Genomic DNA, 65,128 nt, shown 5'->3' on the forward strand with positions numbered 1-65,128 from the left:
CCAAACCAAATTTTGTTGTTTAAGTTTTAAACGTTTGTTGTCATAGACGTCAGGTTTTAATATTTTGTATATTATTCACAAGGGACAAAGATTCACTGTAGATATATACAAATGCACACACATATGTGTGTATATACATATAAATGCACACTCATAAGTGTGTATATTTATATATATATTTTCATATATATATACATATATAGTCATACAACCACAGTTTTAGTAGTTACCTTTAAGAATTCATTGTCTTCTGTGAGGGAGTTCTTGAAGAGAAGGCCCTGTTAAACCATTGTCACCAACACAGCCTGCCATGGTTACCACCGCTCCATTCCACAGAGCATCCTGAATGGTTTGCAAGGCCTTGAGATCACTTCCTGCACAGCCTGGAGTCCCCTAGGGAACGTACTAATACACACCTCACATTCAAACAGTCGATTCTAAACACACAGTGATACCACAGACATTGTCAAGGTAAAGACACACAATGTGCTTTTATTTAGGTCTAAATCAGTTAAACAAAGTATTCACTGCAAGGTACAAACTTTTTTAGCTTGAAAAGAGCAACATCGTCTTGTATTTGCACATCGAATATCTTGCGGAATTTGAAACCTAGGTTTTAAATGAAATTCATTCTTAATTGTCAGTTATTTTGAGACTATGGAACAAAGAAAATAAACCTCCGTTAATTGGGGCTGCTTAAGCTGTATCTTTTGCAGAGTTTTTTTCAAATTCCCTTATACTTTTACAGTCATCAATAGATATAAGAGACCAGCTTTGGAGGAGACACACCCTCCCTGCCCTGTGACCCATCAAACTTGACTTAGAGAGATGAGGATGGCAGGTGAGTTTGGAGGCCTCCTTAGGGGAATGATAAATGCCTCATTTCTCCCACCAAAACATCTAAATTGCTCCCCATCCTCGGCTAGAGGTGTCAGGATGGGGCTTTGTGATGTCAAGGCTCACCCAGGGCCACCATTGGCTGGGGAAGAGACTTGCTGACCTCATAAAGCACGAGGGTGTGTCTCCCTGAGGAGGGGTATATATAGGGGTGCTCAGGGGCCCTGGAGCAGACCACTGGGAGGCCTCAAAATGACTAAGGTGACTGGGAAGCCACACGGCTCCAGAGGAGTTATGAAACACGTGGCTCCTGTTACCCGGGACAACAGGATGAAGACGTCCTCTCAGCTGAGGTCCAAGAAAAATGTCAAGGTGAGCTGAACCCACCCAAACACCTCTGCCCATGACCCCACCCCATAAGTCCCCTCCCCTGTGCTTGCCTGGCACATAACCCTTCTCTGCCCACACCCCTTCTCCTGAAGCTGTCGTTCCCATCCAGCTTCAGCCTCTTCCCCAAACCGATGCCATTCTCTACCCCTCTCTTGTTTTCTCCAGGTGGCCAGGGTACCTGTGAGAGTGAATAATCACCTTCAGGCAAAGCTGACCAAGAAAACTTCTCAGAAACCACCCACCACAAGGAAACTTCAAAAAATCAGAGGCCCAAAGCTCTGTAGCCGGTGCTCCAAGGTGAAAGAAGAGCTGAATCAGAACGGACCAGAGGAGGTCCCAGAGAGTGTGTAGACCCCTGTCATTCCAGCAGGAACGGTGGGCAGCCAGGGACCTCAGAGCATGGCTAGAGACCTCAGAAATCTTCGGGGGTCTTGCCGCTGAGGACTGGCCAACAGTACACACGTTGACTAGTATACCAACTGCATAGGTTCATAATGAAAATAAAATCAACCTGATGGGAAATTAAGTTTGTTTGGGAGTTTTGTGAGAGTGGGGGGCAGAGAAGGCAGGGCAGGCCTAGATGTGTGAAGAGGGAGGGAGATGGGGCCTGTGGGGGTTGGAGATGGGACCAGAAGGTCCAGTTTGCCAGGGTGGGGGAACAACTGGTTCTAGACTCAGCTTCAAAGATATACTTGCCATGGGAGAAGAGGAAGAGGACTTGGTGTTTCTCTGCGTGAGTGCAGAACTGGAAACGTGGCTGGGGAGCCGTGTCATGTGTGGAGTGGCAGTGCCATTGGCTAAAAGGCATAGAAAGCAGGTGCCCAGAAAAGGGAATGGAATATTGACATTTGCAGCCACATGGAAGATATACTATTAAGGAAAATAACTCAGACAGAGATAGACAAATACCGTATAGTATCACTTAAGAATCTGAAAACTCCACAAAGTAGAGAATATCACAAAAATGGAGGCTCACAGCTATAGAGAACAATCTATTGGTTACCAGCGGGGAGGGGGAGAGGGAGGGGCAATACAGAGGTGGGGGAGCGGGAGCACAGCGTGTTAGGTGGAAGATGAGCCCAGGGATGGAACTGTACATCATGGGAATAGACCCAGTGCTCTGCAAGAACTATAAAGGGAAAGCCAAACGTTCACAATTGTATAATAAGAAAGAAAGGGGAAAGAAAGAGGGGGGAGGAAGGAGGGAAGAAAGGAAGGAAAATGATGGTGTTTCAGGAGGGCACAAAGCCCACATTGATTAGGCCCCTTTTAGCAAAGGAATGTAGTTAGTTTTTTTTTTTCATTTTTATTTTTAGTTTATTTTGCATTACCATACTGTATTGGTGTTGCCATACATTGACATGATTTTTGGAAATTTCTTTATTTTAATGGGAGGCTAATTATTTGACAAAGCTTGGTGGTTTTTGCCATACTTGTGGGGAATCCGCCACGGGGTGTACATGTGTTCCCCATCCTGAAGCCCCCTCCCACCTCCCTCCCCATCCCATCCCTCAGGGCCATCCCAGTGCACCAGCCCCGAGCACCCAGTCTCAGGCATCGAACCTGGACTGGCGATCTACTTCTCATATGATAATATACATGTTTCACTGCTATTCTCTCAGATCATCCCACCCTCGCCTTCTCCCACAGAGTCCAAAAGACTGTTCTGTACATCTGTGTCTCGCATACAGGGTTATCATCACCATCTTTCTAAATTCCATATATATGTGTTAGTGTACTCTATTGGTGTTTTTCTTTCTGACTTATTTCACTCTGTATAATAGGCTGCAGTTTCATCCACCTCATTAGAACGGAATTCAAGTGTACACTTTTTGATGGCTGAGTAGGATTCCACTGTGTATATGTACCACTGCTTTCCTATCGATTCGTCTGCCCCTGGACATCTAGGTTGCTTCCATGGCCTGGCTATTGTAAACAGTGCTGTGATGATCCTTCGGGTACACATGTCTCTTTCCAGTCTGGTTTCCTCAGTGTGTATGCCCAGCAATGGGATTGTTGGGTCATATGGCAGTTCTAGTTCCAGTTTTTTAAGGAATCTCCACAGTGTTCTCCATAGTGGCTGTGCTAGTTTGCATTCCCACCAACAGTGCAAGAGAGTTCCCTTCTCGACACCCTCTGCCAGCATTTATTGCTTGTAGATGTTTTGTACAGCAGTCAGCCTGACCAGAGCCAGGTGGTACCTCCTTGTGGTTTTGGTTTGCATTTGTCTGATAATGAGTGATGGTGAGCATCTTTTCATGTGTTTGTTAGCCATCTCGATGTCTTCTTCGGAGGAACGGAATTTAGAATGGAGCAGTGGGCTCGCACAGGTGGGGCAAGGGGATTAGCCCACATCCCCTGCAGGCAATACTGGGGTCATTGCCCACGAAGACTTTTATTACAAAAATAAAGCCAAGTAAATGCTGGTTCTGTTTTGATTACCATCCCCATCCTCCAGTATTCTAAGATAATGTCATTAATTAAATACTTTTACTCGGCAAACCAAATTTTGTTGGCTTAAGTTTTAAACATTTGTTGTCATAGATGTCAGGTTTTAATATTTTATGTGTGATTCACAAGGGACAAAGATTCACTGTAGATATATACAAATGCACACACATATGTGTGTATATACATATAAATGCACACTCATAAGTGTGTATATTTATATATATATTTTCATATATATATATACATATATAGTCATACAGCCACAGTTTTAGTAGTTACCTTTAAGAATTCATTGTCTTCTGTGAGGGAGTTCTTGAAGAGAAGGCCCTGTTAAACCATTGTCACCAACACAGCCTGCCACGGTTACCACCGCTCCATTCCACAGAGCATCCTGAATGGTTTGCAAGGCCTTGAGATCACTTCCTGCACAGCCTGGAGTCCCCTAGGGAACGTACTAATACACACCTCACATTCAAACAGTCGATTCTAAACACACAGTGATACCACAGACATTGTCAAGGTAAAGACACACAATGTGCTTTTATTTAGGTCTAAATCAGTTAAACAAAGTATTCACTGCAAGGTACAAACTTTTTTAGCTTGAAAAGAGCAACATCGTCTTGTATTTGCACATCGAATATCTTGCGGAATTTGAAACCTAGGTTTTAAATGAAATTCATTCTTAATTGTCAGTTATTTTGAGACTATGGAAGAAAGAAAATAAACCTCCGTTAATTGGGGCTGCTTAAGCTGTATCTTTTGCAGAGTTTTTTTCAAATTCCCTTACACTTTTACAGTCATCAATAGATATAAGAGACCAGCTTTGGAGGAGACACACCCTCCCTGCCCTGTGACCCATCGAACTTGACTTAGAGAGATGAGGATGGCAGGTGAGTTTGGAGGCCTCCTTAGGGGAATGATAAATGCCTCATTTCTCCCACCAAAACATCTAAATTGCTCCCCATCCTCGGCTAGAGGTGTCAGGATGGGGCTTTGTGATGTCAAGGCTCACCCAGGGCCACCATTGGCTGGGGAAGAGACTTGCTGACCTCATAAAGCACGAGGGTGTGTCTCCCTGAGGAGGGGTATATATAGGGGTGCTCAGGGGCCCTGGAGCAGACCACTGGGAGGCCTCAAAATGACTAAGGTGACTGGCAAGCCACACGGCTCCAGAGGAGTTATGAAACACGTGGCTCCTGTTACCCGGGACAACAGGATGAAGACGTCCTCTCAGCTGAGGTCCAAGAAAAATGTCAAGGTGAGCTGAACCCACCCAAACACCTCTGGCCCATTGACCCCACCCCATAAGTCCCCTCCCCTGTGCTTGCCTGGCACATAACCCTTCTCTGCCCACACCCCTTCTCCTGAAGCTGTCGTTCCCATCCAGCTTCAGCCTCTTCCCCAAACCGATGCCATTCTCTACCCCTCTCTTGTTTTCTCCAGGTGGCCAGGGTACCTGTGAGAGTGAATAATCACCTTCAGGCAAAGCTGACCAAGAAAACTTCTCAGAAACCACCCACCACAAGGAAACTTCAAAAAATCAGAGGCCCAAAGCTCTGTAGCCGGTGCTCCAAGGTGAAAGAAGAGCTGAATCAGAACGGACCAGAGGAGGTCCCAGAGAGTGTGTAGACCCCTGTCATTCCAGCAGGAACGGCGGGCAGCCAGGGACCTCAGAGCATGGCTAGAGACCTCAGAAATCTTCGGGGTCTTGCCGCTGAGGACTGGCCAACAGTACACACGTTGACTAGTATACCAACTGCATAGGTTCATAATGGAAAATAAAATCAACCTGATGGGAAATTAAGTTTGTTTGGGAGTTTTGTGAGAGTGGGGGGCAGAGAAGGCAGGGCAGGCCTAGATGTGTGAAGAGGGAGGGAGATGGGGCCTGTGGGGGTTGGAGATGGGACCAGAAGGTCCAGTTTGCCAGGGTGGGGGAACAACTGGTTCTAGACTCAGCTTCAAAGATATACTTGCCATGGGAGAAGAGGAAGAGGACTTGGTGTTTCTCTGCGTGAGTGCAGAACTGGAAACGTGGCTGGGGAGCCGTGTCATGTGTGGAGTGGCAGTGCCATTGGCTAAAAAGGCATAGAAAGCAGGTGCCCCAGAAAGGGAATGGAATATTGACATTTGCAGCCACATGGAAGATATACTATTAAGGAAAATAACTCAGACAGAGATAGACAAATACCGTATAGTATCACTTAAGAATCTGAAAACTCCACAAAGTAGAGAATATCACAAAAATGGAGGCTCACAGCTATAGAGAACAATCTATTGGTTACCAGCGGGGAGGGGAGAGGGAGGGGCAATACAGAGGTGGGGGAGCGGGAGGCACAGCGTGTTAGGTGGAAGATGAGCCCAGGATGGACTGTACATCATGGGGAATAGACCCAGTGCTCTGCAAGAACTATAAAGGGAAAGCAAACGTTCACAATTGTATAATAAGAAAGAAAGGGAAAGAAAGAGGGGGGAGGAAGGAGGGAAGAAAGGAAGGAAAATGATGGTGTTTCAGGAGGGCACAAAGCCCACATTGATTAGGCCCCTTTTAGCAAAGGAATGTAGTTAGTTTTTTTTTTTTTCATTTTTATTTTTAGTTTATTTTGCATTACCATACTGTATTGGTGTTGCCATACATTGACATGATTTTTGGAAATTTCTTTATTTTAATGGGAGGCTAATTATTTGACAAAGCTTGGTGGTTTTTGCCATACTTGTGGGGAATCCGCCACGGGTGTACATGTGTTCCCCATCCTGAAGCCCCCTCCCACCTCCCTCCCCATCCCATCCCTCAGGGCCATCCCAGTGCACCAGCCCCGAGCACCCAGTCTCAGGCATCGAACCTGGACTGGCGATCTACTTCTCATATGATAATATACATGTTTCACTGCTATTCTCTCAGATCATCCCACCCTCGCCTTCTCCCACAGAGTCCAAAAGACTGTTCTGTACATCTGTGTCTCGCATACAGGGTTATCATCACCATCTTTCTAAATTCCATATATATGTGTTAGTGTACTCTATTGGTGTTTTTCTTTCTGACTTATTTCACTCTGTATAATAGGCTGCAGTTTCATCCACCTCATTAGAACGAATTCAAGTGTACACTTTTTGATGGCTGAGTAGGATTCCACTGTGTATATGTACCACTGCTTTCCTATCGATTCGTCTGCCCCTGGACATCTAGGTTGCTTCCATGGCCTGGCTATTGTAAACAGTGCTGTGATGATCCTTCGGGTACACATGTCTCTTTCCAGTCTGGTTTCCTCAGTGTGTTTGCCCAGCAATGGGATTGTTGGGTCATATGGCAGTTCTAGTTCCAGTTTTTTAAGGAATCTCCACAGTGTTCTCCATAGTGGCTGTGCTAGTTTGCATTCCCACCAACAGTGCAAGAGAGTTCCCTTCTCGACACCCTCTGCCAGCATTTATTGCTTGTAGATTTTGTACAGCAGTCAGCCTGACCAGAGCCAGGTGGTACCTCCTTGTGGTTTTGGTTTGCATTTGTCTGATAATGAGTGATGGTGAGCATCTTTTCATGTGTTTGTTAGCCATCTCGATGTCTTCTTCGGAGGAACGGAATTTAGAATGGAGCAGTGGGCTCGCACAGGTGGGGCAAGGGGATTAGCCCACATCCCCTGCAGGCAATACTGGGGTCATTGCCCACGAAGACTTTTATTACAAAAATAAAGCCAAGTAAATGCTGGTTCTGTTTTGATTACCATCCCCATCCTCCAGTATTCTAAGATAATGTCATTAATTAAATACTTTTACTCGGCAAACCAAATTTTGTTGGCTTAAGTTTTAAACATTTGTTGTCATAGATGTCAGGTTTTAATATTTTATGTGTGATTCACAAGGGACAAAGATTCACTGTAGATATATACAAATGCACACACATATGTGTGTATATACATATAAATGCACACTCATAAGTGTGTATATTTATATATATATTTTCATATATATATATACATATATAGTCATACAGCCACAGTTTTAGTAGTTACCTTTAAGAATTCATTGTCTTCTGTGAGGGAGTTCTTGAAGAGAAGGCCCTGTTAAACCATTGTCACCAACACAGCCTGCCATGGTTACCACCGCTCCATTCCACAGAGCATCCTGAATGGTTTGCAAGGCCTTGAGATCACTTCCTGCACAGCCTGGAGTCCCCTAGGGAACGTACTAATACACACCTCACATTCAAACAGTCGATTCTAAACACACAGTGATACCACAGACATTGTCAAGGTAAAGACACACAATGTGCTTTTATTTAGGTCTAAATCAGTTAAACAAAGTATTCACTGCAAGGTACAAACTTTTTTAGCTTGAAAAGAGCAACATCGTCTTGTATTTGCACATCGAATATCTTGCGGAATTTGAAACCTAGGTTTTAAATGAAATTCATTCTTAATTGTCAGTTATTTTGAGACTATGGAAGAAAGAAAATAAACCTCCGTTAATTGGGGCTGCTTAAGCTGTATCTTTTGCAGAGTTTTTTTCAAATTCCCTTACACTTTTACAGTCATCAATAGATATAAGAGACCAGCTTTGGAGGAGACACACCCTCCCTGCCCTGTGACCCATCGAACTTGACTTAGAGAGATGAGGATGGCAGGTGAGTTTGGAGGCCTCCTTAGGGGAATGATAAATGCCTCATTTCTCCCACCAAAACATCTAAATTGCTCCCCATCCTCGGCTAGAGGTGTCAGGATGGGGCTTTGTGATGTCAAGGCTCACCCAGGGCCACCATTGGCTGGGGAAGAGACTTGCTGACCTCATAAAGCACGAGGGTGTGTCTCCCTGAGGAGGGGTATATATAGGGGTGCTCAGGGGCCCTGGAGCAGACCACTGGGAGGCCTCAAAATGACTAAGGTGACTGGCAAGCCACACGGCTCCAGAGGAGTTATGAAACACGTGGCTCCTGTTACCCGGGACAACAGGATGAAGACGTCCTCTCAGCTGAGGTCCAAGAAAAATGTCAAGGTGAGCTGAACCCACCCAAACACCTCTGGCCCATTGACCCCACCCCATAAGTCCCCTCCCCTGTGCTTGCCTGGCACATAACCCTTCTCTGCCCACACCCCTTCTCCTGAAGCTGTCGTTCCCATCCAGCTTCAGCCTCTTCCCCAAACCGATGCCATTCTCTACCCCTCTCTTGTTTTCTCCAGGTGGCCAGGGTACCTGTGAGAGTGAATAATCACCTTCAGGCAAAGCTGACCAAGAAAACTTCTCAGAAACCACCCACCACAAGGAAACTTCAAAAAATCAGAGGCCCAAAGCTCTGTAGCCGGTGCTCCAAGGTGAAAGAAGAGCTGAATCAGAACGGACCAGAGGAGGTCCCAGAGAGTGTGTAGACCCCTGTCATTCCAGCAGGAACGGCGGGCAGCCAGGGACCTCAGAGCATGGCTAGAGACCTCAGAAATCTTCGGGGGTCTTGCCGCTGAGGACTGGCCAACAGTACACACGTTGCCTAGTATACCAACTGCATAGGTTCATAATGGAAAATAAAATCAACCTGATGGGAAATTAAGTTTGTTTGGGAGTTTTGTGAGAGTGGGGGGCAGAGAAGGCAGGGCAGGCCTAGATGTGTGAAGAGGGAGGGAGATGGGGCCTGTGGGGTTGGAGATGGGACCAGAAGGTCCAGTTTGCCAGGGTGGGGGAACAACTGGTTCTAGACTCAGCTTCAAAGATATACTTGCCATGGGAGAAGAGGAAGAGGACTTGGTGTTTCTCTGCGTGAGTGCAGAACTGGAAACGTGGCTGGGGAGCCGTGTCATGTGTGGAGTGGCAGTGCCATTGGCTAAAAAGGCATAGAAAGCAGGTGCCCCAGAAAGGGAATGGAATATTGACATTTGCAGCCACATGGAAGATATACTATTAAGGAAAATAACTCAGACAGAGATAGACAAATACCGTATAGTATCACTTAAGAATCTGAAAACTCCACAAATGTAGAGAATATCACAAAAATGGAGGCTCACAGCTATAGAGAACAATCTATTGGTTACCAGCGGGGAGGGGGAGAGGGAGGGGCAATACAGAGGTGGGGGAGCGGGAGGCACAGCGTGTTAGGTGGAAGATGAGCCCAAGGATGGACTGTACATCATGGGGAATAGACCCAGTGCTCTGCAAGAACTATAAAGGGAAAGCAAACGTTCACAATTGTATAATAAGAAAGAAAGGGAAAGAAAGAGGGGGAGGAAGGAGGGAAGAAAGGAAGGAAAATGATGGTGTTTCAGGAGGGCACAAAGCCCACATTGATTAGGCCCCTTTTAGCAAAGGAATGTAGTTAGTTTTTTTTTTTCATTTTTATTTTTAGTTTATTTTGCATTACCATACTGTATTGGTGTTGCCATACATTGACATGATTTTTGGAAATTTCTTTATTTTAATGGGAGGCTAATTATTTGACAAAGCTTGGTGGTTTTTGCCATACTTGTGGGGAATCCGCCACGGGTGTACATGTGTTCCCCATCCTGAAGCCCCCTCCCACCTCCCTCCCCATCCCATCCCTCAGGGCCATCCCAGTGCACCAGCCCCGAGCACCCAGTCTCAGGCATCGAACCTGGACTGGCGATCTACTTCTCATATGATAATATACATGTTTCACTGCTATTCTCTCAGATCATCCCACCCTCGCCTTCTCCCACAGAGTCCAAAAGACTGTTCTGTACATCTGTGTCTCGCATACAGGGTTATCATCACCATCTTTCTAAATTCCATATATATGTGTTAGTGTACTCTATTGGTGTTTTTCTTTCTGACTTATTTCACTCTGTATAATAGGCTGCAGTTTCATCCACCTCATTAGAACGAATTCAAGTGTACACTTTTTGATGGCTGAGTAGGATTCCACTGTGTATATGTACCACTGCTTTCCTATCGATTCGTCTGCCCCTGGACATCTAGGTTGCTTCCATGGCCTGGCTATTGTAAACAGTGCTGTGATGATCCTTCGGGTACACATGTCTCTTTCCAGTCTGGTTTCCTCAGTGTGTATGCCCAGCAATGGGATTGTTGGGTCATATGGCAGTTCTAGTTCCAGTTTTTTAAGGAATCTCCACAGTGTTCTCCATAGTGGCTGTGCTAGTTTGCATTCCCACCAACAGTGCAAGAGAGTTCCCTTCTCGACACCCTCTGCCAGCATTTATTGCTTGTAGAGTTTTGTACAGCAGTCAGCCTGACCAGAGCCAGGTGGTACCTCCTTGTGGTTTTGGTTTGCATTTGTCTGATAATGAGTGATGGTGAGCATCTTTTCATGTGTTTGTTAGCCATCTCGATGTCTTCTTCGGAGGAACGGAATTTAGAATGGAGCAGTGGGCTCGCACAGGTGGGGCAAGGGGATTAGCCCACATCCCCTGCAGGCAATACTGGGGTCATTGCCCACGAAGACTTTTATTACAAAAATAAAGCCAAGTAAATGCTGGTTCTGTTTTGATTACCATCCCCATCCTCCAGTATTCTAAGATAATGTCATTAATTAAATACTTTTACTCGGCAAACCAAATTTTGTTGGCTTAAGTTTTAAACATTTGTTGTCATAGATGTCAGGTTTTAATATTTTATGTGTGATTCACAAGGGACAAAGATTCACTGTAGATATATACAAATGCACACACATATGTGTGTATATACATATAAATGCACACTCATAAGTGTGTATATTTATATATATATTTTCATATATATATATACATATATAGTCATACAGCCACAGTTTTAGTAGTTACCTTTAAGAATTCATTGTCTTCTGTGAGGGAGTTCTTGAAGAGAAGGCCCTGTTAAACCATTGTCACCAACACAGCCTGCCACGGTTACCACCGCTCCATTCCACAGAGCATCCTGAATGGTTTGCAAGGCCTTGAGATCACTTCCTGCACAGCCTGGAGTCCCCTAGGGAACGTACTAATACACACCTCACATTCAAACAGTCGATTCTAAACACACAGTGATACCACAGACATTGTCAAGGTAAAGACACACAATGTGCTTTTATTTAGGTCTAAATCAGTTAAACAAAGTATTCACTGCAAGGTACAAACTTTTTTAGCTTGAAAAGAGCAACATCGTCTTGTATTTGCACATCGAATATCTTGCGGAATTTGAAACCTAGGTTTTAAATGAAATTCATTCTTAATTGTCAGTTATTTTGAGACTATGGAAGAAAGAAAATAAACCTCCGTTAATTGGGGCTGCTTAAGCTGTATCTTTTGCAGAGTTTTTTTCAAATTCCCTTACACTTTTACAGTCATCAATAGATATAAGAGACCAGCTTTGGAGGAGACACACCCTCCCTGCCCTGTGACCCATCGAACTTGACTTAGAGAGATGAGGATGGCAGGTGAGTTTGGAGGCCTCCTTAGGGGAATGATAAATGCCTCATTTCTCCCACCAAAACATCTAAATTGCTCCCCATCCTCGGCTAGAGGTGTCAGGATGGGGCTTTGTGATGTCAAGGCTCACCCAGGGCCACCATTGGCTGGGGAAGAGACTTGCTGACCTCATAAAGCACGAGGGTGTGTCTCCCTGAGGAGGGGTATATATAGGGGTGCTCAGGGGCCCTGGAGCAGACCACTGGGAGGCCTCAAAATGACTAAGGTGACTGGCAAGCCACACGGCTCCAGAGGAGTTATGAAACACGTGGCTCCTGTTACCCGGGACAACAGGATGAAGACGTCCTCTCAGCTGAGGTCCAAGAAAAATGTCAAGGTGAGCTGAACCCACCCAAACACCTCTGGCCCATTGACCCCACCCCATAAGTCCCCTCCCCTGTGCTTGCCTGGCACATAACCCTTCTCTGCCCACACCCCTTCTCCTGAAGCTGTCGTTCCCATCCAGCTTCAGCCTCTTCCCCAAACCGATGCCATTCTCTACCCCTCTCTTGTTTTCTCCAGGTGGCCAGGGTACCTGTGAGAGTGAATAATCACCTTCAGGCAAAGCTGACCAAGAAAACTTCTCAGAAACCACCCACCACAAGGAAACTTCAAAAAATCAGAGGCCCAAAGCTCTGTAGCCGGTGCTCCAAGGTGAAAGAAGAGCTGAATCAGAACGGACCAGAGGAGGTCCCAGAGAGTGTGTAGACCCCTGTCATTCCAGCAGGAACGGCGGGCAGCCAGGGACCTCAGAGCATGGCTAGAGACCTCAGAAATCTTCGGGGGTCTTGCCGCTGAGGACTGGCCAACAGTACACACGTTGACTAGTATACCAACTGCATAGGTTCATAATGAAAATAAAATCAACCTGATGGGAAATTAAGTTTGTTTGGGAGTTTTGTGAGAGTGGGGGGCAGAGAAGGCAGGGCAGGCCTAGATGTGTGAAGAGGGAGGGAGATGGGGCCTGTGGGGGTTGGAGATGGGACCAGAAGGTCCAGTTTGCCAGGGTGGGGGAACAACTGGTTCTAGACTCAGCTTCAAAGATATACTTGCCATGGGAGAAGAGGAAGAGGACTTGGTGTTTCTCTGCGTGAGTGCAGAACTGGAAACGTGGCTGGGGAGCCGTGTCATGTGTGGAGTGGCAGTGCCATTGGCTAAAAAGGCATAGAAAGCAGGTGCCCCAGAAAGGGAATGGAATATTGACATTTGCAGCCACATGGAAGATATACTATTAAGGAAAATAACTCAGACAGAGATAGACAAATACCGTATAGTATCACTTAAGAATCTGAAAACTCCACAAAGTAGAGAATATCACAAAAATGGAGGCTCACAGCTATAGAGAACAATCTATTGGTTACCAGCGGGGAGGGGGAGAGGGAGGGGCAATACAGAGGTGGGGGAGCGGGAGGCACAGCGTGTTAGGTGGAAGATGAGCCCAGGGATGGACTGTACATCATGGGGAATAGACCCAGTGCTCTGCAAGAACTATAAAGGGAAAGCAAACGTTCACAATTGTATAATAAGAAAGAAAGGGAAAGAAAGAGGGGGGAGGAAGGAGGGAAGAAAGGAAGGAAAATGATGGTGTTTCAGGAGGGCACAAAGCCCACATTGATTAGGCCCCTTTTAGCAAAGGAATGTAGTTAGTTTTTTTTTTTCATTTTTATTTTTAGTTTATTTTGCATTACCATACTGTATTGGTGTTGCCATACATTGACATGATTTTTGGAAATTTCTTTATTTTAATGGGAGGCTAATTATTTGACAAAGCTTGGTGGTTTTTGCCATACTTGTGGGGAATCCGCCACGGGTGTACATGTGTTCCCCATCCTGAAGCCCCCTCCCACCTCCCTCCCCATCCCATCCCTCAGGGCCATCCCAGTGCACCAGCCCCGAGCACCCAGTCTCAGGCATCGAACCTGGACTGGCGATCTACTTCTCATATGATAATATACATGTTTCACTGCTATTCTCTCAGATCATCCCACCCTCGCCTTCTCCCACAGAGTCCAAAAGACTGTTCTGTACATCTGTGTCTCGCATACAGGGTTATCATCACCATCTTTCTAAATTCCATATATATGTGTTAGTGTACTCTATTGGTGTTTTTCTTTCTGACTTATTTCACTCTGTATAATAGGCTGCAGTTTCATCCACCTCATTAGAACGAATTCAAGTGTACACTTTTTGATGGCTGAGTAGGATTCCACTGTGTATATGTACCACTGCTTTCCTATCGATTCGTCTGCCCCTGGACATCTAGGTTGCTTCCATGGCCTGGCTATTGTAAACAGTGCTGTGATGATCCTTCGGGTACACATGTCTCTTTCCAGTCTGGTTTCCTCAGTGTGTTTGCCCAGCAATGGGATTGTTGGGTCATATGGCAGTTCTAGTTCCAGTTTTTTAAGGAATCTCCACAGTGTTCTCCATAGTGGCTGTGCTAGTTTGCATTCCCACCAACAGTGCAAGAGAGTTCCCTTCTCGACACCCTCTGCAGCATTTATTGCTTGTAGAGTTTTGTACAGCAGTCAGCCTGACCAGAGCCAGGTGGTACCTCCTTGTGGTTTTGGTTTGCATTTGTCTGATAATGAGTGATGGTGAGCATCTTTTCATGTGTTTGCTAGCCATCTCGATGTCTTCTTCGGAGGAACGGAATTTAGAATGGAGCAGTGGGCTCGCACAGGTGGGGCAAGGGGATTAGCCCACATCCCCTGCAGGCAATACTGGGGTCATTGCCCACGAAGACTTTTATTACAAAAATAAAGCCAAGTAAATGCTGGTTCTGTTTTGATTACCATCCCCATCCTCCAGTATTCTAAGATAATGTCATTAATTAAATACTTTTACTCGGCAAACCAAATTTTGTTGGCTTAAGTTTTAAACATTTGTTGTCATAGATGTCAGGTTTTAATATTTTATGTGTGATTCACAAGGGACAAAGATTCACTGTAGATATATACAAATGCACACACATATGTGTGTATATACATATAAATGCACACTCATAAGTGTGTATATTTATATATATATTTTCATATATATATATACATATATAGTCATACAGCCACAGTTTTAGTAGTTACCTTTAAGAATTCATTGTCTTCTGTGAGGGAGTTCTTGAAGAGAAGGCCCTGTTAAACCATTGTCACCAACACAGCCTGCCACGGTTACCACCGCTCCATTCCACAGAGCATCCTGAATGGTTTGCAAGGCCTTGAGATCACTTCCTGCACAGCCTGGAGTCCCCTAGGGAACGTACTAATACACACCTCACATTCAAACAGTCGATTCTAAACACACAGTGATACCACAGACATTGTCAAGGTAAAGACACACAATGTGCTTTTATTTAGGTCTAAATCAGTTAAACAAAGTATTCACTGCAAGGTACAAACTTTTTTAGCTTGAAAAGAGCAACATCGTCTTGTATTTGCACATCGAATATCTTGCGGAATTTGAAACCTAGGTTTTAAATGAAATTCATTCTTAATTGTCAGTTATTTTGAGACTATGGAAGAAAGAAAATAAACCTCCGTTAATTGGGGCTGCTTAAGCTGTATCTTTTGCAGAGTTTTTTTCAAATTCCCTTACACTTTTACAGTCATCAATAGATATAAGAGACCAGCTTTGGAGGAGACACACCCTCCCTGCCCTGTGACCCATCGAACTTGACTTAGAGAGATGAGGATGGCAGGTGAGTTTGGAGGCCTCCTTAGGGGAATGATAAATGCCTCATTTCTCCCACCAAAACATCTAAATTGCTCCCCATCCTCGGCTAGAGGTGTCAGGATGGGGCTTTGTGATGTCAAGGCTCACCCAGGGCCACCATTGGCTGGGGAAGAGACTTGCTGACCTCATAAAGCACGAGGGTGTGTCTCCCTGAGGAGGGGTATATATAGGGGTGCTCAGGGGCCCTGGAGCAGACCACTGGGAGGCCTCAAAATGACTAAGGTGACTGGCAAGCCACACGGCTCCAGAGGAGTTATGAAACACGTGGCTCCTGTTACCCGGGACAACAGGATGAAGACGTCCTCTCAGCTGAGGTCCAAGAAAAATGTCAAGGTGAAGCTGAACCCACCCAAACACCTCTGGCCCATTGACCCCACCCCATAAGTCCCCTCCCCTGTGCTTGCCTGGCACATAACCCTTCTCTGCCCACACCCCTTCTCCTGAAGCTGTCGTTCCCATCCAGCTTCAGCCTCTTCCCCAAACCGATGCCATTCTCTACCCCTCTCTTGTTTTCTCCAGGTGGCCAGGGTACCTGTGAGAGTGAATAATCACCTTCAGGCCAAAGCTGACCAAGAAAACTTCTCAGAAACCACCCACCACAAGGAAACTTCAAAAAATCAGAGGCCCAAAGCTCTGTAAGCCGGTGCTCCAAGGTGAAAGAAGAGCTGAATCAGAACGGGACCAGAGGAGGTCCCAGAGAGTGTGTAGACCCCTGTCATTCCAGCAGGAACGGCGGGCAGCCAGGGGACCTCAGAGCATGGCTAGAGACCTCAGAAATCTTCGGGGGTCTTGCCGCTGAGGACTGGCCAACAGTACACACGTTGCCTAGTATACCAACTGCATAGGTTCATAATGGAAAATAAAATCAACCTGATGGGAAATTAAGTTTGTTGGAGTTTTGTGAGAGTGGGGGGCAGAGAAGCAGGGCAGGCCTAATGTGTGAAGAGGAGGGAGATGGGGCCTGTGGGGGTTGGAGATGGGACCAGAAGGTCCAGTTTGCCAGGGTGGGGGAACAACTGGTTCTAGACTCAGCTTCAAAGATATACTTGCCATGGGAGAAGAGGAAGAGGACTTGGTGTTCTCTCTGCGTGAGTGCAGAACTGGAAACGTGGCTGGGGAGCCGTGTCATGTGTGGAGTGGCAGTGCCATTGGCTAAAAAGGCATAGAAAGCAGGTGCCCCAGAAAGGGAATGGAATATTGACATTTGCAGCCACATGGAAGATATACTATTAAGGAAAATAACTCAGACAGAGATAGACAAATACCGTATAGTATCACTTAAGAATCTGAAAACTCCACAAGTAGAGAATATCACAAAAATGGAGGCTCACAGCTATAGAGAACAATCTATTGGTTACCAGCGGGGAGGGGAGAGGGAGGGGCAATACAGAGGTGGGGAGCGGGAGGCACAGCGTGTTAGGTGGAAGATGAGCCCAAGGATGGACTGTACATCATGGGGAATAGACCCAGTGCTCTGCAAGAACTATAAAGGGAAAGCAAACGTTCACAATTGTATAATAAGAAAGAAAGGGAAAGAAGAGGGGGGAGGAAGGAGGGAAGAAAGGAAGGAAAATGATGGTGTTTTTTGGAGGGCACAAAGCCCACATTGATTAGGCCCCTTTTAGCAAAGGAATGTTAGTTTGTTTTTTTTTTCATTTTTATTTTTAGTTTATTTTGCATTACCATACTGTATTGGTGTTGCCATACATTGACATGATTTTTTGGAAATTTCTTTATTTTAATGGGAGGCTAATTATTTCACAAAGCTTGGTGGTTTTTGCCATACTTGTNCTATGTTGATTACTGTAGCTTCTTGTAGTGAGTTTTGAAATTGGGAAGGATGAGTTTTCCAACTTTGTTCTCCTTTTAAAGATTGTTTTGGCTGTTCTGAGTCCCTTTGCATTTCTATATGAATTTTAGAATAAGCTTGACAGTTTCTGCAAAGAAGCCAGCTGGGATTGTAACAGGGACTGTGTTGAATCTATGGTTTAGTTTAGGGATAATTGCCATATTAATATTGAGTCTTCCAGTTCATGAACATAGAGTGTCTTTTCATTTATTTAGGTCTTTTAAAATTTATTTCAACAGTCAGATATAGTTTTCAGAGAGTACATCTGGCAGTTCCTTTGATAAATTCATCCCTAAATATTTCATTCTTTTTATGCCATTGTAAATAGAATTACTTTCTTAACTTAATTTTTGGCGTTTTTATTGCAAGTGTATAGAAAAACAATGGATTTATCTATATTAATCTTATAATCTATAACCTTGAATTTGTTTATTAGTTCTCATTAGGGTTTCTGTATGTGTATGAATTCCTTAGGATTTTCTTAAAGTCTATTTTGTCTGATATTAGCATAGACATTTCAGTACTGTTTGTGTGGTATATTTTTTTCCATCCTTGTATTTTCAACCTTTTTGTTTGTCTCTTGTAGTAAGTTTGTAACTGGAACTTAAAAAAATCCATTATGCCAGTCTAATGTCTACTGGAGTGTTTATTTCATGTACATTTAATATACTTACTAGGATTTGCATCTACCATTTGATATTTGTTGTCTATATGTGTCTTTTTCGAGGGGGGAGTTCTTTTCCTCCATTATTTCCTTCTTTTGTTTTAAATAGATGTTTTCTTGTGTGCCATTTTAATTTCTTTGTTCTATTTACTATTTTTAATTAATTAATTTATTTTAGTTGGAGGCTAATTACCTTACAACTCTGCAGTGATTTTTGCCATACATTGACAAAGATAGGCAGTGCCAAAGAATGCTTAAACTACTGCACAACTGCACTTAGCTCACACACTAGTAAAGTAATGCTCAAAATTCTCCAAGCCAGGCTTCAGCAATACGTGAACCATGAACTTCCAGATGTTCAAGCTGGTTTTAGAAAAGGCAGAGGAACCAGAGATCAAATTGCCAACATCTGCTAAATCATGGAAAAAGGAAGAGAGTTCCAGAAAAACATCCATTTCTGCTTTATTGACTATGCCAAAGCCTTTGACTGTGGATCACAATAAACTGTGGAAAATTCTGAAAGAGATGGGAATCCCAGACCACCTAACCTGCCTCTTGAGAAACCTATATGCAGGTCAGGAAGCAACAGTTAGAACTGGACACCGAACAACAGACTGGTTCCAAATAGGAAAAGGAGTACGTCAAGGCTGTATATTGTCACCCTGCTTATTTAACTTCTATGCAGAATACATCACGAGAAACACTGGGCTGGAAGAAGCACAAGCTAGAATCAAGATTGTCGGGAGAAATATCAATAACGTCAGATATGCAGATGACACCACCCTTATGGCAGAAAGTAAAGAGGAACTCAAAAGCCTCTTGATGAAAGTGAAAGAGGAGAGTGAAAAAGTTGGCTTAAAGCTCAACATTCAGAAAACAAAGATCTGGTCCCATCACTTCATGGGAAATAGATCGGGAAACAGTGGCTGACTTTATTTTGGGGGGCTCCAAAATCACTGCAGATGGTGACTGCAGCCATGAAATTAAAAGATGCTTACTCCTTGGAAGAAAAGTTATGATCAACCTAGATAGCATATTCAAAAGCAGAGACATTACTTTGCCAACAAAGGTCCATCTAGTCAAGGCTATGGTTTTTCCAGTGGTCATGTATGGATGTGAGAGTTGGACTGTGAAGAAAGCTGAGCGCTGAAGAATTGATGCTTTTGAACTGTGGTGTTGGAGAAGACTCTTGAGAGTCCCTTGGACTGCAAGGAGATCCAATCAGTCCATTCTGAAGATCAGCCCTGGGATTTCTTTGGAGGGAATGATGCTGAAGCTGAGACTCCAGTACTTTGGCTACCTCATGCGAAGAGTTGACTCATTGGAAAAGACTCTGATGCTGGGAGGGATTGAGGGCAGGAGGAGAAGGGGACAACAGAGGATGAGATGGCTGGATGGCATCACTGACTCGATGGATGTGAGTCTGAGTGAACTCCGGGAGTTTGTGATGGACAGGGAGGCCTGGCATGCTGTGATTCATGGGGTCACAAAGAGTCAGACACGTCTGAGCAACTGAACTGACATGAATCAGCCATGAGTGTATATGTGTCCAACATACTGAACCCTCTTCCCACCTCCCTCCCTATCCCATCCCTCAGAGTTGTCCCGGTTCATCACCTTTGAGTGCCCTGTTTCATGCATCGAACCTGGACTGGTGATCTATTTCACATGCATGTTTATGTGAATGTGCATGTTTCAGTGTTACTCTCTCAAATCATCCCGCCCTTGCCTTCTCCCACAGAGTCCGAAAGTCTGTTCTTTATGTCTGTGTTTCCTTTGCTGTCTCGGATATAGAGTCATCGTTACCATCTTTCTAAATTCCACATATATGCATTAATATATGGTATTGCTGTTTGTCTTTCTGACTTACTTCACTCTGTATAATAGGCTCCAGTTTCGTCCACCTCATTAGAACGGATTCAAATGTGTTCCCTTTTTAATAGCTGAGTAATATTCCATTGTGTATATGTCCCACAGCTTTCTTATCCATTCATCTGCTGATGGACATCTAGGTTGCTTCCATGTCCTGACTGTTGTAAACAGTGCTGTGATGAACATTGGGGTACACATGTCTCTTTCAATTCTGGTTTCCTTGGTGTGTATGGCCAGCAGTGGGATTGCTGGGTCATTTGGTAGTTCCACTTCCAGTTTTTTAAGGAATCTCCACACTGTTCTCCATAGTGGCTGTACTATTTTGGATTCCCACCAACAGTGTAAGAGGTTCCTTTTGCTCCACACCCTCTCCAGCATTTATTGTTTGTAGACTTTTTGATAGCAGCCATTCTGACTGGCGTGAGATGGTACCTCTTGTGTTTTTTTTTTATTTTAATTTTTTAAAAATTTACTTGTTTTAATTGGAGGCTAATTACGTTACAGTATTGTATTGGTTTTGCCGTACATCAACATGAATCTGCCATGGGTGTACACATGTTCCCCATCCTGAACCCCCCTCCCACCTCCCTTCCTGTACCATCCCTCTGGTTCATCCCAGTGCACCAGCCCAAGCATCCTGTATCCTGTATCGAACCTGGACTGGAGATTTGTTTCTGATATGATATTATACATGTTTCAATGCCATTCTCCCAAATCATCCCACCCTCTCCCTCTCCCTCTGAGTCCAAAAGACTGTTCTATACATCTGTGTCTCTTTTGTTGTCTCGCATACAGGGTTATTGTTACCGTCTTTCTAAATTCCATATATATGCATTAGTATACTGTATTGGTGTTTTTCTTTCTGGCTTACTTCACTCTGTATAATCGGCTCCAGTTTCATCCATCTCATTAGAACTGATTCAAATGTATTCTTTTTAGTGGCTGAGTAATACTCCATTGTGTATATGTACCACAGCTTTCTTATCCATTCATCTGCTGATGGACATCTAGGTTGCTTCCATGTCCTGGCTATTATAAACAGTGCTGTGATGAACATTGGGGTACACGTGTCTCTTTCAATTCTGGTTTCCTCAGTGTGTATGCCCAGCAGTGGGATTGCTGTGTCATAAAGCAGTTCTATTTCCAGTTTTTAAGGAATCTCCACACTGTTCTCCATAGTGGCTATCATTCCCACCAACAGTGTAAGAGGGAGAGGGTTCCCTTTTCTAAACACACCCTCTCCAGCATTTATTGCTTGTAGACTTTTGGATCGCAGCCATTCTGACTGGTGTGAAATGGTACCTCATTGTGGTTTTGATTTGCATTTCTCTGATAATGAGTGATGTTGAGCATCGTTTTATGTATTTGTTAGCCATCTGTATGTCTTCTTTGGGGAAATGTCTGTTTAGTTCTTTGGCCCATTTTTTGATTGGGTTGTTTATTTTTCTGGAATTGAGCTGCAGGAGTTGCTTATATATTTTTGAGATTAATTCCTTGTCATTTGCTGCATTTCCTATTATTTTCTCCTTTTCTGAAAGCTTTCTTTTCATCTTGCTTATAGTTTCCTTTGTTGTGGAAAAGATTTTAAGTTTAAGTAGGTCCTGTTTGCTTATTTTTGATTTTATTTCCATTATTCTGGGAGATGAATCATAGAGGATCCTGCTGTGATTTATGTCAGAGAGTGTTTTGCCTGTGTTTTCCTCTAGGAGTTTTATAGTTTCTGGTCTTACATTTAAATCTTTAATCCATTTTGAGTTTATTTTTGTGTATGGTGTTAGAAAGTGTTCTATTTTCATTCTTTTACAAGTGGTTGACCAGTTTTCCCAGCACCACTTGTTAAAGAGATTGTCTTTTCTCTATTGTATATTCTTGTCTTCTTTGTCAAAGATAAGGTGTCCATAGGTGTGTGGATTTATCTCTGGGCTTTCTATTTTGTTCCATTGATCTATATGTCTGTCTTTGTGCCAGTACCATACTCTCCTGATGACTGTAGCTTTGTAGCATAGTCTGAAGTCAGGCAGGTTGATTCCTCCAGTTCATTCTTTCTCATGATTGCTTTGGCTATTTGAGGTTTTTTGTATTTCCATACAAATTGTGAAATTATTTGTTCTAATTCTGCAAAAAATACCATTGGTAGCTTGATAGGATGGAGAAGGCAATGGCACACCACTCCAGTACTCTTGCCTGGCAAATCCCATGGACAGAAGAGCCTGGTAGGTTGCAGTCCATGGGGTTGCAAAGAGTTGGACACAACTGAGCGACTTCTTTGACTTTTCTCTTTCATGCATTGGAGAAGGAAATGGCAACCCACTCCAGTGTTCTTGGCTGGAGAATCCCAGGAATGGCAGAGCCTGGTGGGCTGCCATCTCTGGGGTTGCACAGGGTTGGACACGACTGAAGCAACTTAGCAGCAGAAGCTTGATAGGAATTGCACTGAATCTGTAGATTGCTTTGGATAGTATACTTATTTTCACTGTATTGATTCTTCCAATCCATGAACATGGTATTTTTCTCCATCTATTTGTGTCATCTTTGATTTCTTTCACCAGTGTTTTATAGTTTTCTATATATAGGTCTTTTGTTTCTTTAGGTAGATTTATTCCTAAGTATTTTATTCTTTTCATTGCAATGTTGAATGGAATTGTTTGCTTAATTTTTCTGTTTTCTCATTGTTACTGTATAAGAATGCAAGGGATTTCTGTGTGTTAACTTTATATCCTGCAACTTTACTCTATTCATTGATTAGCTTTAGTAATATTCTGGTGGAATCTTTAGGGTTTTCTATGTAGAGGATCATGTCATCTGCCAACAATGAGAATTTAACTTCTTCTTTTCCAATCCCTTTATTTCTGTTTCTTCTCTGATTGCTGTGGCTAAAACTTCGAAAACTGTGTTGAATAGTAGTGGTGAGAGTGGGCACCCTTGTCTTGTTCCTGACTTTAGAGGAGATGCTTTCAATTTTTCACCATTGAGGATAATGTTTACTGTTGGTTTATCATATATGGCTTTTATTATGTTGAGATTTGTTCCTTCTATGCCTGCTTTCTGGGGTGTTTTTATCATAAATGTATGTTCAATTTTGTCAAAGGTTTTCTCTGCATCTACTGAGATTATTATATGATTTTTATCTTTCAATTAGTTAATGTGGTGTAACACGTTGATTCATTCGCAAATACTGAAGAATCCTTGCATCTCTCGGATAAAGCCCGCTTGGTCATGATGTATGATCTTTTTAATATGTTGTTGGATTGTGTTTGCTAGAATTTTGTTGAGGATTTTTGCATCTTTGTTTATCAGTGAAGTTCACCAGACTCCCCTGGTGGCTCAGACGGTAAAGGGTCTATCTACAATTCGGGAGACCCAGGTTTGAGCCCTGGGTTGGGAAGATCCCCTGGAGAAGGAAATGGCAATCCACTCCAGTATTATTGCCTGGAAAATCCCATGGACTGAGGAGCCTGGTAGGCTACAGTCTATTGGGTTGCAAAGAGTCAGACACGACTGAGCAACTTCACTTTCATCAGTGATATTGGCCTGTAGTTTTTTTTTTTTTTTTTTTTTTTTCTGTGTGTGTGTGTGGCATCTTTGTCTGGTTTTGGTATTAGGGTGATGGTGGCCTCATAGAATGAGTTTGACAGTTTACTTTCCTCTGCAATTTTCTGGAAGAGTTTGAGTAGAATAGCTGTTAGCCCTTCTCTAAATTTTTGGTAGACTTCACCTGTGAAACCAGCTGGTTCTGGGCTTTTGTTTGTTGGAAGATTTTTGATTACAGTTTCGATTTCATTGCTTGTGATGGGTCTGTTAAGATTTTCTGTTTCTTCATGGTTTAGTTTGGGAAGGTTATACTTTTCTAAGAATTCATCCATTTCTTCCAGGTTGTCTGTTTTATTGTAATATAGTTGCTGATAGTAGTCTCTTATGATCCTTTGTATTTCTGTGTTGTATGTTGTGATTTTCCACTTTCATTTCTAATTTTGTTGATTTCATTTTTCTCCCTTTTTTTCTTGATGAGTCTGGCTAAAGGTTTGTCTATTTTGTTTACCTTCTCAAAGAACCAGCTTTTAGTTTTGTTGATTTTTGCTATAGTCTCCTTTGTTCCTCTTTCATTTATTTCTGCCCTAATTGGTATGATTTTTTTTTCCTTCTACTAACCCTGAGGTTCTTCATTTCTTCTTTTTCTAGTTGCTTTATGTGTAAAATTAGGTTATTTATTTGATTTTTCTCTTGTTTCTTGAGGTAAGCATATATATCTATGAACCTTCCCCTTAACACTGCTTTTACTGAATGCCGTAGGCTTTGGGCTGTCGTGGTTACATTTTCATTTGTTTCCATGCATATTTTGATTTCATCTGTGATTTGTTGATTATTCAAGGCATGCTGTTTAGCCTCCATTTGTTTGTATTTTTATTAGGTTTTCTCCTGTACTTGACATCTAATCTTACCTCATTGTGATCAGAAAAGATATTTGAAATGATTTCATTTTTTTGAATTTATCAAGGCTAGATTTATGGCCCAGGATATGATCTGTCCTGGAGAATGTTCTGTGTGCACTTGAGAAAAAGGTGAAATTCATTATTTTGACGTGAAATGTCCTGCAGGTATCAATTAGGTCTAACTGGTCCATTGTATCATTTAAAGATTATGTTTCCTTGCTAATTTTCTGTTTGATTGACCTATCCATAGGTGTGAGTGGGGTAATAAAGTCTCCCACTATTATTGTGTTACTGTTAATTTCCCCTTTCATACGTGTTAGCCGTAGCCTTACATATTGTGATGCTTTTATGTTGGGTGCATATATGTTTATAATTGTTATATCTTCTTGGATTAATCCTTTGATCATTATGTAGTGTCCTTCTTTGACTCTTTTCACGGCCTTTATTTCAAAGTCTATTTTATCTGATATGTGTATTGCTACTCCTGCTTTCTTTTGGTTTCCATTTGCATGAAATATCTTTTTCCAGCCCTTCAGTTTGGGTCTGTGTGTGTCCCTTGTTTTGAGGTGGGTGTCTTGTAGACAGCATATATAGGGGTCTTGTTTTTCTATCCATTCAGCCAGTCTTTGTCTTTTGATTGGGACATTCAACCCATTGACATTTAAGGTAATTATTGATAAGTATGATCCCATTGCCATTTACTTTGTTGTTTTGGGTTTGAGATTATAAACTTTTTCCCTGTTTCCTGTCTAGAGAAGATCCTTTAGCATTTGTTGAAGAGCTAGTTTGGTGGTGCTGAATTCTCTCAGCTTTTGCTTGTCTGTAAAGCTTTTGATTTCTCCTTCATATTTGAATGAGATCCTTGTTGGGTATAGTAATCTGCATTGTAGGTTTTTCTCTTTCATCACTTTAAGTATGTCCTGCCATTCCCTTCTGGGCCAAAGAGTTTCTATTGAAAGATCGACTGTTATCCTTGTGGGGATCCCCTTGTGTGTTATTGTTGCTTTTCCCTTGCTGCCTTTGATATTTGGTCTTTGTGTTTGATCTTTGTTAATTTGATTAATATGTGTCTTGGGGTGTGTATCCTTGGGTTTATTCTGTTTGGGACTCTCTGGGTTTATTGGACTTAGGTGGCTATTTTTTCCTCCATTTTAGGGAAGTTTTCAACTATTACCTCCTCAAGTATTTTCTCATGCCCTTTCTTTTTGTCTTCTTCTTCTGGGACTCCTATGATTCAAATGTTGGGGCGGTTAACATTGTCCCAGAGGTCTCTGAGGTTGTCCTCATTTCCTTTAATTCTTTTTTCCTTGCTTTAGTTATTTCTATCATTCTATCTTCCACCTCACTTATCTTCTCTTCTGCCTCAGTTATTCTACTATTGGTTCCCTCCAGAGTGCTTTTGATCTCTGTTATTGCATTATTCATTATTGATTGACTCTTTTTTATTTCTTCTAGGTCCTTGTTAAACATTTCTTTCATCTTCTCAATTCTTGTCTCCAGGCTATTTATCTGTAACTCCATTTGGCTTTCAAGATGTTGGATCATCTTTACTATCACTATTCTGAATTCTTTTTCAGGTAGACTCCCTATCTCCTTTTCTTTTGCTGTTTTTTTTGGGGGGCATTTATCATGCTCCTTTACCTGCTGAATATTTCTTTGCCTTTTCATTTTGTTTAAATTTCTGTGTTTGGGGTGGCCTTTCTGTAGGCTGGAAGTTTGTGTTTCCTCTTTATTGTGGAGCTTGCTCCCTGTGAGTGGGGTTGGACTAGTGGCTTGTCAAGGTTTCTAGGTTAGGGGATCTTGCATCTGTGTTCCGGTGGATGAAGCTGGGTCTCTGCTCTCTGCAGTGCAATGAAGTGTCCAGTAGTGAGTTTTGGGGTGTCTATGGGTTTGGCATGGCTTTGGGCAGCCTGTATTTTAATGCTCTGGGCTGTGTTCCTGCACTACTGGAGAATTAATGTGGTATGTCTTGCTCTGGAACTTGTTGGCTCTTGGGTGGAGCTTGGTTTCAGTGTAAATATGGAGGCTTTTGGATTCGCTCTTGTTTATTAATGTTCCCTGACATCAGGAGTTTTGTGGTGATCTCAAGTTTTGGATTTCAGCCTCCTGACTCTGGCTTTCAGTCTTTTTATTACAGTAGCCTCAAGACTTCTCCATCTATACACCACAGATGATAAAACATCTAGGTTAATGATGAAAAAATTCTCCACAGTGAGGGATACCCAGAAAGGTTCACAGAGATACATGGAGAAGAGAAGAGGGAGGAGAAAGATAGAGGTGACCAGGAGAAGAGGGGGAGTCAAAAGGGGAGAGAGCTATCTAGGCAGTAATCAATTCCCTATATGCTCTCCACAGTCTGGAATACCCAGATAGGTTCATGGAGTTACACAGAGAAGAGAAGAGGGAGGAGGGCGATAGAGGTGACCAGGAGGAGAAGAAGGGGAGTCAAAAGGGGAGAGACCAGTCTAGCCAGTAATCAGTTCCCTAGGTGTTCTCCACAGCCTGAAACACCCAGAGAGATTCACAGAGTTAAGTAGAGAATAGAAGTGGGAGGGAGGAGATATAGGTGACCAGGTGCAGAAAAGGGAGAGTCAGAAGTGGAAAGAGCAATGAAGCCAGTAATCACACCCCTGTGTGAAAATGGTTATTGCAGATTAGATTCTTAAAGGTACAAAATTAATAGCAAATACCAAATAGCAAAGATTAAAAACCTAGAGTAGACTCTGAAAAATACAATATTAAAAATGCAAAATAAAATCTATCACAAAAATTATAAAATATATATATGAAATTTGCGTTGAAAATAGGGTCTTTTTTTTGCAAGGTAATAGTAGGTATAAAAATGAAAATTAGAGTAGTAATAAAGCACTTAAAAATAAAAAAATAAAAAATGGTAATAGTAAAAATATATTTAGAAATTTCTCTGGAGCTGTTTTGGGCAATGTGTGGTCAGTTCTGTGTCAGATATTTCCTTGTTCCAGCTTATACTTCTGAAAATCTATAGGCCCCTTCCAGTGCTTAGTCAGTGTTAACTACCAGGTTTTAATCTGTTGCACCTGTCAGTTCCAGAGCAGTTCCCTCTTCGTTTATTTTGCCTTCCTCTGTTTGCAGGTCTCTTTGGGGTCTAATTTCCACCCTGAGACAAGGGGGCAAAAGTGGTCACTTATTTAGGCTCACTTGTTCAGTTGTGTTGTGGAAAGGGAGTAACACTGCAAACAGTAACCACAGGCATTTGTGGTGAGTGCTCGCAGTGTATGGACCACACTGCGTTTGCCCCAGCTCATGGTGGTGTGTGCTTTCCAGGTCTACACTGCTCAGGCTTCAGGTTGCTCTGCAGGGGTACTGTCCAAAGTGGGCCCTGCGTTTCCTGCACTTCCCAGGTCTAAGCTGCTCAGGTTCAGGTTCTCGTGTTCTCCACAAGGGCACAGAGTCAGTTGGGCATGCGTTTTGTGCCCTTCCCAGGTCCGAGCAGCTCAGGTGACCAGGTACTTGGCAAGCACACTGTCCCAGTTGGGCTGTGCGTCTTAATCACCTCCCGGGTCCTAGCTGCTCAGTTTCCCTGGTGCACCGTGAGAGCACTGTCTCTGATGTGCCCTGTGTCTCATCTGGGGAGCTGATCTCAGGCTGCAACCCTCCTGGCAGTTGTCAACCCTCTAGGATCCCAGAAATATATGGTTAGCAATTGGGAGCCTGCTCACAGTTTGGCAGAGGATGCCAGTCTCTGGGGCCTAGATTGCTCCTTGCCTTCCAGCTCTTGTTATTGCACACCTGCCTCTCTGCCTCCGGTGGGGGAGGGGGCTGTATACAGGAGCTAGCTCTCCTTTGGTATTTGCTCAATCCTTTGTTCTGTGAGTAGGCCAAGCCGCGCATTAAGTTAGAGTCTTTCTTGGGAAAGTTCTCTTTTTTTTCTCTCTGGTTATCCCACAGTTTTGGGTTGCTATCTCACATTATTTCCCATGAAGTGATGGGGCCAGATGCCATGATCTTTGTTTTCTGAATGTTGACCTTTAAGCCAACTTTTTCACTCTCCTCTTTCACTTTCATCAAGAGGCTTTTGAGTTCCTCTTCACTTTCTGCCATAAGGGTGGTGTCATCTGCATATCTGACGTTATTGATATTTCTCCCGACAATCTTGATTCTAGCTTGTGCTTCTTCCAGCCCAGCGTTTCTTGTGATGTACTCTGCATAGAAGTTAAATAAGCAGGGTGACAATATACAGCCTTGAGGTACTCCTTTTCCTATTTGGAACCAGTCTGTTGTTCGGTGTCCAGTTCTAACTGTTGCTTCCTGACCTGCATATAGGTTTCTGAAGAGGCAGGTTAGGTGGTCTGGGATTCCCATCTCTTTCAGAATTTTCCAGTTTATGGTGATCCACACAGTCAAAGGCTTTGGCATAGTCAATAAAGCAGAAATAGATGTTTTTCTGGAACTCCATTCCTTTTTCCATGATCCAGCGGATGTTGTCAATTTGATCTCTGGTTCCTCTGCCTTTTCTAAAACCAGCTTGAACATCTGGAAGTTCACGGTTCACATATTGCTGAAGCCTGGCTTGGAGAATTTTGAGCATTACTTTACTAGTGTGTGAGCTGAGTGCAGTTGTGCGGTAGTTTGAGCATTCTTTGGCATTGCCTTTCTTTGGGATTGGAATGAAAACTGACATTTTCCAGTCCTGTGGCCACTGCTGAGTTTTCCAAATTTGCTGGCATATTGAGTGAAGCATTTTCACAGCATCATCTTTCAGGATTTGAAATAGCTCAACGGGAATGCCATCACCTCCACTAGCTTTGTGCGTAGTGATGCTTTCTAAGGCCCACTTGACTTCACATTCCAGGATGTCTGGCTCTAGATGAGTGATCACACCATCATGAGTATCTTGGTTATGAAGCTCTTTTTTGTACAGTTCTTTTGTGTATTCTTGCCACCTCTTCTTAATATCTTCTGCTTCTGTTAGATCCCTACCATTTCTGTTTGTTATTGAGCCCATCTTTGCATGAAATGTTCCCTTGGTATCTCTAATTTTCTTGAAGAGATCTCTAGTCTTTCCCATTCTGTTGTTTTCTTCTCTTTCTTTGCATTGATTGCTGAGGAAGGCTTTCTTATCTCTCCTTGCTATTTTTTTGGAACTCTGCATTCAGATGGGAATATCTTTCCTTTTCTCCTTTGCTTTTCGCTTCGCTTCTTTTCATAGCTATTTGTAAGGCCTCCTTAGACAGCCATTTTGCTTTTTTGCATTTCTTTTCCATGGGGATGGTCTTGATCCCTGTCTCCTGTACAATGTCACAAACCTCAGTCCATGGTTCATCAGGCACTCTTATCAGATCCAGTCCCTTAAATTTATTTGACACTTCCACTGTATAATCATAAGGGATTTGATTTAGGTCATACCTGAATGGTCTAGTGGTTTTCCCCACTTTCTACAATTTCAGTCTGAATTTGGCAATAAGGCGTTCATGATCTGAGCCACAGTCAGCTCCCGGTCTTGTTTTTGCTGACTGTATAGAGCTTCTCCATCTTTGGCTGCAAAGAATGTAATCAATCTGATTTTGATGTTGACCATCTGGTGATGTCCGTGTGTTCTCTTGTGTTGTTGGAAGAGAGTGTTTGCCGTGACCTTAGTGGTCTGCTAATGGTTGGACAGGGATTTTCCTAAGTGCCCAGAACCAGTATATCTTCCAGCCTTTGTCAAGGTTTTTTTTTGTGTGTGTGTGTTGAAACTTCACACTCCTGTGCAGAGCTTCAAAGTTGTCATGAAATGAAAGATTAGGACCTTCTAAAGTCTTTCCTAAGCATTCATAAAGCCATGCACATATATACGGCCTTACAGATTTGCAGGAATAGCTCGGTGCTTTTCTAAGTGTCCTAATGGACATCTCATTCTCCAGTTCTTTTGGTCAAGCTTTTTGTCAACCTCAACTGATAATCCTGCCTCAGAGAGCTTCACTGCTGAACATTTGCCTCTGTTGTGGTTTTTTTGGTTTTGATTTGGTTTAATTTTTGACCAGTGCTTTGGAGATAGGACTGTTCACACAGAGCAGGCTCTGATTTAGGTCAAATAAAACAAGCCCAAAGATCAGAGGTTTTCAATGACAGTTCTCTGAGGGTGGAGCTTTTGTAGAATTCCAAAGGCTTTGTGCCCCTTCCAGTGTTAGGCTGCTGGCTTTCACAGCTACTATAGTTGCGAAGCTGTTGGTTTGCAAAACTCCTGAACAACTGAGATTAAGATGGGGGAAGCTAAAGTGTCACAGAATTTGTTGTTGTGATATTCAGCCATTTTTCTTGAATAAACACTTTTTTGATTGTTTTATCCCCTGGAGAAGGGATAGGCTACCCATTCTAGTATTCTTGGGCTTCCCTGGTGGCTCAGACAGTAAAGAATCACCTGCAATGCAGGAGACCTGTGTTCGATCCCTGGGTTGGGAAGATCCCCTGGAGAAGGGAATGGCCACCCATTCCAGAATTCTGGCCTGGAGAATTCCATGGACAGAGGAGCCTGGCAGGCTACAGTCCATGGAGTCAGAAAGTCAGACATGACTTGAGTGGCTTTCACTCACTCAAGCCTTTTGTTAACATCCAGAATTTTGAAGAAATTGATTTTGCCAGTGCTGTCGTTAGTTTTATGAAGGAGTGGAAAGTCCTTAATCAGTCATCTTGGAAGTGCCTCTCTATGATGACTTTTAAAGTACTTTGTAAATTATCTGGCTTTTTCTAGTTACTCTGCAGGAACAGTTTCATGCCTTAGCTTACTACAGTACCCAGAAACAGAAGTCAAGAATCAATTTTATGTTTGTATCAATCCCAGATAGTAGACCATATAGTAGCTTCATAAACTTTTCATAAAGTATTATAATATTGTATATAAAAGGTAAGTAAAGACTTTTTCTGATCTTGCTATAATTCTGAAGTAAATACCTATAGAAAACTGTAGAAAGTGTATACTTTAGTGTTCAAATTTTCTGTATCAGTAAATTGGTATGAAAAAAGTCAGTTAATTATTTTCTTAGAATTTAACAGTCGCAATTGTAGAAATACGTCCTACTCACTGAAATATGTTTTGGCTGTTGATTTTTGTAGTTGATGATTAAAAATAAAATCAAATGTTGAGAGCGCTCTTAGGCTCATTCATAATCAGTCAGTAACTGGATGTTTAAAAATTACTTATCAGATGATTTTAAGGGACATTCCTGACCTTTAGCCATTTTTAGCTAGATTAAGTTTGACTTTGGTACTTTGTCATTGCAGTCTCTCTCCTTTCTGAAGATCTGTTATCCTACTTTATAGATTTTTATTGTACTTTATTTTTCCTTTTAGTTGGAGATTAAATCAAAATATTGATTCATTTTAGGGTTATGCCTTAAAGAATGGTCTTTTAAGAAGAAATGCATTTGGTTGAATGATAAGTAAGCAGTAGAATTGTTTTAAGAGTATCCCTAGGCCAGGATTGTTACCTATGAAATGGAGTGTTCTTTGTACTCTGTCTGCTCTAACTTCTCTGAATTCTTAAACTTTGTTGTTCATGGGAGCAATTTTCTCAGGCCTTTTTAGTTGCCTCACTGCTGCCTGAGAGAGTTAGAAAAATATGATGACCCTAGAATAAGTGAAGCCTAGATATAATGGTTTTAACCCTTGTATATCAGTGAAATATTTAATAGGATGAAATGAGCACATCTTGTTCATAAACAAATGATTGATTATTGATGAAGTTATAGTAGACAGATGATATACAAAGAAGTGTTTTATGCTGTTGATATAAAAATGCTTAAGTATATTAATTAGTTACAACAGACATCCCTTTTTTTGAAAACAGTAGAAGAAGATATAACAGAAAAGAAAATCACCAAACGACCTTCTGAGCAACCTCTGCCTTATGTTGCTCCTCTCTCTCCTAAGCAACCCAGAATAATAGTGCATGCCTCTGAAGGTAAACAGTAGTTACATGTTGCATGATTGGGAAGAAAAGTCACTCTGCTATCACTTATGTATGCTGTTGAGTGTTGGTGTTGGGAATAGGGGAGTATGTTTCCCAACTGCCAAATCCGTTTGGCAGTTAGCTATTACTTTGGCAGCTTTGTTGAGCACTTCATTCCCTTAAGAAATGCACAGTTGTCATTTCTCCTTAGATTAAAGAAAAACAATTATAGCAGCATTTCCCATTCAGCTTTGTATTGCCAAAAGCTTTATAGAAAGAGGAATAGAAAAACCTAAAACATTTCTCCAGTGAAGGTTGTTTTTTTTTAAGTGCCCAAGTAGTAAGCAAATGTTAGAAACCAATTGTGTAAGAACTGTATTCGTAAAAATAAATGTTTTAGTGAAGTGTTCATAGTCTTGGTGGCAAGACTGGCAAGGGTTAGTTATGATGTCATTAGAATAAATTTGGATTTCAGGACAGTGTCCATTATTATAAACATCAAGAAGGGGATGGCCATCTGCTTTGTGTTAGAGGTTTGTAGTTCATTATAGCATGGCTTCAGTAAACCATTGTTGCCAATTTAGGGGATTTTTGACATTTTAGTAGTATTCAAACTGTAAGTCTGTTGAAGATAATTGCCTTTGTCTTTTTTCTTATTGCCTTCTTTTTTTTTCCTTGTAGAGGAAGTATTACCTTCTGAGGAAGATGGCATGGCCAAAGAGGAAAAGCTTTCTGAAGAGTCCAAGAAGTCACCACTTAGTTCAGCAAATTCTTTGAGTCCTGTCAGAAAAAATCCTATAAGCACTCATACTCCAGTCTCCATGAATGGTTCTCAAAGTGTGCCATGCACCTCAAGCCCCAAAGTAGTGGAGACCAAATCATCTATCAAGAGTAGTCAGCTTGAAGTTGAATTTGAAATGCAGAGGGAAAGTGAAGGTATTTTCCAAAACAGTGATTCTCATCCGATGGGTTTGTCTTTCCCCTTAAGGTTCCCATGCCCCACATCATCCCCTGAGTTTATCACATTGAAGAAATTGTCAAAATTGAGGAGGTAAGAGTCCTCCCCTTCACATCATTGTCAGGGCCAAGCTGCTGCAGATGCTCTAATCCTCATGGCATTACAGAACTGTTTCTGGGGATCTGGATCACCAATCATGTTTCTGATAGAGACTTCTTATTTTATTGGTTTTCATTTCAGTTTCCATTGTAGTTTCTCATTTCCTTGGATACTGTCTGGACTCACAAACCTTGCATGACTCTTGAGGCCTGGAAGGATACACTCCCTCTTCATTCTGATGTGCTCCCTTCCTTGTCCTTCTTGAGACCTTTCCTGGCTCCAGCCTGTACTTGGCTCCCAGATCTTGGCTCTTGCATCCTGTTGCTGCAGCCATTTCCCTGTTTTCCACACTCTCAGTCGTTCCCTCACACCCACCAGGAGAGCATGATGTGTACAAACTGTACAGCATCCTGCCACTCATTTAGAAAGAGCCAGAACAGCCTTCCACGTGCAAAGATAGCTCTATCCTGTACCCTTTTAAAGATTAAGGATGTTGGGGTGGAGGGAATAAGTGTTTTGTCTTTTTTCACCAGATAGGCATTTAGGCAAGGTTGAGGAATAAAGGAAGTAGGAATCAACTCACTCCCTTGCCTTTTATCATGGATATCATCTGTACACATGCTGTGACACATTTAATGTTGTCACTCCCATCTCATATACCCCATATAGATTGTCTCTGGTTTTGGAGTGATTTTTTTTTTTTGGAGTGATTTTTGTAAAGAATCTAAAGATAGATGTTCATTTTATAAAGGGGTAGTATATTATAAGCTTTTAGATATTTTCACTATATGAGCTTATGAAGATAGGCCTTCTTAGAAGAATGCTCTAAAGGTTACTTCTAATGCTGAATTTCACTTCCAAATGTATGTCTAACACTACCATGCCAAAGTAGCCTGTTTTGGGGTTTGAGGATGCTAGCCTCTAGTCTTCCTAGGTGTGGAAAGACTTAATAGTAATAATATTACTTAATAGTAATAAAATCATCATCATCTTCATTACCATCTGATATTATGTGCCAGCACATAATATTTACATTGCTTCATGCATTACACGTTTACAACAGTTTCTTGAGATGTAGGTGCTGGTAAACATTTTCAGGTGAGAAATCTGAGAAGTCGTTTAACTAAGGTCTCCCAACTAGAAAGTGGCTTGGCCAGTCCAGGCACTCTGACTCCAGGGCTGTATGTACATCTTCAGAGAATAGGTAAGCATTTCACTTTATTTTCTTTAAGGTGTTGGAACTGTTGTTTACAGCTGAGTCTACCTTGATTTCTGATGATGCTCACACAACCTCCTGCCCTGCCCCACCCCAGTATTTGAATGAAACAAATTGATTTTTATTAAACGAAAGAAATTCAGTATCATCTGGGATAAAATCAAGTCACTTTCATTTCATTTATACCAGAAATATTTACTGATCTCCTAGTGTATATAAGACAGAGCCATTAAGGAGAAGAGCGTGACTGGACTTTACTTATTTTTCATATAATTATGTGAATAATAATACTAATGTAATGTTTATAACCTTCTCTGATTATCTTGAAGATATGGGCCCAATTAAAGTATTTTTTCATGGTAGATTATAGATAGGTGGGCTCACAGCTGTTTTATTTTTAATACAAAATTATAATTTTGTACTAGAAATCCTATTTTTACATCAAGACATAACCCATACCAGATTCTGATGACAGAAACAAAAAATCCCACAAAATATGGTAATTTAGAGGTATGATTAGCCTTGCCAGTAATTTTTTAAATATTAAATTGAGTCTCTCTTGAGTTAAAGGAGAAGACTTTTCTGTCTGAATTGTTAGAATGCCTCAGGCATGACATGGTCTCTATCATCATCACTTTTACTCGAGTTGATACAACCTAGCAGTGTTTCTTGGTAGACCAACATTTTTATTTCTGACAAGTAGAAAGTAGGATGTGAGTGAAGTTATTCAGTCGTGTCCAACTCTTTGCGACCCCCATGGGCTGTGTAGCCTACCAGGCTCCTCTGTCCATGGGATTTTCCAGGCAAGGGTACTGGAGTGGGTTGCCATTTCCTTCTCAAGGAGAAAGTAGAATAGATTTTAGTAAAGAATTTTTATTTCACATCAAAGTTATAAAATTTAAAAAGAAAATATATAAAATTCTGAGCTACACCAAAAATTTACCATTGCAAGTTCTTACGTCTTCTGTTTTCTTTGCCCTTTCCTTGGATGAATACCTAAAATACCCCTAAGATGGCTAGAGCACAGATGACAGGAAAGAAAAGTTCGCTTTTGGGTACTTCACACACACGAAAAGATCAAATTTGTGTTTATGGTCTTTGTTTAGAGAAACAAATCTTCCTAGCAAAGCACCAAACCCGCTTCTGTTATCATATACTAACTTTAGAGAGTCAGGCACTCTGGTTAAGGAAACGAATACGTGTCTGGACAGAAAGAAAGTTTGAGTACAACTTAGTGAATAGCACAACTATAACTTTTTGAGGTATGAGCACTTAAATTATTTCATGTTTCGATTTCTTTTTAAATATATAAACCTTCAACCAAAATATCTATCACTATGCAGTAAAATTTGAAAGAGGTATTCCGTATAATGTTAAAGTTGCTTCTGACCTAACTAAGTACAAAATAATCTTGTTTTCTTCAAAATTCAAGTAAGAATTTAAGCCTTGAGAGACAGGAGTTTAAAGAATAAATTGATGCTAAAAATAATCTTTATTGAATACATGGTTAGAGATTCAGTAAAAGAACTAATTTGGTTCTCAAGAGAGAATACGGTTTATTGAAAATTATTGATTAAAGTGAATTAATTTAAACAATTATAAAACTGTAAATTCTTTGGATTTTCATTGCAATTAGCTAGTAAAAGACTCAAACCTAATCTTGAGTCTTTTCTCAAGAGGAGGAAGATTGAGAGAAATTCTTCAAAATACTTAAAGGAAGAGAGCAATAGATTAGATTAACCTTGATTTAACCTAAGTTACAGGTCTTTTTCTGTATTTGCTTATGGTCAAAGAGGCCTTGGATTGTTTGGTCTGTATCATGATCTTTGAAAGTCTAGGATACATTCTGAAGTTGCTTTTGTTGTTTGGAGGAGGTCAAGTGGGACATTCTTGGGTAGCTATCCTCAGGTCATCTTTATCTAGGCTTTCACTAAATTTTACCTTTGGAATCCTGGGTCCATGCTGGGGTACTTCACAGAACATTCCAGGAATGATAAAATTATTCCCTGCTTAACATCTTTTCTTTCAGGATAATGATCAGGTCAAGTATGATTTGTCTTTTTTCCCCCCAGTTGAAGCTCCAAGTTATATAGCTGTACCTGACCCCAGTGTCCTGAAGCAAGGCTTCTCTAAGGACCCTGAAACCTGGTCTGTGGATGAAGTGATACAGTTTATGAAACATAAAGATCCTCAGAAGTCAGGCCCCCTTGCTGACCTCTTCAGGCAACATGTAATGTATCTTTTGATCCAGTTTTCCTGCTGTAATGACTTTGAATTATCTCTTTGCAGGCCCTTCAGTTGGTTACTGATTAGTGTGGATGGTGGGGGAACCCTATCAACTGATTTTTCCATATTTGAGAGAGTTCACTTTGCCCGAAGTTAGATCCTTAAAGGATAGAGGCTGGATCTGTGCTTTAAATGGGTACCCAAGTCCCTAACATACTTACACGTCTTTGAGTTCTCAAGAGAAGATGATTCAGCATGGCCACTCTCAGGTGTATTCTCCTTTGTAAGACCAGCTACAAAGATCCTCCTCCCTATCTGCTCCCTGCTTGGCCCTGGGATTGTGAATAGGAGGGAATGTGACCACCTTTGTAACATGGTGTCCTTCTTATTACAATGCCCAGTGAATCCAGTAACTGTATAAGATTAAGTGCAGCTTTATTTTAAATAGGAACTCAGGAAAATCAAACATACTTCCAAAACATAAATTGTTTTATTAAGCAAATAAATAGTATTAGGAGGATACCTTGTGTCTGATAAATAATGTTTATAGTCTTTTCTAACAAATCAAATTCATGACCAAATGTATCCTTTTGTATCCTTTTTCATATTGTAAGAAAATCAGTAATATGTTTTAGCATCTGATTAGCTTCACATAATTAAATGAATAGCTTTCAACATAAAGACAACACTGTTTAGCACATTTAGAGTTTGCATTAATGCTGACATACATTCCCAGCCTTTCTAAGAAAGTTGATGACTGTCTGAAATTCATTTCTATCATTCATAATTTTCTATCTACCATTTGTCATAGATATGTGGTATTTTATTCAACACATAGTTTTTAAAATCAGATAGTTTGATGCTAAAGGCCATTCTTCAAAGATACTAGGTTAAGTTTACTTTTTGTTAAAATTTGAAGTGAATTTAGAAATTTTCAAATGATGTTACACATATAAGTTATGTTTTTAATAGTTTTCAGGAAATAAATGCATACTCAGAGAATATATATTGAGAATATACAGCTACGCTCTATTTACATGTTCTTATATGTAAGTAACTTGACAAAATGTGAAATCAGTGCTAATAAGTATAATTTATTTCTCTCTATAGGAAATTGATGGGAAGGCTCTGCTACTACTCAAAAGTGATGTGATTATGAAGTATATGGGGCTGAAACTGGGGCCAGCCTTAAAGTTATGTTATTATATTGAAAAACTTAAAGAAGGAAAATATAATTGAAAAATACATAAGTTTAGACATAATTTTCAGTTGTTTTGATAACTTTAAATTTAAAAGTATTTTTATTCTCATAGCAATTTTTGTTTTGTAGATAGTTCCTCTAAAACTACATTATATCCAGAATTGCAGAACTCTATTATAAAGTCCAGTCTACTTCTTTAAAAGCCATTAACATGTTAGTACTAGCATATTCAAATAGGCAGTTCTTTATCTCTGTTTATTATTTTATTGTACAGTTTACAAATACACTTCCTGCAGGAAACAAAGAAACACCTTTGATTTTGGTTAATGTATATATATAAAACCAAAACAGCTAAATCCCAAAGGGGAAAGTATCAGGGACTGACAGGCTCTCTAATGAAATTCATGCGAAGTTTTCCTTAGAAGAGAATTTAAAGATGCAACTATAGATATCATCTCTTTCTCAAATACTTTGTCTGTTACTGCAATGTTCTGTTTGTGTTCTATCAATTTCCTGAAAGGGAATAGCCATATAAATTACCTTCCTTTCGTTACTATTGCTCTATATGTTGTATTTGTTAATATTTAAAGAAAAAACAAGCTTATAAACTTTCATAAAGTGTTTTTATCAGTTTTTGATGAATTTTGAACAATTATAGAGTAGTTGTTCTATGCAGGAGATATTATACTAGGGTGGTTTTGATGGAGTCCAATTAAATTTTTTCAATGAAATACCTGTTATTTCTAAACTTTACATATTTTCTCCAAGCTTAGACATTTAACTTGGGATTCTTTCTCACATCTTTATATGAAGAAGACTATCCCTTCTCCAGCGGATCTTCCCAACCCAGGAATCGAACCGGGGTCTCCTGCATTGCAGGCGAAGTCTTTACCAACTTAGCTATCAGGAAAGCCCTTACATGAAGACACCTGTGCCCAAATTTTAAAATATATATATTTTATTGTCTATGTTTATTCCTCATATGAATTCAATACTGTATTTATATATTATTCTATACTTGTAGGTATTCAAACAAGTTAACCTGTTCTTTTTGAATTTAATATGGCACTTTGCATTGCCACAGAGGTAATGGTGAACTATTTATATAGTTGGATGTTTTTATTCTGGAAAAATATTTGCATCATTTGCTATCACTAGTACCTCTCAGCTTAGTCTTCAGGGGATAAGAAACAATCCACAGATTGGTTTCCATACAGGGAAGTTCTCTGTCCTATGCAATGTTGTTAGTTAATTTGCTTAGTTCTGAGCCATTTATTCTGCTAAATTTTGGAAGATGCATTAATTCTGACTTATCATTTTGGGTTTTATTTTTAAAGTTAGAACTTTTGAGGGGAAATGGTGCTATATGTTAATTGTTATTACTTTGTATAACTTTGGTGTAATGTTTATAAGCTATGAGAATCTGTGCTAAAAGTATTAGCCATTTGTTATAAATGCCAATAAAATGTACACCAGGGGCAAGAATGTACATTTTCTTTTTTAGAAAACCAAATGTACTTTATATGAGAATGCTACTATTTAAAGGGTGGTTTCATCTATGTTATTCACTTTGTGTTTTAAGACAAAAATTCTAATTTAAACTGTCTTCTCTCAAATTGTTTGTGTGAAGATGCTGTGCCCAGTTAAACAGTCCTCAGGTGTTTGTATAAATACTGTTTTACAGTCTTTAGATTTTAAAATATAATAAAGTTAAATAACCTCAGTTAATGTGAAAGCCTCAGATTTTATTTTACTTGCTTTTACCACATTATATTAACATATGAATCAGTTACAGTTGAAAAAGAAGCACTCTAGTAAGTTTGTGTTTTTATGTGTCCAAATACTTGGTTTTAACACTTGGTCTCATTCTACTGGTAAACAGATTCTTAGGAGCAAAGGGCTTATCTTTTGCAAGGGCCTTAAATGAGACCCCAGGGAGGCAGTAAGAAGTTAAATCAATGAGCTTTATCTGTACTCAAAGCTTTTTTTACTTTGGTGATGATGCAAGCATGCTAGAAAATGGCAGTGCCCCCCAGATCCCTCATCCCACCAGAGTTTATGACCTATGCTTTTTTTTTTTTTTTTATGGCTGTGCTTTTGCCCCTGGGGACCAGAAGCTATACTGCTACTCAGCCTTCAACTCTCCCAACTTATGTGCTGGAAAAGCCCTGGAGGCTCAGGGTTGTGGTTGAATCGCCTTCAAGATTCAACCCCTTAGCCCACCTGTCCCAGGAGCTGGTGCCTTGGAATCTAGATACTCTTATCACTGTTCATTGGAGATGACCAGGCCCCAGCTGAGGCTCCAGGGATGATGATCTCAAGTAACTGGAGTAGGGGTGTCGATTTTCACTGTGTAGTTTGTAAATTTTTGTCCAGGGAGTATCATGCCATGTTAGCATGGTTTACCTGTGAACTTAATTAATCTGTGCTCTAGTTTTCCCTCTCAGTCCATCCTTCAACCTTCTGTAGGGAGCAGGACCCTGCAGCTTGAGCATCAAAGCCCTCTGGACACATCGAGCATTTGTCTTCTGATTTTTGTCTTTGTAACTTCTAATGACTGGAGAGTCTTATAGTACATGGTCCAGAGTAGAATTTTCCAGACTTCTAAATTGGGACTGTCTCTATAAGCATGAGCCATCAGTTCAGTTCAGTCCAGTTGCCGAGTCAAGTTTGACTCTTTGTGAACCCATGGACTGCAGCAGGCCATGCTTCCCTGTCCATCACCAACTTCCGGAGCTTACTCAAACTCATGTCCATCAAGTCGGTGATGCCATTCAACCATCTCATCCTCTGTTGTCCCTTTCTGCTCCCACCTTCAATCTTTCCCAGCATCAGGGGCTTTTCCAGTGAGTTAGTTCTTCGCATCAGGTGGCCAAAGTATTGGAGTTTCAGCATCAGTCCTTCCAATGAATTTTCAGGACTGATTTCCTTTAGGATTGACTGGTTTGAACTCCTTGCAGTCCAAGGGACTCTTAAGAGTCTTCTCCAACACCACAGTTCAAAATCATCAATTCTTCTGCGCTCAGCTTTCTTTCTAGTCGAACTCTTACATCCATACATGACTACTGGGAAAACCATAGCTTTGACTAGATGGACCTTTGTCAGCAAAGTAATGTCTCTGCTTTATAATATGTTGTTTAGGTTGGTGATAGCTTTTCTTCCATGGAGCAAGCATCTTTTAATTTCATTACTCCAGTCACCATTTGCAGTGATTTTAGAGCCCAAGAAAATAAAAGTCTGTCACTTTCCATTGTTTCCCCGTCTATTTGCCATGAAGTGATGGGACCAGATGCCATGATCTTAGTTTTCTGAATGTTGAGTTTTAAGCCAACTTTTTCATTCTCTTTCACCTTCATCAAGAGGCTCTTTAGTACCTCTTCACTCTTTGCCATAAGGGTGGTGTCATCTGCATATCTGAAGTTATTGATACTTATCCTGGCAATCTTGATTCCAGTTTGTGCTTCATCCAGCCCAGCATTTCACATGATGTACTCTGCATATAAGTTAAATAAGCAGGGTGACAATATACAGCCTTGATGCACTCCTTTCCCAATTTGGAACCAGTCCATTGTTGCATGTCTGGTTCTAACTGTTGCTTCTTGACCTGCATTCAGATTTCTCAGGAGGTAGGTCAGGTGGTCTGGTGTTCCCATCTCTTTCAGAATTTTCCACAGTTTGTTGTGATCTACACAAAGGCTTTGATGTAGTCAGTAAAGCAGAAGTAGATGTTTTTCTGGAACTCTCTTGCTTTTTCCATGATCCAGCGGATGTTGGCAATTTGATCTGTGGTTCCTCTGCCTTTTCTGCATGCAGCTTGAACATCTGGAAGTTCATGATTCATGTACTATTGAAGCTTGTCTTGGAGAATTTTAAGCATTACTTTGCTAGCATGTGAAATTAGTGCCAATTGTGTGATAGTTTGAACATTCTTTGGCATTACCTTTCTTTGGGATTGGAATGAAAACTGACCTTTTCTAGTCCTGTGGCCAGTACTAAGTTTTCCAAATTTGCTGGCATATTGAGTGCAGCACTTTCACAGCATCATCTTTCAGGATTTGAAAGAGCTCAACTGGAATTCCATCACCTCTACTAGCTTTGTTTCTAGTGATGCTTCTTAAGGCCTACTTGACTTCACATTCAAGGGTGTCTGGCTCTAGGTGAGTGAGCACACTATCATGGTTATCTGGGTCATAAAGATCTTCTTTGCATAGTTCTTCTGTGTATTCTTGCCACCTGTTCTTAATATCCTTTGCTTCTGTTAAGTCCATACCATTTCTGTCCTTTATTGTGCCCCTCTTGGCGTGAACTGTTCTCTTAGTATCTAATTTTCTTGAAGAGATCTCTAGTCTTTCACATTCTATTGTTTTCCGCTATTTCTTTGCATTAATCACTGAGGAAGGCTTTCTTATCTCTCCTTGCTATTCTTTGGAACTCTGCATTCAAATGGGTACGTCTTTCCTTGTCTCCTTTGCCTTTCACTTCTCTTCTCCTCTCAGCTATTTTTAAGGCCTCCTCAGATAACCATTTTGCCTTTTTACATTTCTTTTTCTTGGGGTTGGTCTTGATCACTGCCTCCTGTACAATGTCATGAACCTCCGTCCATAGTTCTTCAGGCACTCTATCAGATCTAATCCCTTGAATCTATTTGTCTCTTCCACTTTCGGTCATACCTGAATGGTCTAGTGGTTTTCCCTACTTTTTTCAATTTAAGTCTGAATTTGGCAATAAGGAGTTCATGTTCTGAGCCACAGTCAGCTCTCAGTCTTGTTTCTGCTGACTATATAGAGCTTCTTCATCTTTGGTTGCAAAGAATATAAGCAATATGATTTCGGTATTGACCATCTGGTGATGTCCATGTGGAATCTTCTCTTTTTTTGTTGAAAGAGGGTGTTTGCTGTGATCAATGCTTGGCAAAACTCTGTTAGCCTTTGTCCTGCTTCATTTTGTACTACAAGGCCAAATTTGCCTGTTACTCCATGTATCTCTTGACTTCCAGTCTCTTGACTTTTGCATCCAGTCTCCTATAATGAAGAGGATATCTTTGGGTGTTATTTCTAGAAGGTCTTGTAGGTCTTCATAGAACCATTCAACTTCAGCTTCTTCAGCATTACTGGTTGGGGCATAGACTTGGATTACTGTGATGTTGAATGGTTTGCCTTGGAAAAGGACTGAGATCATTCTGTCATTTTTAAGGTTACATGCAAGTATTTTGTTGATTTGTCTCTTGTGGGGCACTCTTCTGTTGATTATGAGGGCTACTCCACTTCTTCTTAGGGATTCTTGCCCACTGTGGTAGATATAATGGTCATCTGAATTAAATTTGCCCATTCCAGTCCATTTAGTTCACTGATTCCTAAAATGTTGATGTTCACTCTTACTGTCTCCTATTTGACCACTTCTAATTTACCTTGATTCATGGACCTAACATTCCCGATTCCTATACAATATTGCTCTTTACAGCATCATACTTTACTTCCATCATCAGTCACATCCACAACTGGGCGTTGGGTCCATCTCTTCTTTCTTTCTGGAGTTATTTCTCCACTCTTCTTCAGTATCATATTGGGCACCTACTGACTTGCAGAGTTCATCTTTCAGTGTCCTACTGTTCATGTGGTTCTCAAGGCAAGAATACTAAAGTGGTTTGCCATTCCCTTCTCCAGTGGACCATGTTTTGTCAGAACTCTCCTCCATGACCTGTCTGTCTTGGGTGGCTCTACACAGCATGGCTCATAGTTTCATTGAGTTAGACAAGGCTGTGGTACATATGATCAGTTTGATTAGTTTTCTTTGATTGTGGTTTTCATTCTGTCTGTCCTCTGAAGGATAAGGATAAGAGGCTTATGGAAGCTTATGGAGAGACTGACTATGGGGGAAACTGGGTCTTGTTCTGATGGGTGATGCAATGCTCAGTAAATGTTTAATCCAATTTTCTGTTGATGGGCAGGGCTGTGTTCCCTCCCTGTTGTTTGACCTGTGACCAAACCATGGTGGAGATAATGAAGATAATGGTGACCTCCTTTAAAGTCCGGTGCATGCACTGCTGCACTTAGTGCCCCTGACTCTGCAGCAGGCCACCGCTGACCCTGGAGTTGTGACACCACTCACACCTCCACTGGAGACTACTGGACACTCAGAGGCAAGTCTGAGTCAGTCTTTTGTGGGCTCACTGTTCCTTGCTCCTGGGTCCTGGTGCACACAAGGTTTTGATTGTACCCTCCAAGAGTCTGTTTCCCCAGTCCAGTGTAAGTTCCATAACCAAATCCCGCTGGACTCCAAAGTCAAATTCTCTAGGGGTTCTCAGTCCCTTTGCCAGATTCTCAGGTTGGGAAATCTGTTGTGGGTCCTAGAACTTTGGCCCTGTAGGAAAACTGAAGAAAATCCCTCATCTTTATGAAAAGACTGAAAGATTTGTCATAGGATTTGAAGACGTAACTATGAGCTGTAAACACTTAAAACAACTTTAAGAAAGCTGTCCCATGTCCTTCTGACAACTTTTATGTCTGCAAACCAGTTACTGGATGATTCCATTTTTATTGAGCTGGGCTAATATTTTTCTCTTCATGCTGAGTCATGTCCACTGTATGTGACCCCATGAACTGCAGCAAGCCAGGGTTCCCTGTCTTTCACTATCTTCCGGAGATTGCTCCATTTGATACCATCAATTCTTTGGCACCAAGCCTCCGTTTGGTCCAACTCACATATCTATACATGACTACTGGAGAAATCATAGCTTTGACTATGTGGACCTTTGTCAGCAAAATGATGTCTCTGCTTTTTAATACACTGTCTAGGTTTGTCATAGCTTTTCTTCCAAGAAGCAAGTGTCTTTTCATTTCCTGCCTGCCGTCACTGTCCACGGTGATTTTGGAGCCCAAGAAAATAAAATCTGTCACTGCTTCTACTTTTTACCCATCTGTGTGCCATGAAGTGATGGGACTAGATCTTAGTTTTTTGTGTTTGTTTTTTTTTTTTTTTTTTGGTGGGGAGGTCCTCTCTCTAGATCATGATTTTTTCTTAATTAATTTTAATTGGAGGCTAATTATTTTGCAGTATTATAGTGGCTTTTGCCATACATTGACACGAATCAGCCATGGGTGTACATGTATCCCCCATCCTAAACTCCCTTCCCACGCCATCCCTCAGGGTCGTCCCAGTGCACCAGCCCTGAGCGCTCTGTCTCATGCATCAAACCTGGACTGATCTGTTTCACATATGATAATATACATGTTTCAATGCTATTTTCTCAGATTATCCCACCCTCGCCTTTTCCCACAGAGTCCAAAAGTCTGTTCTTATCTCTTTGTCTCTTTTGCTGTTTCACATATAGGGTCATCATTACCATCTTTCTAAGTTTCATATATATGCATTAATATACTGTATTGGTGTTTTTCTTTCTGACTTACTTCACTCTGTATAATAAGGTTCCAGTTTCATCTACCTCATTAGAACTGATTCAAATGTGTTCTTTTGTATAGCTGAGTAATATTCCATTGTGTATGTGTACCACAGCTTTCTTATCCATTTGTCTGCTGATGGACATCTAGGTTGTGTCCATGTCCTGGCTATTATAAACAGTGTGCAATGAACATTGGGGTACATGTGTCTATCATTTCTGGTTTCCTAAGTGTGTATGCCCAGCAGTGGGATTGCTGAGTCATATGGCAGTTCCAGTTTTTTAAGGAATGTCCACACTGTTCTCCATAGTGGCTGTACTAGTTTGCATTCCCACCAACAGTGTAAGAGGGTTCCCTTTTCTCCACACCCTATCCAGCATTTATTGTTTATAGACTCTGTGTTGGCGGCCATTCTGACCGGCATGAGATGGTACCTCATTGTGGTTTTGATTTGCATTTCTCTGATAATGAGTGATGTTGAGCATCTTTTCATATGTTTGTTAGCTATCTGTATGTCTTCTTTGGAGAAATGTCTGTTTAGTTCTTTGGCCCATTTTTTGATTGGGTCATTTATTTTTCTGGTATTGTGCTGCATGAGCTGCTTGTATGTTTTTGAGATTAATTCCTTGTCAGTTGCTTCATTTGCTATTATTTTCTCCCATTCTGAAGGCTGTCTTTTCACCTTGCTTATAGTTTCCTTCATTGTGCAAAAGCTTTTGAGTTTAATTAGGTCCCAGTTGTTTATTTTTGCTTTTATTTCCATTACTCTGGGAGGTGGGTCATAGAGGATCCTGCTGTGATTTATGTCAGAGAGTGTTCTGCCTATGTTTTCCTCTAGGAGTTTTATAGTTTCTGGTCTTAACATTTAGATCTTTAGTCCAAAAATAAACTTTAGTTTATTTTTGTGTATGGTGTTAGAAAGTGATCTAGTTTCATTCTTTTACAAGTGGGTGACCAGTTTTCCCAGCACCACTTGTTAAAGAGATTGTCTTTTCTCCATTGTATATTCTTGCCTCCTTTGTCAAAGATAAGGTGTCCATAGGTGCGTGGATTTATCTCTGGGCTTTCTATTTTGTTATGTTGATCTATATTTCTGTCGTTGTGCCAGTACCATACTGTACTGATGACTGTAGCTTTGTAGAATAATCTGAAGTCAGGCAGGTTGATTCCTCCAGTTCCATTCTTCTTTCTCAAGATTGCTTTGGCTATTTGAGTTTTTTTGTATGTCCATACAAATTGTGAAATTATTTGTTCTAATTCTGTGAAAAATACCATTGGTAGCTTGATAGGGATTGCACTGAAGCTATAGATGGCTTTGGGTAGTATACTCATTTTCACTATATTGATTCTTCCCATCCATGAACATGGTATATTTCTCCATCTATTAGTGTCCTCTTTGATTTCTTTCACCAGTGTTTTATAGTTTTCTATATATAGGTCTTTAGTTTCTTTAGGTAGATATATTCCTAAGTATTTTATTCTTTTCTTTGCAATGGTGAATGGAATTGTTTTCTTAATTTCTCTTTCTATTTTCTCATTATTAGTGTATAGGAATGCAAGGGATTTCTATGTGTTGATTTTATATCCTGCAACTTTACTATATTCATTGATTAGCTCTAGTAATTTTCTGGTGGAGTCTTTAGGGTTTTCTATGTAGAGGATCATGTCATCTGCAAACAGTGAGAGTTTTACTTCTTTTCCAATCTGGATTCCTTTTATTTCTTTTTCTTTTGTGGCTAAAACTTCCAAAACTATGTTGAATAGTAGTGGTAAGAGTGTGCACCCTTGTCTTGTTCCCACTTCAGGGGAAATGCTTTCAATTTTTCACCATTGAGGATAATGTTTGCTGTGGGTTTATCATATATGCTTTTTATTTTGTTGAGGTTTATTCCTTCTATGCGTGCTTTCTAGGGGGTTTTATCATAAATGGAAGTTGAATTTTGTCAAAGGCTTTATCTGCATCTGTTGAGATAATTACATGGTTTTTATCTTTCAGTTTTTTAATGTGGTTTATCACATTGATTTACGAATATTGAAGAATCCTTGCTTCCCTAGGATAAAGCCCACTTGGCTATGATGAATGATCTTTTTAATATGTTGTTGGATTCTGTTTGCTAGAATTTTGTTGAGGATTTTTGCATCTATATTCATCAGTGATATTGGCCTGTAGGTTTTTTATTTTTTTGATCAGAAAAGATGCTTAAAATGATTTCTTTTTTTTTAAAATTTACCAGTGCTAGATTTATGGCCCAGGATGTGATCTGTCCTGGAGAATATTCTATGTGCACTTGAGAAAAAGGTGAAATTCATTGTTTTGGGGTGAAATGTCCTATAGGTATCAATTAGGTCTAACTGGTCCATTGTATCATTTAAAGATTGTGTTTCCTTGCTAATTTTCTGTTTGGTTGACCTATCCATAGGTGTGAGTAGGGTAATAAAGTGTCCCACTATTGTGTTACTGTTAATTTCCCCTTTCATACGTGTTAGCCTTAGCCTTACACATTGCAGTGCTCTTATGTTGGGTGCATATATGTTTATAATTGTTATATCTTCTTGGATTAATCCTTTGATCATTATGTAGTGTCCTTCTTTGACTCTTTTCATGGCCTTTATTTCAAAGTCTATTTTATCTGATATGTGTATTGCTACTCCTGCTTTCTTTTGGATTCCATTTGCATGAAATATCTTTTTCCAGCCCTTCAGTTTGGGTCTGTGTGTGTCCCTTGTTTTGAGGTGGGTGTCTTGTAGACAGCATATATAGGGGTCTTGTTTTCTATCCATTCAGCCAGTCTTTGTCTTTTGATTGGGACATTCAACCCATTGACATTTAAGGTAATTATTGGTAAGTATGATCCCGTTGCCATTTACTTTGTTGTTTTGGGTTTGAGATTATAAACTTTTTCCCTGTTTCCTGTCTAGAGAAGATCCTTTAGCATTTGTTGAAGAGCTAGTTTGGTGGTGCTGAATTCTCTCAGCTTTTGCTTGTCTGTAAAGCTTTTGATTTCTCCTTCATGTTTGTATGAGATCCTTGTTGGGTATAGTAATCTGCATTGTAGGTTTTCTCTTTCATCACTTTAAGTATGTCCTGCCATTCCCTTCTGGGCCAAAGAGTTTGTATTGAAAGATCAGCTGTAATCCTTATGGGAATCCCCTTGTGTGTTGTTACTTTCCCCTTGCTGCTTTTGATATTTGGTCTTTGTGTTTGATCTTCATTAATTTGATTAATATGTGTCTTGGGGTATGTCTCCTTGGGTTTATTCTGTTTGGGACTCTCTGGGTTTATTGGACTTGGGTGGCTATTTTTTCCTCCATTTTAGGGAAGTTTTCAACTATTACCTCCTCAAGTATTTTCTCATGCCCTTTCTTTTTGTCTTCTTCTTCTGGGACTCCTATGGTTCAAATGTTGGGGCGGTTAACATTGTCCCAGAGGTCTCTGAGGTTGTTCTCATTTCTTTTAATTATTTTTTCTTTTTTCCTTTCTGCTTTAGTTATTTCCACCATTCTATTTTCCACCTCACTTATCCTGTCTTCTGCCTCTGTTATTCTACTGTTGGTTCCCTCCAGAGTGCTTTTGATCTTAATTATTGCATTATTCATTATTGATTGACTTTTTTATTTCTTCTAGGTCCTTGTTCGGAGAAGGCAATGGCACCCCACTCCAGTACTCTTGCCTGGAAAATCCCATGGATGGAGGAGACTGGAAGGCTGCAGTCCATGGGGTCGCTGAGGGTTGGACACGACTGAGTGACTTCACTTTCCCTTTTCACTTTCATGCATTGGAGAAGGAAATGGCAACCCACTCCAGTGTTCTTGCCTGGAGAATCCCAGGGACAGGGGAGCCTGGTGGGCTGCTGTCTGTGGGGTTGCACAGAGTCAGACACGACTGAAGCGACTTAGCAGTAGCAAGTCCTTGTTAAACATTTCTTGCATCTTCTCAATCCTTGTCTCTAGTTTATTTATCTGTAACTCCATTTTGTTTTCAAGATGTTAGATCATCTTTACTATCATTATTCTGAATTCTTTTTCTCATGGACTCCCTATCTCCTTTTCTTTTGTTCGGTTTGGTGGGCATTTATCATGCTTCTTTACCTGCTGAATATTTCTTTGCCTTTTCATTTTGTTTAAATTTCTGTGTTTGGGGTGGCCTTTCTGTAGGCTGGAAATTTGTGGTTCCTCTTTATTATGGAGCTGGCTCCCTGTGAATGGGGCTGGATTAGTGGTTTGTCAAGGTTTGTTGGTTAGGGTAGCTTGCGTCTGTGGTGTCGTGAGTGGAGCTGGGTCTCTTCTCTCTGCAGTGCAATGAAGTGTCCAGTAGTGAGTTTTGGGGTGTCTATGGGTTTGGTGTGACTTTGGGCAGACTGTATTTTATTTCTTAGGGCTGTGTTCCTGCGTTGCTGGACAATTAGCATGGTATGCCTTGCTCTGGAACTTGTAGGCTCTTGAGTGGAGCTTGGTTTCAGTGTAGGTTTGGAGGCTTTTGGATGAGCTCCTGTCAATTAATGTTCCCTGGATTCAGGAGTTTCCTGGTATTCTGAAGTTTTGAATTTCAGCCTCCTGCCTCTGGCTTTCAGTCTCATTCTGAAAGTAGCCTCAAGACTTCTCCATCCATACACCACAGAAACATCTAGGTTAATGGTGAAAAGATTCTCCACAGTGAGGGATACCCAGAGAGGTTCACAGAGTTACATGGAGAAGAGATAGAGGGAAGAGAAAGATAGAGGTGACCAGGAGAAGAGGGGGAGTCAAAAGTGAGGAGAGCTATCTAGGCAGTAATCAATTTCCTATGTGCTCTCCACAGTCTGGAACACCCAGATAGGTTCACAAAGTTACATAGAGAAGAGAAGAGGGAGGAGGGAGATAGAGGTGACCAGGAGGAGAAGAGGGGGAGTCAAAAGGGGAGAGACCAGTCTAGCCAGTAATCAGTTCCCTGAGTGTTCTTCACAACCCAGAACACCCAGAGAGATTCACAGAGTTAAGTAGAGAATAGAAGTGGGATGGAGGAGGTAGAGGTTACCTCAGAGAGGAAAGAGATAGTCAAAAGTGGAGAGAGCAATCAAGCCAGTAATCATACCTGTAAGTAAAAATGAGTACTGAACTTTAGATTCTTAAAGGTACAAAATTGATAACAAATACCAAAAAGCAAAGATTAAAAATCTAGAGCAGAGATTAGACTCTCAAAATATTAAAAATACAAAACAATCACAAAATTATAAAAAGTATATATAAGAAATTTGCTTTACAATATTGTATGAAAATTAAAAAATGGTAATAGTAAAAATATATCTAGGAATTTCTCGAGCTGTTGAGGGCAGTGTGGGTCAGTTCAGTTTCAAATAGTTCCTTGTTCCAGGTTATACTTCTCAAGGTCTGTAGGCCCCTTCCAATGTTTCGTCATTGTTTAACTACCGGGTTTTAATCTGTTGCACCTGTCAGTTCCAGAGCAGTTCCCTCTTCTTTGTTTATTTTGGCTACCTCTGTTTGAAAGTCTCTTCAGTGTTTAATTTCTGCCCTGACACAAGGGGGTGAAGGTGGTCACTTATTTAGGCTTTCTTGTTCAGTTGTATTGTAGGGAGGGAGGAACCCTGCAAACAAATATCATGGGTGTGTGTGGTGAGTGCTTGCAGTATATGGACCACACTGGGTTTGCCCAGGTCATGGCTGCGTGTGCTCTTCTGGTGTGCTTACACTGCTCAGGCTCCAGGTTGCACTGCAGGGGTGCTGTCCAAAGTATGCTCTGTGTTTCGTGCACTTCCTAGGTCTAAGCTGCTCAGGTTCACGTTCTCAGGTACTCCACAAAGGCACAGACTTGTTTGGGTGTGCGTTTTGTGCCTTTCCCAGGTCCTAGCAGCTCAGGCGACCAGGTGCTTGGCAAGCGCACTGTCCCAGTTGGGCCATGGGTCTTAATCACCTCCCTGGTCCCAGTCGCTTGGTGTCCTGGGTGTGCCATCAGAGTGCCATCTCAGGTGTGTCATGTGTGTCCTCTGGGGAGCTGATCTCAGGCTGCAACCCTCCTGGCAGACGTCAACCATCCAGGATCCCAGGAAGCCTTAATTAGCAACTGCGAGCCTGCTCACAGTTTGGCAGAGGATGCCAGTCTCTGGGGCCGAGATTGTCCCTTGTCTTCCAGCTCTTGTTATCGCACACCTGCCTCTCTGTCTGTGGTTGGGTGGGAGGGGCCAGTCTGCAGCCAGCTAGCTCTCCCTTGGTGATTGCTCAATCCTTTGTTCTGTGAGCAGGCCAGGCTCCGCCTTAGGTTAGAGGTTTTTGTGGCAAAGTTTTCTTTTTTTTTTTTCCTCTCTGCTTACCCCAGTTTGGGTTGCTATCTCACGTTAGCTCCCTCAGGTTGTCCTCAGGCATTCAGGCCCGGTCCTTACCCTAAGCATGCAACCCACACCTCCCTGTCCAGCCCCTGCTCGCTGGTGGTGGAGGCCAGCATCTGGGCTACTTCTCTGCTGGGAGTTGCAGTTTGGCATGTATTCTGTGGGTTTTTTTTTTTCTCCTGGTTATGTTGCGCTCTGAGATTCCAGAACTCCCCATAGACCCTCCGGTGAGAGAGTTTCCTGCTGTTTGGAAACTTCTTCTCCTTCATGACTCCCTCCCCAGGATGGGTCTCCATCCCTAACTCTTTTGCCTCTCTTTTTGTCTTTTGTATTTTGTCCTACCTCCTTTCAAAGAGAATGGGTTGCCTTCTGGGTGCCTGGTGTCCTCCACCAGCATTCAGAAGTTGTTCTGTGGAAGTTGTTCACCATTCAAATGACCTTTTGATGAATTTGTTGGGGAGAAAGTGGTCCCCCCATTGTTATTCCTCTGCCATCTTAGGACTGCCTCTGATATTAGTGTTTTGAATGTTGGCCAGCTTTTTCACTCTCCTCTTACACTTTCATCAAGAGGCTCTTTGGTTCCTCTTCACTTTCTGCCATTAGGGTGGTATTACCTGCATATCTGAGGTTGTTGATATTTCTTCCGGAAATCGTGATTCCAGCTTGTGATTCATCCAGCCTGGCATTTCACCTGATGTACTCTGCATGTAAGTTAAATAAGCAGAGTGGCAATATGCAACTTTTACATACTCCTTTCCCAGTTTTGAACCATTCCATTGTTCCATATCCAGTTCTAACTATTGCTTCTTGACCAGCTTACAGGTTTCTCAGGAGGCAGGTAAGTTGGTCTGGGTATTTGTATCTCCTTAAGAATTTTCCATAGTTTGTTATGATCCACATAGCTTTAGCATAGTCAACGAAGTAGAAATAGATGTTTTGCTGAATTCTCTTGCTTTTTCTTTGATCCAACAGACATTGGCAGTTTGGTTCCTCTGCCTTTTCTAAATTCAGCTTGTACATCTGGAAGTTCTCAGTTCACCCTAGTGTGAAGCTTAGCTTGAAGGATTTTGAGAATTACCTTGCTAGCATGTGAAATGAGCACAACTGTATGGTAGTTTGAACATTCTTTGTTATTGCCCTTTTTTGGGATTGGAATGAAAATTGACCTTTTCCACTCCTGTGGCCATTGCTGAGTTTTCCAAACTTGTTGATGTATTGAGTGCAGAACTTTAACAGCATCTTGTTTTAGGATTCAGACATGGTGAATAAGAAACTAGTAGTGGAATCCCGCAATCTATATTTTAACAAGCCCTCTAGGTAGCCCTTAGTTCAGTTCAGTTCAGTTGCTCAGTTGTGTCTGACTCTTTGCGACCCCATGAACCACATCACGCCAGGCCTCCCTGTCCATCACCAACTCCCAGAGTCCACCCAAACCCGTGTCCATTGAGTCGGTGATGCCATCCAACCTTCTTATCCTCTGTTGTCCCCTTCTCCTCCTGCCCTCAATCCCTCCCAGCATCAGGGTCTTTTTCAGCGAGTCAGCTCTTTGCATCAGGTGGACAAATTATTGGAGTTTCAGCTTCAACATCAGTCCTTCCAATGAACACCGAGAACTGATCTCCTTTAGGATGGACTGGTTGGACCTCCTTGCAGTCCAAGGGACTCTCAAGAGTCTTCTCCAACACCAAAGTTCAAAAGCATTAATTCTTCGGTGCTCAGCTTTCTTTATAGTCCAACTCTCACATCCATACATGACCACTGGAAAAACCATAGCCTTGACTAGATGGACCTTTGTTGGCAAAGTAATGTCTCTGCTTTTGAATGTGCTATCTAGGTTGGTCATAACTTTCCTTCCAAGGAGTAAGCATCTTTTAATTTCATGGCTGCCATCACCATCTGCAGTGATTTTGGAGCCCAGAAATATAAAGTCAGCCACTGTTTCCACTGTTTCCCCATCTATTTGCCATGAAGTGATGGGACCAGGTGCCATGATCTTAGTTTTCTGAATGTTGAACTTTAAGCCAACTTTTTCACCCTCCTCTTTCACTTTCATCAAGAGGCTTAAGTCTGAAAAGCATTGTTGGGCATTAGAAAACAATTTAAATGCTATCTAGACAGCGTATTTCCTAAAGGAAATCAGTCCTGGGTGTTTATTGGAAGGACTGATGTTGAAGCTGAAGCTCCAATACTTTGGCCCCCTGATGTGAAGAACTGACTCATTTGAAAAGACCCTGATGCTTGGAGGGATTGAGGGCAGGAGGAGAAGGGGACGACAGAGGATGAGATGGTTGGATGGCATCACCGACTCAATGGACATGGTTTGGGTGGACTCCGGGAGTTGGCGATGGACAGGGAGGCCTGGCGTGCTGTGGTTCATGGGGTTGCAAAGAGGTGGACACAACTGAGCAACTGAAGTAAACTGAAGACAGCGTATTAAAAAGCAGAGACATCACTTTGCTGACAAAGGTCCATATAGTCAAAGCTGTTGTTTTTCCAGTAGTCATGCACAGATGTGAGAGTTAGACCATAAAGAAGGAGGAGTGCTGAAGAATAGATACTTTCCATCTCTGGTGCTGGAGAAGACTCTTAAGAGTCCCTTGGACAGCAAGGAGATCAAGTCAGTCAATCCTAAAGGAAATCAACTCTGAATATTCATTGGAAGGACTGATGCTGAACTGAAACTCCAATACTTTGGTCACGTGATGCAAGGAGCTGATTAATTGGAAAAGTCCCTGATGCTGAGTAAGATTGAGGGCAGGAGGAGAAGGGGTTGACAGAGGATAAGATGGTTGGATGGCATCACTGACTCAATGGACATGAGTTTGAGCAAGCTCTGGAAAATGGTGAAGGGCAGGGAAGCCTGGTGTGCTGCAGTCCATGGGGTGGCAGAGTTGGACATGACTAATTGACTGAGTAACAACAACTGATGCAACCTACGAGATACTAGAGTTAAAAGGATATGTCTCTATCTTCTAGGACAAGAGCCATATGGAATTTAGAGGCAGAGAGGATGTTTGTTTTTCTTTAAAAGGGGGTTTATTATTTTTATCTTTATGAGGAATTCATAGCTGACAGGGCTCCCTGGTGGCTCAGGGGTAAAGATCCCACCTGCCATTATAAAAGATGTGAGTTCAATCCCTGGTTGGGAAGGTCTCCTGGAGAAGGAAATGGCAAATATATTCTTGTGTGGGAAATCCTATCTGGACAGAGGAGCCTGGTGGGCTACAGTCCATGGAGTTGCAAAGAGTTGGACATGACTTATCAGCTAAATAACAACAATAGCTGACAACTATATCTAATTAATAGTTTCTGTAGTGTGTAATTTTTAGCTATGAAGTTTCCCTCAGCTTTGAAATTTTAACTGAATTTTGGTTGAACCTTAAGAAGTGTTAACCATAAATGTGTAATAACTGCTCTAGTCCAAAATTTATAAATCACATTTCCAGTGTTCCTCCTGCCTTAATGAAGGTTGCTGAAGATTTTCCTTTATTATCAAAGTTCAAAGACATTTATGCCATGGCATATGGTAAGTAGATTTGAAAACTGTAAAAATGGAGACCATTTGAAATTGCCATTTGGCCGGACTAGGGAGGATCCAGTTGTCAACCTCTTTGCTGTGGGATAAGTCACGGGAGTTTGAAGGTATGGTTCAGAGGTTTCCGAAGCAATTCTCACAGCCAGAAGGGTAACAGGGCAGCAGCCAGTGAGGGCACAGCCCTGGGAAGCCATGAGAGTCTAGGAGGGAGTCACTCCTCAGGGAAAGGTCAATACACGGTAGTCCTGTCCATGTCATAAAATCGTACAAAATCCAAAATTTAACAGAAGAGGATTACATTAAACAGAAGGTAACCTATAGTGTTCCTCTGAGCCCCAGTAGAGAATCTCCAGTGCTCTATAGTGGGGGGCCCTGATGTGAGGGGCTTGGCAGGCCACTGGGTGTGCTAGATGTGCTAACATCCTCAGAGAGGCTCCTCCTGGCTTTACCCTGTCCACAGTGGGCCCCGTGGTGTTTTCCTGGTCTCTCCTTTTGGAGCATTTTCTTGCCCCCCAAACATCAGAGTGTTTCCAGGGATGTTACTAAGAGGTCTGAGAGAGAACGATATACCCAAAGGGACTCAAGGTTAAACAACCCACCTCCTCTGCTGTTTTCTGTTTGTGGCCCTTTGTTAAGCTCTCAGATAAGAGGATAACCACTTGCCTCCAGGGGTGTAAGAATTTGGGGAGAGGAGGATGGGAAGCAGCTTGACACAAAGGGTATAGGAACCATCCCTTTATTCCAGCATTGCCTCTCCCTCCACTCAGTCCCTGCTGTTCCCTTTTCCATATCCTATTCAAGGCTTAAACCTAATTATACTGGAGGCCCAGGAAAGCAGCTGTGTGGCCTTGATATTAAAGAAGACTTTAGATTTGTTCTTAAATTTCAACATGGATTCTGGAGAGTAGAAGGAAGCTTGGAATAAGAAGGCCATTGGGTCAGCTTTGGATGGCGCTCAAGGGCTTCTCTAGTAGCTCAGCTGGTAAAGAATCCGCCTACAATGCAGGAGACCCGGGTTTGATTCTTGGGTCAGGAAGATCCACTGGAGAAGGGACAGCTACCCACTCCAGTATTGCTGGGCTTCCCTGGTGGCTCAGCTGGTAATCCACCTGCAGTGCAGGAGACCTGGGTTCGACCCCTGAGTTGGGAAAATCCCCTGGAGAAGGGAACGGCTACCCACTCCAGTATTCTGGCCTGGAGAATTCCACAGACTGTATAGTCCATGGGATCACAAAGAGTCGGACACAACTGAGAAACTTTCACTTTCAAGGACTGTGCTGTGAGAAGCAAGTAAAGAATTATAAATTGAAGGTGTGTGTGTGGCGGGAGTTCACAAGGAGACCTACATTATGGACGAATCATCCTGGCAGCCAGTGGGGGCAGGGAGTCTCAGCAAACAAAACCCATAGATTGTCCACAGTGCACAGAGCCTCCGAGGCACCCCCGTCCATGTTATGTCCTTGGGGGCGACTCCAGCAGTTTCATTCTACCTTTTTCTGAGCTCTTCTCAGAGGAGGAGGCATCCCTCTGAGAGACGCCCGAGTTGTTTGCTGAGTTGAGCACTGCCCACAAACAGTCCAGCACAACCACCTTTCTCTTTCAAGTGAAATTAGCTGTTCATTTCCAGATCGCCAAGGTTCAGGAGGTCCAGCTTTTGACAGGGATCTCAGAAGAGCTTTGGGGGCCAGGGAAGAAGCTAGGAAGGTACCCAAGAAGCCTTGACCTCTGGTGATGTATGTTCCAGGTTGCCGAGCCCGGCACACCCAGCTCAGGAAAAGAAAGTTCTGGGCAAGACGGGAGAGCCATGTATGCTGGGGCCGCTTCCCAGCGCAAAAGGGCAATGGGGTGCAGATGGATCTCCCCACCTCACCCAGGCACCCAGGAGCCCAGGAGCCAGGCACCATGGCCAGGAAGCCACATGGGACTCGTGTCACCACCACAAAGAAGGGAGGTGAGGAGAGGCCCCGAGTCGTGTCTTCAGACAGCCACCACCTGGGGGTGAGAGGGTGCTCCCCGGAGCCACCAGGGTCCCAGGCCCAGGCTCGGCCAGGGAGGCAGACAAGCTGTTGTCCCACTTACCTCGCCTGATGCCACCTACAAAGTGTAGGTCACACAGCAGTGGAGAGGGGTTGGATTTATTTCCCTCCGTGTCCTCTCTGGAGTGTCTTTTCTATTCTCAGCCCCTAGCGTAGCCCCATCTTCCCCCACAGTCTCTTTCACACACTCCATCCCCATTTCAGCCCTTAATTGGCCAGTGGGATCCAGTTTCACCACCACTGGAAGCGGTGTTCTGTCCCTCTCCCAGGCCTTTTCCTGTCTTTACAAAGAGAACTTAAGTTGGTCAAACTTGTACCTGTGTTGTTGCTACCCCTCGTCTCTCCCTCAACCCCACAATGAGAACTGTTCTTCAGGCCTTGGATCCAATAGCCTCATTGTGACCCTAGGAGGTGGGGGTGGAGGGGTCAGCAAGGACACAGGGACACACGTCTTGGTCAAGTGTGAGTTTCCATACATGGACTCTGCAGTCCCCAGTATTTCGGGCTGTTTGGCGTCTGTCAGTACTGCCTTGTGAATCCAGCCCTGGGTTGCAGTAGTTTTTTGTTTGCTGGATCAATAATTTTATAATTCATCTATTTAAAATTAAATAATTTGAATTGAATATAATCAATTGTATACATAAATCACATCTTCATATCCATTCATTCATTGATGGACACTTTGGTTGCTTCCATGTCTTGGAAATTGCAAATAATGCTGCTATGAGCATTGGGGTCCATGTATCTTTTCATATTAGTGTTTTTGTTTCTTTGTTTCTTTCTTTTTTTTTTGTTTTAGTGTTTTTGTTTCTTTTGGATATATACCTAGGAATGGAATTGCTGGGTAATACTGTAATTCTATTTTTAGGTTTTTGAGGAACCTCCATACTGTTCTCCAACAGTGGCTGCACCAATTTACATTCCCACCAACAATGTTCAAGGGTTCCCTTTTCTCCACATCCTCATCAACATTTGTTATTTGTGGGTTTTTTTTTTTTATGATGGCCATTCTGACAAGTGTGAGGTGCTATCTCATTGTGGTTTTGATTTGCATTTCCCCAATGCTTAGTCATGCTGAGCATCTTTTCATATACCTGATTGGTCATCCAGGTTGCAGTAGTTCTGATGAAGTTGAACTGTAGGGGTCACTGCTCTTTTGTGAGAATATTTATTTGTACCCTTCTCTGTCTTTTGGGCAGAGTAGGCATTTAGTCATTTCACTTCCTCTTCCCTGCTCACTTAGCTCTCCATGAACCAGGTTGATAACATGAACCTGTCAGGTGATGTGATAATTAAATGCAAAGATCCCGTGACCAGCCTCTCGTAGGGTGCAGAGCAGTGCCTCTCAGCCCGGTACCTGTGAGAAACCCCTGGAATTCTACAGCCTCAGAGCCTAGCTTCCCCTGACCAGGGACCTGGGGATCTCTGGGGCCCAGACCTGGGTACCAGTGTTTACAGCTCTCCTGGCATTGGTGGGCGCAGCCTGGGCTGGGTACGTGAGTGAAGACAGCAATGCCTTGGCTGCCCTCCCCTGAGAGCAGTGGCTGGAGCTGGGCCCCATGCTCCCCAGCTTGCTCCTCCAGCTCCCTTGGAGACCTTGCTTTCCATCCCCCTCTCTGTTGTCTTCCAAGAGCCCTGCCAACCTTTCCTGGCTCTATTTTTCTCACCGTGGCAAATGTTGAGGTCTTTAGCTCCACACACTATGCAAGGAGTGGTGCCCTCAGCTGGTATTGTCACCTGTAGGGGACACTAGAAAGGCCTGGGACCACGAGTCTCTCTCCCTGGCTTTGCCGGAATACAGTTTTCTGTCACTAAAGGGTGAGGAAGGCTTTTTTTTTAATCTCTCCTTGCTATTCTTTGGAACTCTGCATTCAGATTGGAATATCTTTCCTTTTCTCCTTTGCTTTTCACTTCTCTTCTTTTCACAGCTATTTGAAAGGCTTCCTCAGACAGCCATTTTCCTTTTTTGCATTTCTTTTCCATGGGGCTGGTCTTGATCCCTGTCTCCTGTACAATGTCATGAACCTCCATCCATAGTTCATCAGGCACTCTGTCTATCAGATCTAATCTCTTAAATCTATTTCTCACTTCCACTGTAAAATCGTAAAGGATTTGATTTAGGTCATACCTGAATGGTCTAGTGGTTTTCCCTACTTTCTTCAATTTAAGTCTGAATTTGGCAATAAAGAGTTCATGATCTGAGCCACAGTCAGCTCCCAGTCTTGTTTTTGCTGACTGTATAGAGCGTCTCCATCTTTGGCTGCCAAGAATATAATCAATCTGATTTTGGTGTTGACCACCTGGTAATGTCCATGTGTAGAGTCTTCTCTTGTGTTGTTGGAAGAGGGTGTTTGCTATGACCAATGCATTTTCTTGGCAAAACTTTATTAGCCTTTGCCCTGCTTCATTCCATACTCCAAGGCCAAATTTGCCTGTTACTCCAGGTATTTCTTGACTTGGTACTTTTGCATTCCAGTTCCCTATAATGAAAAGGACATCTTTTTTGGGTGTTCTAAAAGATCTTGTAGGTCTTCATAGAACCGTTCAACTTCAGCTTCTTCAGTGTTAGTGGTTGGGGCATAGGCTTGGATTACCGTGATATTGAATGGTTTGCCTTGGAAACGAACAGACATCAGAACACCTGACCTGTCTCTTGAGAAACCTATATGCAGGTCAGGAAGCAACAGTTAGAACTGGACATGGAACAACAGACTGGTTCCAAATAGGAAAAGGAGTACGTCAAGGCTGTATATTGTCACCCTGCTTATTTAACTTCTATGCAGAGTACATCATGAGAAACGCTGGGCTGGAAGAAGCACAAGCTGGAATCAAGATTGCTGGGAGAAATATCAATAACGTCAGATATGCAGATGACACCACCCTTATGGCAGAAAGTGAAGAGGAACTAAAAAGCCTCGATGAAAGTGAAGGAGGAGAGTGAAAAAGTTGGCTTAAAGCTCAACATTCAGAAAATGAAGATCATGGCATCTGGTCCCATCACTTCATGGAAAATAGATGGGGAAACAGTGGAAACAGTGTCAGGCTTTACTTTTTTGGGCTCCAAAATCACTACAGGTGGTGATTGCAGCCATGAAATTAAAAGATGCTTACTCCTTGGAAGAAAAGTTATGACCAACCTAGACAGCATATTCAAAAGCAGAGACATTACTTTGCCAACAGGGGTCGGTTTAGTCAAGGCTATGGTTTTTCCAGTGGTCATGTATGGATGTGAGAGTTGGACTGTGAAGAAAGCTGAGTACTGAAGAATTGATGCTTTTGAACTGTGGTGTTGGAGAAGACTCTTGAGAGTCCCTTGGACTGCAAGGAGATCCAATCAGTCCATCCTAAAGGAGATCAGTCCTGGGTGTTCATTGGGAGGACTGATGCTGAAGCTGAGACTCCAGTACTTTGGCCACCTCATGTGAAGGGTTGACTCATTGGAAAAGACCCTGATGCTGGGAGGGATTGGGGGCAGGAGGAGAAGGGAACAACAGAGGATGAGGTGGCTGGATGGCATCTCCAACTCAATGGACATGAGTTTGGATAAACTCTGGGAGTTGCTGATGGACAGGGAGGCCTGGCGTGCTGCGATTCATGGATTCACAAAGAGTCGGACACAACTGAGCGACTGAACTGAACTGAGCTGAAATGGTGAGGAGGCTCCTTCCTGAAAACCTGGGGCCTCGAGGATTTTCAGTCTGGATCCTTCCCATGGATGTCCTGAGATGCCCCCAGACCAGCTTCCTCCAGAGGACCTGGGTCACTAGCGAGGTGCCTGTCTCAGGGCCACTATGCATGGAGGCCCCGTGTTGTCATGGAGGTTAGAGGGTGCAGCAGAGGCCTCTGTCCCCCCAGCATAGATTTTTTAATTGCTTCTTTCTTCAGCTGTCTTATGTTTTCTATATCTGATCATATTTCACCTCATGCTTGATATTCTATTTAAATATTGTTTGGGGAAATAAGTTGATGTTCTCTTCCTAGGAAAAAATTTTTATTTGCTTATGCCAGACAGCTGGGAGTGCTGAATCCCTAGATGAGATGAGACTGAGCTACAGCTGGTGTGGTTAATTATTGGTTAATATTGTTGTTGTTCAGTCACTCTGTCATGTCCAGTCTTTGTGACCCCATGGACTGCAGTGCACCAGGCTTCCCTGTCCTTCACCATCTCCTGGAGCTTGCTCAAACTTGCTCAGTATTGTTTAATGTTGGATCACTTTTACTCTGAAGGGATGACTCTTTATGGTCCCCATCCAAGGGAGGAAGTGGTTTATCATCCCTGTTTGTTTGGTGGCTCCCAGAGTCTGACTTTGTCCCTCAGTTCAACAAAGCCAGCACTACTACAGCAAGGCCTCTCATCCTTTTATGGAAGAGCAGTAAATACCCTAGAGCAGAAGCCATCCTCTCAGCTGCTCACACTTCTCTAGTTTTCTGGTCTTTTCCAGCTCTTAGCTCAGTAATTGCTCATAATGTTAACTTTTTGATGTTCTTGAGACTATTTTTATTTTATTTATATTTTTAGCTTAAAAAATATTTTAAAAATTAATTTATATTGGAGTGGCAACCCACTCCAGTACTCTTGCCTGGAAAATCCCATGGACGGAGGAGCCTGGTAGGCTGCAGTCCATGGGGTCGCTAAGAGTCGGACACGACTGAGCGACTTCACTTTCACTTTTCCCTTTCATGCATTGATGAAGGAAATGGCAACCCACTCCAGTGCTTTTGCCTGGAGAATCCCAGGGACGGTGGGCTGCCGTCTTGGGTTGCACAGAGTTGGACACGACTGAAGCAACTTAGTAGTAGTAGTATAGTTGCTTTACAATGTTGTGTTAGTTTCTACTGTATGGCAAAATGAATCAGCCAAACATATACATATATCCCCTCCCTTTTGGACTTCCTTTCCATTCAGGTCACCCACAGTGCACTAGGTTGATTTCCCTGTGCTATACAGTATATTCTCAGATACTATTTTTAGAACATTTCATCCAGCATTTTTAGTTGTCTTCCAGAATGGCTGCTCTGCAGTTCCCCTGTCCATTATGACAGGAAGCAGAACTCCATTGACTGCACTGGGTATTGATTAAAATACCTCCTCTTCTGTAGGATGGTGGCTCAGCTCTCACCTCAGCCTAGATTGATGGTACTACCAGCATCTCTTCCCACTTCTCCCATGTCTGCAAGGTCTCCTGGGCACTACGTTCTGCCCTACTTGGTCAGGTTGATGCAGCTTAGGTTGACTAGGAGGAGGAAAGCTAGCCTTAGGAGAGAACCATGGTAAGAAAGCATTTCCACCTACCATTCTGTGTCCCCGGATGGAGAAGAGGGGTCAATCAAAAAAATGGAGAGTTCTGAATAGAAATGAAAGTGAAGGGATTGTCAAGCATCTGTTGGATGTTCAGTAACATTCTAAGAACAGACATTGGGTCCATTGGGTAGTGGATCAGTCTGGATATACAATAAAGAGAAAAAAAATCACATAATTGTAACAGAGAAAGTTTAATACAAGGATGTATTAAGTATAATGGTGTATTGTAGTAATGAGGGACTGGCTAGTAAGAAATACAGAAAACTCTAACAAATATAGAAATGACAGCTATAAGTATCAGAGTAACAGTGACTACCTCTAGGGCTGTCAGTGGGCCAAGAGGGCACAACTATGACTGAATGATACAAATCATTGTGCTGCTGCGTTGGTGGAACTTGTAAATTGACCCTCTGGAACTTGCCAGAAATATGCCCTGTAGGGTAAAACTTGTTCCTTCTGCAATCTGTCTTCAATACCTCCTACTGAGAGAAGCTTAAACTGTGCTATTGGCAAAGGGAAAAATTAAGGGTCCATATCCATTTTCACAGAGAAGACAAAAGGATGAATGTGAAGTTGAAAGGGAACACCAGTGTCAAAATTTCAGAAAAAATAAAAAGTAAAACCAATGAATCACTGAGGCAGTAATTAGTGAAAGTTTATTTTGCACACACCAGAAGGACCTTTTGCAGACCAGAAGCACTGAAACTAAAACAATTTTGGGGAATAATTTGTTTCACCTATGATTTTCAGAAGCATAAGCAAGAAGTGAGCCAGGTGAAGTTAGCCTCACTTGCCTTGCAAAATAAACTAAATTAAGCTTTGCTTGGGTGACTAAACTGGTTTTGTATGCTCAGGGAATTTGCAAGTCTGGTCTCTGTTGTGTTTGATTTTAACACCAGCATACTGCATCCTTTCTATCACTCAGCTTCCTTGTGCACCCTCTTACACATATTTACACTCTTGTACTCCCAGGAAGCAACTCTACATTTCTACCCAAGGAGATAGATCCTTCTTTCTTATAAGTGAAGAAGCTCTTACCCTTCCCCCCAAATGACAAGATGTACAGTGCCAAGAGTCACTGTATAATTGCCCTGATGAAATGAAACCAAAATTCCAGGCACTGTGCTGGGTGATCTATATTTTATAACATTTAATTCTTAGAACCTTGGGAGGGAAGTACCGTTTAAATATAAAGAAGATGTGGTGCTTTTCTTCTGGAAGTTAGAGAGAAGAATGTCCACAGAGATTTCTGTTAACAAGCAAAGTGACAAGTGCTAACAAGAGGTGACAGGAACCCACTGTGGAATCCTAGAGAAGAAGCTACTAGTTCCTTACCAGGGGGCTGTAGAAAAGGCTCTTGGTGTAGGTATTATTAGGACAAATGTCCTTCTGGAACAGGCTTCAAGGGATGTGAGATAGTTCCAGAAACAATTGAGTAGAATAGAATAACAGGGGATGGGAGCATCTGCTATGGGGCAGGGAGGTGTGGGCCTGGGTGTGGAGTGGGGGGGGGCAATACCTTTGTTCAAATCATAACTCTGCCACCGGCTTTGGGGTTTTGAGCAAGTTAATGAAACTCTTTAAGCCTCAGTTTTCTCATTTTTACTATGCGACAGTAATACCAACTTCTTAGTGACTGGCATGTGGAGAGAGAAAGAAAGAGAAAGAAAGGAAAGAAAGAAAGAGAAGTCACTCAGTCATGTCCGACTCTTTGCGACCCCATGGACTATAGCCTACCAGGCTCCTCCCTCCATGAGATTTTCCAGGCAAGAATACTGGAGTGGGTTGCCATTCAGCACTCGGTATATCATAGCTGTTATTACTTAGTGGAGGAATGGTGCACACACATGGCTGTTGGAAAATAGCAAGTAAGGAGCGGTCCAGCTAAAGGGCAGGGTGGCACAGATGTGTGCTGTGTGCTAAGTCACATCAGTCGTGTCCGATTCTTTGCGACCGTATGGACTGTAGCCCACCAGGCTCCTCTGTCCATGGAGATTCTCCAGGCAAGTATCCTGGAGTGGATAGCCATGCTCTCCTCCATGGGATCTTCCCGATCCAGGGATCGAACCTCCGTCTCTTATGTCCCCTAAATCGGCAGGCGGGTTCTTTACCCCTAGCGCCACCTGGAAAGCCCCCGGCACGGGTTTAGTGGGCCTTATTAAAGGCACATTTTGAAAGTTGGATTATTCCCAGATTTGTACCCAAGCTGGTGTTGAATATGAGTACAAAACCCGGGAAACCTTAGACAAAGTCTGAACTTAAATCTCTTATATTCTACAAGCTTTCTATGGTGGAATTACCCTGATGGCTACCAGTTCACTTTTTTTTTTTTTTTCCG

At 42.0% G+C, this 65,128-nt stretch overlaps 1 protein-coding gene across 1 annotated transcript; it reads left to right on the forward strand.

The window, feature by feature from the left end:
• Positions 1-32,295: 32,295 nt before the first annotated feature.
• LOC108634348 (sex comb on midleg-like protein 2) lies at positions 32,296-39,923 on the forward strand. The gene is made up of 4 exons (XM_018043951.1): positions 32,296-32,512; positions 33,182-33,436; positions 36,846-37,003; positions 38,110-39,923. The coding sequence occupies exons 2-4, from the start codon at positions 33,211-33,213 to the stop codon at positions 38,236-38,238; spliced, it is 513 nt and encodes a 170-aa protein (XP_017899440.1). The 5' UTR covers positions 32,296-32,512; positions 33,182-33,210; the 3' UTR covers positions 38,239-39,923.
• The last annotated feature ends 25,205 nt before the right edge of the window (positions 39,924-65,128 follow it).

The sequence above is a fragment of the Capra hircus genome (assembly GCF_001704415.2).
Source record: "Capra hircus breed San Clemente chromosome X unlocalized genomic scaffold, ASM170441v1, whole genome shotgun sequence".
Classification (NCBI taxonomy): Eukaryota; Metazoa; Chordata; class Mammalia; order Artiodactyla; family Bovidae; genus Capra; species Capra hircus.

Bases quoted from the DNA above. Each gene is read 5' to 3' on its own strand.
- LOC108634348 (XM_018043951.1), top strand. From the start codon at position 33,211: ATGGCCAAAGAGGAAAAGCTTTCTGAAGAGTCCAAGAAGTCACCACTT. The intron at 33,437-36,845 runs GTATTTTCCAAA...TTTTCCCCCCAG, and splicing joins AATGCAGAGGGAAAGTGAAG to TTGAAGCTCCAAGTTATATA. The intron at 37,004-38,109 runs GTAATGTATCTT...TTCTCTCTATAG, and splicing joins CTGACCTCTTCAGGCAACAT to GAAATTGATGGGAAGGCTCT.